This window comes from Hydra vulgaris, chromosome 06, assembly GCF_038396675.1.
Source record: "Hydra vulgaris chromosome 06, alternate assembly HydraT2T_AEP".
Lineage (NCBI taxonomy): Eukaryota > Metazoa > Cnidaria > Hydrozoa > Anthoathecata > Hydridae > Hydra > Hydra vulgaris.
In genome coordinates this window covers 8,750,657-8,822,745 of record NC_088925.1, presented here as the reverse complement: position 1 = coordinate 8,822,745, position 72,089 = coordinate 8,750,657, and the positions used below count along the sequence as shown (strand labels likewise).

General features: G+C 28.4%; 2 protein-coding genes and 2 long non-coding RNA genes across 10 annotated transcripts; 2 read left to right on the top strand and 2 right to left on the bottom strand.

Moving 5' to 3' along the window:
* Positions 1-14,611: 14,611 nt before the first annotated feature.
* Positions 14,612-16,773, bottom strand: LOC136081167 (uncharacterized). The gene is made up of 4 exons (XM_065798464.1): positions 16,764-16,773; positions 16,191-16,362; positions 15,855-16,036; positions 14,612-15,624 (listed from the first exon to the last, which is right to left on the bottom strand). Exons 1-4 carry the CDS (start codon positions 16,771-16,773, stop codon positions 14,612-14,614), a joined length of 1,377 nt encoding a protein of 458 aa, XP_065654536.1.
* A 1,754-nt stretch (positions 16,774-18,527) lies between these two features.
* LOC136081628 (uncharacterized) lies at positions 18,528-42,507 on the top strand. 5 transcript variants are annotated; one of them, XM_065799150.1, is made up of 6 exons: positions 18,544-18,682; positions 38,527-40,440; positions 40,599-40,790; positions 40,900-41,043; positions 41,267-41,437; positions 41,626-42,507. In XM_065799150.1, the coding sequence occupies exons 3-6, from the start codon at positions 40,599-40,601 to the stop codon at positions 42,088-42,090; spliced, it is 972 nt and encodes a 323-aa protein (XP_065655222.1). In that variant the 5' UTR covers positions 18,544-18,682; positions 38,527-40,440; the 3' UTR covers positions 42,091-42,507. The 5 variants fall into 5 exon arrangements, with proteins under 5 accessions (XP_065655219.1, XP_065655222.1, XP_065655223.1 ...); XM_065799151.1 differs by lacking the exon at positions 18,544-18,682 and adding an exon at positions 37,551-37,597; XM_065799149.1 differs by lacking the exons at positions 18,544-18,682; positions 38,527-40,440 and having other exon boundaries at positions 40,494-40,790.
* On the bottom strand, positions 24,578-25,958 carry LOC136081627 (uncharacterized). 3 transcript variants are annotated; one of them, XR_010638959.1, is made up of 5 exons: positions 25,852-25,958; positions 25,647-25,743; positions 25,361-25,426; positions 24,913-25,237; positions 24,578-24,768 (listed from the first exon to the last, which is right to left on the bottom strand). It is a non-coding gene; the product is annotated as an uncharacterized LOC136081627 (long non-coding RNA). The 3 variants fall into 3 exon arrangements; XR_010638958.1 differs by lacking the exon at positions 24,578-24,768 and having other exon boundaries at positions 24,802-25,237; positions 25,852-25,945; XR_010638960.1 differs by lacking the exons at positions 24,578-24,768; positions 25,647-25,743 and having other exon boundaries at positions 24,802-25,237; positions 25,852-25,943.
* A 701-nt stretch (positions 42,508-43,208) lies between the features above and the next one.
* LOC136080936 (uncharacterized) lies at positions 43,209-43,887 on the top strand. The gene is made up of 3 exons (XR_010638742.1): positions 43,209-43,272; positions 43,336-43,404; positions 43,747-43,887. It is a non-coding gene; the product is annotated as an uncharacterized LOC136080936 (long non-coding RNA).
* Positions 43,888-72,089: the final 28,202 nt, after the last annotated feature.

Here is a 72,089-nt window from a genome sequence, read left to right as displayed (position 1 = left end):
CATCGGTTAAAAAGGAGACGTGAACTTCCTTTCAAATGCGTGGTGCACAGTAATAAGGTTGTAAGGACTTCTTGGGGCATGTAAATTAAATAAATAAAAAAATAAAAAACTAAAAAAAAGTTTGTATAGAGTTTTTGTTGTCTTCTATTGATATCGCTTTTTTTAGCTAAACCATTGGTGGGCTGAGGCTCTCTTAAAGTTATTGTGAACACTAGTAAAGATAATCTTCTCGCTAATCTAATTTAGTTTTCTCTCCTTGCAATATAATTTTTTGAAGAAAAAGAATTAGTTTCTGTTTCGCAGCTAAAAATAATTCATAGTAAGCTAAATAAAGCCAAAAAATAGGAATCATTCACAATTATGATAAATATTTTAGTATAATCTTTTTATTTAATGTAAAAGATTTAAAAAATAGTACATTGTAAGTTAATTCTAATACAATAAAAATGCTGCTGAAAAAGAACTTTATCACGTTTTACAGAAAAACAGTGGATTATCAGAAAAACGTGATAAAATTTAAAATCTGAGATTGGCATTACCTAATAATGATATAAGAATTTTTTTTTGAAAAATCAACCGCCATGCTTACCACATATTATTTCGAAATGTTATAACTTAGTTATAACAAGTTATAACTTTTAGAAACATCATAAGTTTTCTTTGCTCCAGTGCCTTATTGACACGGTCGCACAGTAGGTTAAGATCGACATAAAATTGACAAAAAATCATAACTCCTTTATTTTAAAGTTGTGAAATTAAAACTCTTATCAGTGACTCTAGTCATCATGAAGATCAGTTTAAATTTTTTTTTTTTATGCAGATTCAGGCATCCTAAACACCCTAATAGAAATTCAAATGTTTAATAATCAATTCAAATGTTTGTTACTTGTAATACGCCTTTTTATAAACAAAGAAACGTTTATTTATGAGATATTTTATCAGAAATCAGAGTAAAGTATACAAAACTTAAAATTAAAAAAAGTTACAACAAAAGTGTAATAGAATCTTTGTTAAGTTCAAGTTTTAAATACACCTCAAACTCTTTCTTAGAGAGCTAAAAATTGGATCTGAACTGCACAATAATGTTCGCATTACATCTTAGTTAGTGAGTTTTCTTGAACATTTTCTCGTATAGTGTTCTCTACAACTTTTAACGTCTTTATTTCGACATTTCTGAGCTGAGGAAGAGAACCTGCTGTGTCTTGTTTATCTTTTTCAACTCATTGGGAACCATGGGTACAGAAAAACGAAGAGCTCTGCTGTTTCTTTGGTATATTATTCAAGTACATCCAGAGTTGATAATGCCGCCCGGCGGAAAAGTAACTTCTGCCAAAAGGCCGACTTTTTAGGGAGACGGAAACTGTTGGCGGCGGCCTCCTGATCAATTTTTAGCGGCAAAATGTTTTTTCTTCCGTCTCCAGTGGCTTCCGCCTTTTTATTGGCGGCCGCAGCCAGAGGTCTTTTTTGGAGGCAAAATGTTTTGGAGGCCGACGCCAGTAGAGAGGTAGAAGCCAATGGTGGCCGCCTCCGCAAGAAATTTTGGAGGTTAAGCCAATTGGAGGCCGCCTCCAATGGCTTCTTCCTCCTGACTGGCTGCAGCCGTCAAATTGGAGGCGGAAATACTTGCCTCCCGTCGGCGGATGTAATGAATAATAACTGTTCGTTTGCTTTAAAGCAATTAAATATTAACTAGAAACAAATGTTAAATACTTGATGTAAAAATTTTGTTTTAAATGGTTTATTGACTATTTAAAAATTTTTTTGAAAAAAAAATTATAATTTTGTCAGTATGGTTGTTTTTTAAGGACTATCGAATAAATTAGTAATTTTTATTTCAAAACAAATGTTTTGAAATAAAAATTACTTTTTTGCATAAGGCAATTTTTTTTACATGCCTTTAAGCAAAAAAGTCAAAAAAAAAAAAAAAAGTTTATGATAAATAAATTGTCAGTTTTTGATCAATCCCAGACAGCCTCCCGCTAGAGGCCCAATGTTGGCCCAGTCACGCTTGCGACTACATCGCGATGGCGGTCGTTGATCACGGGCCTGCATCAAAACAACCAATGGGCCATTATTGGCCCGCAATCGTTCGCAAGCGCTGGCCTTCGATCGTTTGCAAGCACTGGCCCGGAATCATTTGACAGCACTGGCCCGTGATCGCTTGCCAGTACTGGCCCATTACCTGTTACCAGTACTGATCCGTGATAATTTTCCAACATTCGTTCGTGGTTGCGTGTTAGTACTAAAGTGTTACTTTTTAACTAATACACTAGCTCATTATTATTAGCTGTTTCTACACAAATGCGTTATCTTACATAACTCAAACAAACAAGTACTTCTCGAAATTTATTCCAACTTAAAACAACAAAAATAGATAGGTATTTTCGAAATTTATTTCTAACTAAAAATGTTTTAAAAAATAATGAAATTATAAATAAAAGAAATGTTATTAAAATTTCAAATTGTTATTAATGCAAAGAACTTTTTATACAAAGAACGCTCCTCTCGAGCTTTTCGTCTGCCATATTGATCCGCGAAAAGCTAAAAATATCTTTTTAGTTAATGTTCAAACTCTTCTCCTGATGCTCCTGAGGTTAAAGCTTTTAATTTCACAGCATCTAAATAACACAAAGTTAAACAATGTGTGACAACTGTATAAACCAGACAGTCTTTCAAAAAAAACTTCCAAGCAATTGATGTAAATAACACCAAGATTAATTTGAAAAAAAAAAGTTAAAAAAGTTAAAAAGTTAAAAAAAAGTTAATAAAGTATACATGTAAAAGTATTTAACTTGAAAAAAAATTTATAATTTTTTATAACCGCAACAACCGCTTATTTTAATTTATTTAATATAGTGTGTTTAGTAGGATGGTTCAAAAAAGCACCCTTTTGAGTTTAAAATTATATCGTCAATTGTGAAGAAAATTGTCTTGTTGTTATTTTATCATACAGATGAAATAACATCAAATTCTTTTTTTTGAGTAAATTTTTGTTACTTTTTTTACTTTAAATTTTCAAAAAAATTAAAGTAAAAAAAATAACAAAAGTGCAAATCACAATATTTAAACAACCAGATTCCAATCATATATTTAAAAGCAGGCCCGTAGCAAGCTTTTTGTTTTTTTTTGAGAACTTAACTTTATGTAAAGACATGAAGCAAACTCCAAACATTTATATATTTATGTTTATGTAAAGCTTTTCAAAAGTATTGGGATAATCGGAGTCTGCTAAAAATAAACCCTTAAAAATGTTGACCTCTCCTTTATGCCATTGGTGTGAGAGTGATGAGTTTATAACATTTATAAATACATTTTTCTAACATTTTAAACTTAATTTAAGTTTATTAACAAGTCTTTAATGTCATCCAATAATCTCCTAGTGTTCAAAAACTATGAACATATAAATTTTGGGCAACCTCCCCATTTATTTAGGAGAAATAAATGGAATTTGATAATTATCAAATTAATTTTTTTTTCAAATATAATTTTGTCATTGGTTTTTTTTTCTTTTTAATCATATGAAGACATTCTTTAATACAGTGATGGATTTTTAATTTTTATAATTTTTTATTTTTTAAAATTTGTATTTTTTGAAAATATATCTAAAAAATGTGAAATATATGTACCTGAAGTAACAAATTCTCCTGTTTTAGTATGTTATTTTAGAAAAAGGTGAATCTTTTTCTAAAATAACATACTAAAACAGAAGAAATATTGCATAAATAACAGAAATTTTGAATAATTTTTTTTTTTAACATATAAATAAAATGGTTTAAAAAAATTTTATCCATGAAAATATAAATTAAAAAAATACAAGATTTAACTTTAAATGGATTTAAGCATCTTTATCAACAGCATCTTTAACTAATAGTATTATTAATAGCTACATACAAATGAGGTCTTTAAATGCGTTGTTAAAAACCATATTAAACTCATTTAAAGACTTTATGGCAACCAATAATATAATGATGTCTATTACGTAAACTCTGAGATGTAATATTATTATTTTTTTTTTTTTTTTTTTTTTTTTCATTAAGGTTTTACAATAAATTGTGTAGGCATAAACTGCCTGTCAACCTAATTATATAATACTTGACAATTACAGAGTTTGTATAACTAATAGAAAATAAAATGTGGATTAGTCGTAGAGAAGCCATTCATTTTTTAGATGATTATCTAGAAGCAGTTTAAACATTTTTAGAGATAACGCTGATACAATGGGATTAGGAAGAGAGTTCCATTTATTTATTATTCTTAGAGAAAAAAAATTCATACGTAAATTTAATCGCGAAGATTGTTTTTTTAGTTTATATATATGACCACGAGTAATAAATTTACTATCTATTTCAAAAAGACTTCTGTCACTATTGTTGTTTTTGCACCATTTGTAGACGTTGATTAGGTCTGCACGAAGTAGCCTGTATTTTACAGTTGTCATATTTAATGCCAACAATCTTTGTTCATACGGTAGATCCTGTAATCCATTGATTCGTTTCGAAGCTCTTCTTAACACATTTTCTAGTTGCCGTTTGTCTTTGAGAAGTCCAGGGTTACAGATTGATCCACAGTATTCTAGGTGAGGGCGGACTAGTGCTGAAAATAGTTTTTTGAAGGATAATAAGTCTGGATATGATGTAAATGTTCTTTTTATTATTCCTATTATTTGTGTGGCTTTGTTGACTTGAATAGTTGTGTGTTTGGAAAATAATAAGTTCGAATCTATGTGAACACCTAAATCTCGTTCGCAATTTGTGGTTTTAATGTTTACTCTTTTATTTTTTTCTGGATCATGCATATTATAAGTATGGGATTTGTTGTTGTTTCCTAAGTGCATTACAGAACATTTATCAATATTAAATTTCATTCCCCATTTTTGAGACCATGTAACAAGAGCGTCGATGTCATTTTGTAATTCTTGCGCAGATTGAGTATTTTCAATAGAACGGAAGATTTTGGTATCGTCAGCAAAAAGAGCAGCTTTTGATTTGATTACTTCAGGGATATCGTTGACATATATAATAAAAAGTAAAGCTGAAAGGACGGAGCCTTGGGGAACTCCACTTTTAACGGGTACCCAGTTTGAATAATTTCCATTAACAACAACTCTTTGTCTACGGTTTTTCAAAAAGTTTTTAATCCAATATAGTATTGATCCATTTATACCATAAGCTTTAAGTTTCGAAATAAGAAATTTATGTGGAACTTTGTCAAAGGCTTTTTCAAAATCAAGATAAATGTTGTCGATGGGAATATTATTATCAAGTGATGACGTCCAATAATTAATTACAGTTAAAAGGTTAGTTAAACAGGAATGATCTGGACGAAATCCATATTGGTGTGGACTTAATAAGTTATTTTTAATCAGGTGTGTCATAATATGACTTTTTATAATTTTTTCAAAGATTTTTATTAAAGTACAAGTTATACTGATAGGTCTATAATTAAGTGCTTTTGATCTGTCACCTTTTTTGAATATGGGTGTAATTGTTGCGTCTTTCCATATTTGGGGTATTGATCCACTCTCAAGTACTTTGTTAAAAATAGTAGATAGATGTTTAGACATTTGAAAGCAAGTTTTCTTAAATATTATTGGGTGTAATGCATCAGGGCCTGGTGATTTATATGAGTTTAGACTTTTGAGGTATGTTTCGATATTTTCCGGACTTAGATCAATATTGTTTGTTAGTGGATTTACATTTTTATATGTTAGGTTAAATGGTGGTGTTGCTGTTATTTTTTTGTTTGAAAAAGTATCAGCAAAAAAAATATTGAATAGATGAGCTTTATCTAGATCAGTAGTTGCAACAATATTATTGTGGTGGATGTCAGGGAATGCTTCTTTGTTTTTTCTTTTTGATTTGACATACGAGTAAAATGCTTTTGGATTTTGATCTATGTCTCTCGCCAGTTTTTTTTCAAATTCAATAATTCCTTTTCTGCACGCAGTTTTTACTTTGTTTCGTGAAATTATGATTATGAAAAACCAATGATTTTGGTTAAAAAAATATACTTTTGGTAAATAAAACATACTTAAGTTCCAAACTTAAGTATGTTCTTGTTTATATCACATTAGAATTTTTAGGAAAATGTAAAAAAGTTTTACCAGAGTATATGCGACGGTTCCTTTTATCAACAAACCAATTACAATTAATTAATCAATAGCATCTTCTTTAACTAATAATATTATTATATAGTTACGTACAAATGAGGTTTTCTAAAAACCTTTTAATGTGTTTAAAAAACCACATTAAACTCATTTAAAGACTTTATGGATAAACAAATAACCAATAACACAATGATGTCTTTAATAGTTACATCAATATTACATCTCAAAATTTACGTACGTAAATTATGAGATGTAATATTAATATAATTATGTAAACGCAATAATTTTGGTCAAAATGGTTTTTAAAATATTTCATATTAAATTTTCTTTAAAATTATGCTATGTTGTGGTATAAACAAAAACATACTTAAGTACCAAACGTGTGTTCTTGCTTATCACATAAGAATGTTTAGAAAAAGATTGAAACAATCACTTCATTAGGCGAGGATGTAAACTTAGTGTAAGAAAACAAAAATAATGAAAATTACTAATTTGTTGCTCTCACATTTGTAGTAGAGATGGTAAATTTTTTAGAGCATTTTTGTTTCCAGGCTCTAATCACCACAATTTTTATTTCTTTATCTAATTATAAATCGTTTTTACGCTACAGCTCGGGATACAGGTATATTACACAGCGGCCAAGCAAAGTGTATTTTGTTATTAGACATACGTGGCCAAGGTGCCCAATTTCTGTTTCTCTGGAGCGATAACTTTTCCAAAAAAAAAAAAAAAAAAAACGCTTTAAATATATCTTAGAACTTCTGAACCTTGCGGCTCTTGGTTTAGTTGCTTGTGGGACCGTAAGTTTTGCTCATACTAGCCTTGCGGTAGCTAGGCCACTAATACTACACGCAGATAAAGATATTTACGTGAAAAGTTCTAAATTTTTTATGCCCATATAAAAAGTACCGCAGTTGTTTAAACCAAGACTTTTAGAGTCAAAGGATATTCTTGAGCAGGTTTTTGTATCAAAGTGGCGAAAAATCTTTACAAAAATAATGTGTCCTTTTAAAAAGTTCGGGGCTCCTTAATCTTCAGGCCATGGTGTTATAGCTCCCATAATTCAGGACAAGTTTAAACTTTTCCTCCTTAGTTTTTACATAATAAATGCATTTACGCAAAAAAATTGTAAAAAAAAGACTAACAATTACGCCAATTATTTTCTTTTCTAATAAACTACCTTTTCTGAGTAACCGATGGGTATATGCGCCTTCTGCTAAATGCCTTATTTTTGCTTTGTCTAAATTCTAGACCTTTCGAATGGTTGGCCAGAGAGTTTACATTTTTGAGACGGTTTGATTCAAAGAATGGTTATAATAGTTAAAACTATCATGGACTGGAATTAGAGAGGGTCTTATTCATGGGCGGAAACCTATTATTGATATTTTCAAACTTTACAGGGAAGAAATACCTAAAACCGCGCAAATCGAATGTTGCAGCAAACTAAATGTCAGTGCCTTAAAATTTTACTTTTTTTGCATTTCTTTTATACAAGATCATGTCAAAGTTATCTTAAAATATAAGTAAATTTATTTGCATACTTTATATAAGTTACTTTTAATTTACTTTACAATTTATATAAAATGTAAGCTTATCTAATTTAAATTTTATTTTATGTAATTTTATTTTAATAAAAATTTGTTATTACTTTTAAAATAAAAAATTCCTACTTAAAAAATATTATTTTATTTGTAAATTTAATTTTCATATGGTAGCATATTACTTTTACGTAATTTCCTTTCATATGGAAGTTACTTTATAATATAACTTTTTTTTTTAATTAGTTACTTTTATAGGTAAATGTAAATTACAGTTTTTAGGAACTTTTATAATGTAATTTTCAAAAGTAATTAACTTTAAAATGTAAAAGTAAACAGCTTTTTCACGTGATCTACTTTTACACGTAAAAGTAAATAAGTTTTTGATGTAATCTTCTTTTACATAACTTTTTTTTGAAAGTAAAAAAACTTACTTTAAAAAGTAAAAGTCGTTTCAAAAAAATAAATTACTTATACGGAAATGTAAATTTACATAAAACGTTTCAAGTTACTTATGTTTTTTACTTTTTGATAAAAATTAACTTACTCGAGTAAGTAAAAGTGCCATCCAAACACTGAATCGAAAAATAAAATTTTCGCTAAATAACCCGAGTTTTTACAGGGTTTTGTCTCTCATGTTCATAAACTTTTGTAAGAATGTCGAACATTTCGCACCGTAGCTGCTTAATTTTGACTGGGAGTGAAATAAAATGGCAAAATATGTGTTGCAACTGTAGAAAATATATATATATATATATATATATATATATTTGTGTGCATGCATATAAATTTAATCTTATTTCCAGAACTCCTCAAGATAGCAATTGTTTATTTTCTGCTTCTCCATTGCTTTAATTGGAAAAAATACACTAGCACCAACACTTGCAAACTTTCTGCAATTGAATTATACAAAAACGCAAATTTTTTTGCTGTGCATCCTGTTTTTTGACTAGGGCATTCAAGTGGTGTTTTTCGATCGAAAAGATCAAAATGTCGCATTTGAGGCTAATAAGTCTAAAGTTGATGCTATTCTGGCTGAAGCATTAAATATTTCTCAACCTGGTGTTTGGTCATCTTTAGTTTGTGTGATGTCTATCTCAAATATTTTAAAATTATATTCTTATTTGTATAATATTACATTTGAACTGATTTGAATTTTATTGTTTTATAATATGAATATTATTGTGTATATATTTATTTTCTATTTCAGATTCCTTTAAAAAATTTTTATCCTACTGCAGGAGATGCATGTCTAGAACATCTATTTAGAAGTACATTGTACCCACAGTCTTTTAAGAAATTCGATAAACCCAATCAGACAATTTACTTGATGCTGTACAATGTTGACATAAAAAAAGAAAATCCAAGCAACCTTACACATATGGGGAAAATGCATTTTTTCAAACATAATCTCTATGTGCCTCTGGTATCTGTTAAAAGTGCATAGCCAGAATTTCAAAATATTTTAGTTCGTATTCAAACAAGTTTAAATTCTGCAAAAAATATTGTTGTAACGGGAGAAAAACGTACTTCAAATACTCAACTTGTTCATATACCCCACTGTTCTGCTATTGAAAAAAGTAATTTGACCAAACCCTCATCGAATATTAGGATTTTTTTTTCTGTGAACAATAAACCGTTGTCTGTGTCTGATTCATCATTGGATTTAAATGATAAATTAAAAGAATCGATATCAGGTGTTATAATTCTGAAACTGCATGTAAGTTATGAAAAGACAACTACAGAAGATGAATGTAACAAATTTGATATTGGGTTGTTTATAGACAAAGTGGAAAAATTATCAAAGCACGAGAAGTATAATCTTCTAATGAATGTATCGGTGCCACCTTCTGACTATATATTTCCTACAAGTAATGGTCGTAATTGTAACTCTGTTTGGTTCAAAAAAATTTCATGGTTGTATTATTCGAAATACTATGATGGGTTGTTCTGTATCTCTTGTGTTCTGTTCGGAAAAGCCTCTTTACCTACTCAATTATTTTATAAATTTTCATATCTGCTTTTGTCAGTTGGAAATGTAAGAATATTATCACGTAATAAGACTTCTCCAATGCATAAAATCTCAATGCAGATAATGCTTGATTTTCAAGCAGCAATGAGTAATAAAGCCGTTCCAATTAATTTGAAACTCAATAAGTTTCAATCTGATAATATTTCTAGAAATCGACAAATTTTGTTTTCAATACCACGTGCAATTCTTTTTTGTTGTAGGCAGAATATACCGCTTAGAGGACACAGAGATGACGCTAAACATCTGGTTGAGCAATGTAATAATGCTGGTAGCTTCCAATGCTTATTATATTTGATGGCATTATGCGGTGACAAAATCTTGAGTGACCATTTTAAAAATTGTCCTAAAAATGCTACTTTTTGATCAAAGACAGTGCCGAATGAGTTCATTGATATATGTGTAGGTGTTGTTCGGTTGCTATATTAACAGACAAAATAAAGAAAGCAAAGTTTTTTCTATTTTAGCTGATAAAGCTTCAGATGTTAGCCAAACAGAACAAATGGCTGTAATTGTTGGATATGTGAATGAATGCTGCAAAGTAAATGAAGATTTTCTAAAACTTGTTTCTTGTAATACTGGCTTGAGTGAAGTTTTTTTTATCAACCAAGGTCAAGAAAAGTACACATAAACTTGGTCTGGAAATGTCTTATTGTCGTGGCAAGGTTGCGATGGGGCAATTCATTGTCTAACTTATTGCTTTTGAAAAACGTACTTCCATTAATTTAACTTGATATTTTTTGATGCATATTTGTGTCCTATTTACATAAACAAACAAAAAGATTGTTTCAGAACATTTTGGAATTCAGTTACAATAAGAAAAAAGAATATTCAAACAAAAAAAGTATAAAAATATATCCTCTTCTAAAACTTCATAAACAGAGCTTTGTTTTAAAAAGTTATTTATTTTTAAATGATTTGAAGAAGTCAAATTTTCAATACATAAAAATGTTAAAGGAGGAATAGCATGGGCTATTTTTATTTTTTTACAACTTTCCTTTCTTTTAAGTAACTGTGGAGTGTCAGTTTCTGAACTTAAATATAGATATTTGTGATAATATACATCTCTATAAAATAATGAAAGTAAACCAACATCATGACATGATGATGATCATTTAAATTACAAATGATCATCATAATTACATAATGATATCATCATCACAATCATCATGATCATGATCATCACGTGGTAGGACAAAGACTCTTCTGAAATCTGTTTTCTTCTAAATTTATCAGATCTTCACCTTTGTTAATTGAAAAAAAGCCTGAAGAAACTTTTGATAAACGTAATTTTTTTCTTGTTTAGTCATATGTAACTAAAGAAATCAAAATAGTAAAAAATTGTTAGAAAAATACTTAAAAATAACAAACAAACAAAAAAATTATATACTAAATATTTAAATTAAAAATTATATAGAAAATATTTGTAAAAACATACATAAAATAACTAACCAAAGTAATACAAAATACTTATATCATAATCAATCCAATCATCTATATAATCTTCACACTTTTTAATGCCTTGGTTAATGCATTGGGTCTTATAGGAGCATGGCCATCCACAAATATTATTTGTTATTCATTTTACTAGAAAAACAGCCACTGAGTTTTTTTCATCAATAAATTTAACAATATGATAAAACTTATTCATGATTCTCATGAAAATAAATTATATGTTAAATGTAGAAATAAACTACATTAAAAATAGTAATTTAAAGTCATTAAGTGTAATTAAAATTGATTATTTTGTTATATTTGATAATCAAAATTTGATAAACAAAAAAAAAACTTAAACTTGAGAAATGTTAAAATATAGAGCAATAAAAAAATACCAAAAGTATTTCAGAAAATGAAATGCAAATAAATCATTAAAAAAAAATTTAAAAAACACATTACATGAAATTCATCGAAAGCATTTTATATAATGTCATTAATAAGTGAATTTATTTATTACAATTGCTATTTTAAATATTAACAATTAGCAACAGCTAGCATCGACAATTATTATAATAGTTAATAGTTAAATAATTATTAACTATTATAATAATTATCGATGCTAGCTGTTGCTAATTGGTAATATTTAAAATAGTAATTGTAATAAATAAATTCTAATAATAGTAACGACTGAATAAACAAAATGAGAGAAGTAATTAATAAAGTTAATAGTTCAGTTTACAATTTCACTTTTTAAACTCGAAATAAATGCTCGCGGTCATGTTTTTTTCGCAATTTTGTGGTTTTAGAGAAGATCTCCTATCTCAAACCATCCCAACCACCATCCCCACCACCACCCCCACGGTATGGTTCCTAAAACAAATTTTTCAAATCTTTTTTTTTATATTTTATTAAATCAAATTAAAATTTATAAACAGGTTCCAAACTTCATCAAAAAAAAAGTTACGACTATTAAAAGTTATTTTAGGGGGTAAATTTGTGAAATTTTAAACTTCTTATTTTCATAAATCCTAAACAAAAAGAGATTTTTTGATGAAACTTGAAATCTGTCGATAAATTTTGGTCTAATTTATGATAGAAATAAAAAAAAATTGTTTTTTTAGTAGACGTGGTTTTAGAAAAGGGCCAGTTATGGGTCCGGACGGGTTTGTTTTAGCTCCAATTACTTAAACTTTTTCCTCATCCTCATTTGATACCAGTATTAACATACTAAAAATTTGAGCATGCCACATAACTCTTAGTTACCTATTTTGAACAAAAAATTACTAGGTACTCGCCTAAAGTGCGTGATTTCTCCCTAGGCCCCCGGTGAAAAAAGTTGTTTTTTACATTTTTGAAATAAGGAAGTGTCTCTAATAATAAACAACAACAAATTTCTGAGGATGTGTTGCAAAGTCTCAGAGCATGTTCCTATGCACCGTGAGCGATTGCATACCACGAGTGTAGACTCGTAGTTGGCAAAGAAATGCCCGTAGCTGGCAGCGAAAATGTAAATTTTTTTGAGCGGAAGGTTTTTTTTTAATAATATTATGATCTAAATATTAACTAAAACTTTTAATTACGCCAGATGGCGAGCAATAACAATAACTAAATCAAATATTTTGAGCGTTTTCAATTAATAGGTCACCTGATAAAACCTTTTTAAGTGTCTAATTAATAATATCACGCATTTCTTTACGTGATTGTTCATGCCGTCGCTACGCTTTATTGATTTTCCGCGCTAATGAAATCAATTTATATTCTGTCAAATTAGAATCGGAGTTAAAACAATTGTTTTACCTGCAATATGGCTGGAATGCTAAAATTAGAATTGATTATGTTTAAACATCATCACATTCATAACATGCTTCTGTTAAAGAAAAAATGTTAAAAATGTTGAAAGTATCCGGAGTAAATTATAAAACATTTTGTAAATATTTTTCTTTAAACGTTTAAATTTATATGGATTAAATTTCTCAGGCTCAAAAAATTCACTTAATTCTTAAACATAAAAATAATTTCACTTATTTTTTAGAGCAACAGCTTAACTAATACAATCATTTAAAAGTCATAATAGGTCTTAAAACACCTCTAAAATAATTTAGGTCAAAGTCATTAATAGGTCTTTTTTTTTTTTTTTTAATTTTTTTTATTACAATATTTAATACAATATCTACAAATATATCAATAAGAAAAATTACATGCAAAGTAATCGTTAAAAAAAAAAAAAAGAATAAAGATAAAGAACGCGGATACTCAAAGAAGACCAGACAGGTCTTGTCACCGAAAACCGCTGTTGAAGAAATTTGCAGACACATCCATTCACATGCATCAATTTTTTTTTTCATAAATTTTTTTTTTTTATTTATATTTTTTTTTATCTTTTTATATATTTTTTTACAAAATTAAATTCAATATTAAAAGTATATACCGTTTGTAATACAAATCATTTACACATATTACGAATTAAAATAAAAATTAAAGTAAACAAGTAAGTAATAAATGACTACTGTACAAATAATGTCAGTGCAATTTTTAACAAAATTCAAATAATGGTGTTTAAATATAAGTTCTCACATAAACTTTAAATCAATATTGTATAAAAGGTAAATGTAAATGAGTGATGACAAAACTGTGTATAATTAAAAGTATATAAATATATTTTCAATTGAGAAAATTACTTTTTTTAATTTTCTTTTGAACATGAGATTCCATTCATGAGAAAAATCAAAATTTTTTAGAACTATTTGGTTCCATAAAAAAGCTCCACGAAAAGAAATGCAAAATTTACGAAAGTGTGTTTGAAATTTTGGTTGTTTAATAAAATTATCATTTCTTAAAAAATATTTATTTATTTCTTTTAAAGAATATAAATCAAAAAAGGAAGCTGGAGATGAGTTGGTTTTACATTTAAACATAAAACAAAGAACATTATAAACATTTACTTGATATATATTAAAAACATTCATGTTAAATAAGAGTGGCCTTGAGTAAGTAAAATTTATAAGACGTACAATATGCTTCTGCTGACAATAAATTGGCTTTAATTTACTTTTATGGGTACTACCCCATGCAATATTAGCATAATTAGTATGATAGTGTATAAAAGAGTAATATAGTTGAGTTGATGAATGTTTGTTTTAAACGCCTCTTGCTTTATATAAAACTCCAATGCTTTTTGCAATTTTGTTGCATAAATGTCCGATGTGATTCTTCCATGATAACTTTTCATCTACAATAATACCTAGAAAAATTGTGAAAATTACTCTTTTTATTTGAATATTATTAATATGAAGAAGAGGCATATTACTTGGAAGTAAATGTTTTTTAAATCGTGGATGAAAGAAAACCCATTTAGTTTTATTAATGTTGAGTGAAAGTTTATTTGACTTAAACCAGTCAGATATTTTTGTTAGTTCAATGTTCATATCATAAAAAAGTTTATTGATGTTATTATTAGATGGGAATAGGTTTGTCATCAGCATAAGTTTATTGATGTTATTATTAGATGGGAATAGGTTTATCATCAGCAAACATTATAGTTGTTAATTTTAAGACTTCATAGAGATCTTTAACATAAATTAGAAATAATAAGGGCCCTAGTATAGATCCCTGTGGAACTCCACAGGTTATATTTAGATAATCTATATTTAGATAATCTTGTGAAGAAGATCCGTCGACATAGACAAATTGTTTGCGATGTTTTATATAGCTTTTTAGCAGTTTTAAAGCATTACCGGTGATACCATAATGCTCAAGTTTTTTAAACAGTATTTCATGGTCAATTGTGTCGAAAGCCGTAGATAGGTCTATAAAGACGCCTAAAGTAAACTCTGACTTTTCGAATGAACCAGTTATACTAAGAGTAAGATGAATTATTGCATGTTCGGTAGAGTTATTTCTTTTAAAACCGTATTGATTTATGTAAAGTATATTATTAACAGCAAGATGATTAGATATTTGGTTGAACAAAATTCTTTCCAACTGCTTTATTAGTTTTAACATTTTAAAAGCACTTTCAAATTCTGAAGAAGATACTTCAAATTTATCTAAACTAGAGATTAATGGAAACACGTAATCATTTATTGGATTAATCATATTTGGAATATTTTTAGCTAAATTAGGGCCAACAGACACGAAATATTTATTTAATTCTCTTGTTATTTGTTTGGGTTCATATAAAAATACGCCATCAACTTTTATAGCGTTAGACACAGAGCATAATTTTAATTTACTATTTCCTGTAATTTGACTTATAATTTGCCATGTGCATTTTGAATTATGTTTATATTTTTCTAGTAAATCGTAGTAATATCTCTTTTTAAATTTTTTTCTTTGACTTTCAAACGATTTAGCATAATTTTTATAAATAATTTTATTTTCTGGTGTTGGTTTTTTTAAGTACTTTATACATAGTTTTTGCTTTACTTTTGAGGATTTCCTAAGATCTTTATTGACCCATGATGACTTTAAACTTTTACTTGTTATAATAAATTCACGTTTTGGAAAATTTACATCTTATATTTCATAGAAAGTTTGAAAGAATGTATCGTATACTTCATCAGCTTCAAATGAACTGTTTGTATGATTCCAATTTATTAAAGATAATTGATCCTTAAACGATGCTAGATTTGCATCGGTGAAAAAACATTTGATAATGACTTTTTTATGTTGTTGCATTAATTTGTTATCAATATTAATAGAGAAAAAATAGGGAAGTGGTCGGAAACGTCACTTTTTATTATACCTTTTTTAAGAGTTTCATTAAAGATATCGGCTGTTATTATGTTATTAATTAAGGTAGCTGAAGTTGAGGTTACTCTACTAGGTTTGTTAATTAGTGGAATTGCTCTATGTTCGAATAATTCATCGTAAAACTTTTTTAAATTTACGTCACCAATTATATAATTTAGTATCTTTTCCTTAAAACTATTTTTTTAAATATCATTACACAAAAATGCATTATAACTTTCAATGTGGTTATATGCTTATAAGTATGTTTTTAGAACTATTGGTTAAAAGTTCAATTGTTAAAATTTCTTTATTGTCATCAGAATTACTCATCTCAGGCCTAATAAAAAACCTCAAATTTTCCATTATATAAAAAAGTAAACCACCTCCGCGTTTATTTGCTTTACGCGCTAGTGGGATCAAATTAAAATCTCGAATATGGAGATTTAAATTAGATTTAGCGTCATCAAATTCACACCACGTTTCAGTTATGCAAATTATACTAAATGTATTTGAAGCTTCCTCTATTAAAGTACACAAATTTTCAAAGTTTTTTTTAAGACTTCTAATGTTAAAATGAATAACATTTAAATGATTCATATATATATACAAGAAAGAAAAAATATGTCCGTAGAACAATGAAGACAGTAAGATCTTGTCAACAAGCACAGTTTTTGTATATACAATAAAAAATAAAAGCTTTTCTCTTTTACAATGATCCTTATAAAATAAAGAGTTAAACAGACAGGGGGTCAAGGAAGATGAAAATGACAATACGTCATCGCAATCTTTTCATAGAGCTCCATTATACATTTTCAATAGAATATAAATATTAAATTAAAACCCTAATGGGCATAAAACTGCTGCTAATCAGTATCTCAGAAAAATGATCAAATGAAATAAAAACCAAAATAATTAAAATTACTTGGTGACATCTTTAAGCACAAATGATTCCCAAATTTTAAAAATTTCTTTTTTTATTAGAAACCTAAACTTAATGACTTTGCCATACATTTGAATCCTTTTTGATAACTATTCCATATATTTGGTCCTCGATATGCAATGCTGTATTCAGCATATTTATTAAATATTATTTTGAGGCAATTTATATGAGTTACTTATATTTGCTCTTAGATAATAGTTTTCATTTATGTTTTTTTCAAACTTGTTATCAAAGTTTGCAGGAGAGAGGTTATTATTGAATCAATACATAAAAATTAAATGCGGATAGATTGTTATTTCAAAAACAGCCATCATTTTCATTTCTTTCATTATAGGTTTGGCGTGCTCACGCTTATTTTTAAAGTAAAAGATTCTACGGAAAGGTGATCTTGAATAGTGAGCCTTATTTAAAACATATAAGATCCTAATTTTACCTGAAAAATACAACTGAAAACCGCTCTTGATATTAAAAATGCGCATCAAATCGTTTAAATATTAAGCGTTCTCTCCCAAAAGCTTTGGAACTTTCAACAAACCGATCTCTTATGGCTTTTTCAGCTACTCCTACTCTTGGTTTAAGTATTCACCTTGTTTTTGAGACAGCTGTTCGTGACGGCTAAGAAATGCATAAAAACAACCTTTTGCAGGATCGTTGTTAGTAAATTATGTTTCAATATTGTTGGAATTCAAATATTTCTGCTTAGTTTTTAATAGCTGTATAACAGTAATGGCGAATCCTATTCTGGTGCATGTTAGAAACCACTCGACTAACTTGTTCAATGCGTTCACCTAGTACCGATTCATTTCGGCAGTATTTAAATATATATATATATATATATATATATATATATATATATATATATATATATATATATATATATATATATATATATATATATATATATATATATATATATATATATATATATATATATATATATATATATATATATATATAATATGTATAAAAAATACACATTTGACTGCAAGCCAAAGACTAGACTATATTTCCCTGTCCCCACCCTCCCCTTCTTTGTTGGTTTCACAATACTTATTTTTCAAGAAAAAAAAATTATATAATGAAGTCGAGGGTTTTATATCATAAATCTCTCGAACATAAATAAAAAAGGAATCACTCTAACAATTTAACTCGTATATTTTTATGTTTAAAGATGTACCTGTTTTCAGAAACATTTTGCTATATAACATACACAAGTTTTTGGCAGTGGCGTAGCTTGTATGTGCTGACCGCACCGGGTGATACGATAAGAGGGGCGGCACTAAAACAAATAAAAAGCAAACGGGTTATTGTCGTTTGGATAAAAACTAGGATAGCCGCCCATCCTTCTTTGGGTAACTCGAAAACTAAAATACAAATGAGAAGAAAAAAAAAAAAAAATAGATATTTGGTTTCCCGGTAATAGAGACTGTTAAAGTCTACAGTTACGATGGTATAGTCCATTAGTTTGTTCGATTTAGTCGTCAAGAATGGTCTGTTTATGTTTTAATTCACTTTCAAAAATGGTGAATAGAAAGCTAACCCAGTGAAAAATAAAACCGCGTCCCACATGGGTTCCGCGTGGGTTCCGTGTGGGATTGATAGGATTTACGTGGGACGGATTTTCCCATGTGGTATCCGTATGGAAATTTGTCACCTTGAACCCATGTGGGTAATCCCACATGAACCCACGTGGATAATCCCACATGGGTTACATGTGGGAACCATATGGTATTTACACACATGGGAAATCCCACGTGGGTTTCCTGTGGATTTGCATGGGAATTAATTTGAAAGCTGGAATCTAAAAAAAAAACTAAAAGAAAATTTTTAAATCGACATTGCATTGCGTTTATATTGTGTGAAAATATTTTATATTAGTATAGAGAATGGCAAGCAAGTATGTAAGTACCACGAATAATGTTTATCTTTCTTTATAGAGTATAATAATAAGAATAAGATTAAGATTTGTGCAAATAGACGTATTATTAGGATAATATAATAGTTATTTGAAAATAGATCTTGAGTAAATTATTTGCAAACAATTAACAGATGCAAGTTGAAATGTTGTCAAAAACCAATCTTGCATACATGGGACACTGCAGTGTCCCACAAAGAAATGCAGGTTTAAAAGTCAAAGAATTCCCAATTTTCTTTATTAAAAAAAAAAAAAAAATTGGATGGAGATTTTTTTTATGCTCCAAAACTTTTAACTTTAGATATAATAAGGTCCTTAAGACTTAAGGGACTTACGAACTGCATTAAGGAACAAAAACAGGATATTTACAGAAACTTTTCAATTTTTAATCTGGATTACCACAGTGTTGTTGAGAATAAAGCCTCTGGGTCCAGTTTTCAAAGTAATATGATCTAAAGTAATGTTTAAATAAAATAATATGCTTTAAAATGCATATAGTTATACATATAACTCCTGATAGTTAACTATATGTATAACTGGTTATACATATAGCTTGTTATAAAAACTTATTTTTTAAAGTTATGCATGAACAAATTAGTACCAATTAATTCAAATTCAAGATTTAGTTAAAGTTCAAGTTCAAGTTTTTATTCATTGTTTTTGTTAATTTTATATTTGTTTGTTCAAATTTATCAGTTAGTACTATTTTTTACTACAGTAAGAATGTTTGTCATTGTTGAACATGATTTTATTAGTAACTTAATTTTATTTTCAACATATTTTGACAACACTCTTTATATTTTAAATGATGACAGCTTTACTTTTCTATTAATGTTAAATTTATTACGTTTCAATAACTCAGATTGAATCTTAAGGGGGAACACTCCTCAAAAATTTATTTTCTAAAATATAGCATTACAAAAGTTGTTATATGTTTCAAATAGGAGGACATAAAATGTTAGGAAGATTTATAACAAATAATGGCACCCTGTTGCCATGGCAACCTGGTAACTAGGGAAAAAAGTGAAATTAGTTCCCTCGCCCTGGCAAAGATTGGAGTTGATTAGAATAATATTTTTAGCTGATTTTTTCAAAACTTATAGAATATTGACAGATCTATGCAATAAGCAGACAGTTTTTTCTAACAACCTTTCTACCAGGTGTTATCCATGTTTGATTGTAGAAATAATTTTTAGCACAAAAATCACATACGTTTTTCAATATTTCTTCTGTTTAAAAAATGTTTTGAAAAAGTTGTCTGTTCATTGTATACATCTTTATTAAAGGAAGCCTTCCTGAAAATTTCATACAAATTGGTCAAGCGGTTTTCAAGATATCTTTGCCGGGAGATTAAAAACCAGCGTTCTGAGAAAAATGCAAATAAAGATAAAATTGGAAAAAAAAATGTTATAAAAACAATAGTAACTCAAAAAATACCATATATAAAAGTATGTTAACTATAGTTTTTAATCATGAAAACCAGCCTCATACATATTTCCTTCTTTCTGATCAAATTTATCAGATTTTTTATGTTTGCGTCCTCTCAAAATTTTCCTACACTTCTTGATGGTATCTTTGTTTTTATACTCCGACATCCTGATTCTTCTCCGGTTCAAGTAATTGCAACTAGAAATGGTATGCTGTCCTGGTATCATAAGTAGTTTTTCAAATATTAAAATACTAGACTTTAATCCTATATTAAAGGCTCCAATAGCATCATAGAGTCCAAACTTTAGCTGTGTAAGCGAAACATACTTTGACTTAGGTATTCTGGACCATATCATTGCATTAAAGCTTTCGTTCTGATTCTGGGTTTTCCCATGAAGTAAACGGTTTAAATAAGAATCTGATGTTAATTCAACATTAATGGGCTTCAATTTAAGAATAATATCAATAGGAAGACCTATTCCTGGTTTATACTCATTTGTACCATTAGCTTTATCTCGATTGTATTTACACCAACTATCTTTACCGACCGGACAATGTGGATAATAATAATTATTTTTCGATGAAGATGCAACATGAAATAAACTTGCTAAGGCTGAGGATCTCATACCTTCAAGGTTGCCACAATTTTGTCTAATAGAAATACCAAAATAATTTTGTAATCTATCAATTGTAGCATTTGTTAAACGGCCTTTACCATTTAAGCCCTTGACTTGTTTTTTTAATTGCTGACAGCGAGATCCAATACGCTTTTGAAAATGTCCAACGCAATCTAATTTAATTACTTCAACATCCTTGTATGTACTTTTAACAGTAGTGTAGCTCTTGCTATCCCCATCACCCAAATATTCTGTGTACCGTAATTTAAATTTCTCAAGAGAGCGATTAAATATATTTACAGCACCAACAGTTTCCATTCCACTAGCAGATCCATCATAGTTTTTGTTACAAACATGTGTTTTTAATTCTGCTTGGTTTTGCTGCTTTGAATTGAGGATATTTCGATTTTCATCGCATATTTTACATTTCCTAGATAAGGCTTCGACATCTAAAACCTTCCCATTTTTTATGGACAATGCTGCCGTAACCCCATTGTGGGAACTATATCCCCTTTTTTGCCATGTTCCATCGACAGAAACTCTAATATCAACTACCTCATCAGGAGATTTGCCTTTCCTGAGTTCTTGTACAGCTTCATGCATAGTTTCATTAGATACTGTTTGCGCTGCGGTTACTAATTTATGTACAATAACATTGTAGCTTTTATTACATATTCCTCTTGGCATATTCATAAGAGTGGCAAACCAATGTAGACCAGTTTGGCCCTGACCCAGTGTTCTCATAGCATATACCACTCTTTTATTAACATCATATCCTTCTACATTTCTTGATGTGTAAAAGTCTAATTTAAATCCACAAATACAACCTATAGATAATTTTGATGCAAATCCTTTGCAAGACTTTTTATTCTCGATTAAAGACAACAGAGGTTGCAAACATTCTGGACATCCAAGTTTATCAAATACGGAGGCAAGAATTTCCATATCAACAAATCTGTAGCCACTGACACATTTTGAGTGTTTACTCGGTACTGTTATTGGTTTTACTTTTCTTTTTGATACACTTGCAAATACACTTTCACTATCAACATTATCAACAGAGTCTGTCATATTTACACCATTACTATTAACACTATTTACATCAATATTTACACATTTTTCTTGTTTTCTTAAACCATAAAATGTACATTTACGTTTCTTAAGACGTTTCGTTGAAAATTTAACTCTACCACAACTATATTTCGACTTAAAGCTGTCCATTTTTCTTCACTCGTGTGTAAATTAGCAGCTTAAAAGACGACTTACAATGAACAACACATAAAACACTTTTCTAAATATGTGGTTTTGAATCATGGCTTTAGAAATAGTAGAAAGTATTTATGATGAAACTGCAAAAAAAAACGGCATAAAGAGGGGACTATATGCATTTTATTGATAATTTTCTTGTAACTAGGGGCGTTGCTAGGTGAGAATTGCAAACAGGTAGTCATACAAAAATGTCATTTATTTTACAAATAAAAGTTAATTTTGAATAATTTTTTCACCATTTAATTTTATAATAAATTTACTTTTAGAATAGCTAAAAAAAATAAATAAAAAAAAACGTTTTTTTTGAGGAGTGTTCCCCCTTAACTGAATTATTATAAGCTTTGTAGGGGTTTGTTGTATATCAAATGGTGTTGTAAATAAAGTAAAAATAATATATATATATATATATATATATATATATATATATATATATATATATATATATATATATATATATATATATATATATATAAAAGAATTCGTTGGAAAACCCATTTTTTCTTAGAATCTGAAAAAAATAAAAACCCTTTAATTGAAAAAAAACAAAATGAAAATTATGGATTCAAAACAAAAAACGCCCCACCATTTATTTCTGACCTGGAAAATTTTGAAAATGATTTATTACACTTAATTAAAACTATAAAATTCCAAAACATAAATAATGAATTCCAAAAACAATTAAAGTTAGACATTAATAATATAAAATTGAACCCTAATATTTTAGTTTTTGCTGACAAAACAAGTAACATTTACCAAATTACCCCAGAAACTCATCAAAAAATACTGCGCGATAATATTTCTAATAATTATACAAAAGCACTAAAAAACCTGGAAAACGCCATTAATTTAGAAGCTCAAAACATCGCCAAAAATATTAATTTAGATGCGAGAATTGAATCAGTTGCACCAGCTCAAGCGTTTGTTTCCCTAAAAGATCACAAACCAAATTTTCAAAATAAACTCCTTTGTACTCTACTAGTACCTTCAAAAAGTGAACTAGGGCACGTTAGTAAACTAGACAAAATTAATAACTCTATTCGGAAAAAATTAGGTTTACATCAGTGGAAAAATACCACTGATGTTATAGATTGGTTTTCTAAAATTAACAATAAAAATGAATGCACATTTATACAATTTGATATTATTGATTTTTACCCCTCAATTACAGCAGAAATTTTAGATAAAACAATAGAATTTGGAAAATCCCATTTAGAAATTACTGAGGACACTATCCGTATAATTAAGCACTGCAGAAAAAAACCACGCACGAATGCTTTGATGTAACAATGGGAAGTTACGACGGAGCAGAAATTTGCGAATTTGTAGGTTTATATATTTTAAATACCCTAGCTAAAATAATCCAAATTAATCAATTAGGTCTTTATCGCGACGACGGTTTAATAATAATGCATAAAAAATCAGGGCCACAACTCGATAAAATTAGAAAAGATATTATTAAAGTTTTTAAAAATATTGGCTTCCTAATTGAAATAAATATAAATTTAAAAATAGTGAATTTTCTTGATGTCACATTTAACCTCTCAGAAAGTTCCTATAAGCCCTACAAAAAACCTAATGACGAATTATTGTATATTAATGTAAATTCGAACCATCCCCCTCAAATTCTAAAGCAAATTCCAATTTCAATTAACAATAGGCTAAACCAAAACTCTTCTAATGAAAATATTTTTAACTCCTCTAAACGCGTTTATGAAGATGCCCTTAAAAAAAGTGGCTTTCAAAATTTCGAGCTAAAATTTGAAAAGAAAATTGCAAAAAAGCGTAATAGAAATAGAAACATAATTTGGTTCAACCCCCCGTACAGCAAAAATGTTTTAAATTTTTCTAAAATTAGTAGACAAACATTTTCCTCCCTTTAATAAATTACATAAGATTTTTAACAGAAATACCATTAAAGTAAGTTATACCCGCTAAAAAATGAGGCGTTGATTTGATGTTGATTTAATGTTTCTCGTCAACATTGATTCCATATTGATTTTTTGTCCAAAATGTTAGCCACTTATCAACGTTGATTTGGTGTTTACAAAAAACGTTGATCGAATGTTGCTTTTCAACGTTTAATCAACAATCATTTTTTCTTGGTGATTCAACACTGATTTTTATAATAGCCGACGGTATTTTGATATCGCTTTTTGATGCATATATCAAAAAAATATATATCAACAGTTTACGAAATAAAAACTCAGTATTTCTGATGAGTCTTTTTATTAATGAAACACAGTGTTAAATGAAAAAAAAACTTTGTTTTTTAAGTGATTTTCTACTGATTTATAATTTATATATATATATATATATATATATATATATATATATATATATATATATATATATATATATATATATATATATATATTATGTATGTATATATATATAAAATATTTGTATATAAAATTTATACATATTTATATTTGTATATAAAATTTATACATCAAATCTTTATTTGTTTTGTAAAAAACAGGCTGTAAATAAAGGATTTAGCAAAAAAAATTTATTGATAGAGCAATTCAAAACTAACTCAAAAGAATAATGAAAGAAAGTAAGCACTGCATTAAGTAAGAAAGTTTTTTATTGAATTTAACACAAAATTTACATTTTCAAACAATTTATTTAGCGTTTGCATCATTGTTCATTTTCAAAACTTTTCGATTGAGTCGTGTTCCTGATTGCCTTAAAAATTTCGAAATGCCTGAATAACATTCGCAAATTTTTGCATCAAGATGCTGTCGTGTAATCGCATCTAAATCAAAAATTCAAATCAAATTTGAAAAAAATCAAGCTGCAGAAATTATAGCAAATAGTTACATAAATAACTGACTAGGATAAACAAAATATATTTCCTGTGAAATAAAAAATCTAAAAAAATGCATAAAACCATTCTTACCCACTATCATATGATACAGGGTGTATGTTTTAAAATTTATCTTCAATGAACCACCCGAGACATTGAAACAGGCCCCAGCGTCCTCACTCAGCAACAACTTTCCAAAAGCAAAAGCCGATTTATATTACCTCCACAAGGACTAAGAGAATTCATCTATTATTAAAAAAATAAAAATTACTTAAGGGTCAGAATACATATTATGTTCATTCTATATGAATGAAATTATCTTAATTTCAATACATGGATTTTTAAAATTGAATCTTGAATCACTTTTCTCTTTTATCTATTTTTGCCATCCAACTCAACGCAAATCTTTTTTGAAAATCTTTAAAAAAAAATGTAGTAAAATAAACAATCTTATTATTATTTATGTAAAATATTTTGTAAAAAATTAACCATGAAAAATTACCTAAATGGAAAAAATAAATAAAACTTTTATTTAATTTACCCTGGCAAGACAAATGTCTTTCTTTGCTATCCTCTTTATCCAAAACACAATTTTTAGAGCCATTTTCTACCCAGGTATAGATAAATTATACATACAAAAATTAAATAAAATTTTTAAACGTTATATAGTGGTTTTTATTTAAACTTGTCAACAAACATATATTTATAAAATATTTGTCAACAAAATTATATTCTATAACATATAGTTCTGATTTCTATTAATTTTTTTACTGCACACGCACACAGATTTTAATTAGAACAAAAGCAACATTAGGACTTTTTTTTACCAATATATTTGAAGACAACATCATTTTCCCTTGAGATAGATTAGTTTCTTTCGAAAAGTCATTGTTATTTTCAGCAACTGAAAAGCTTGCTATTTCACTGTGTAAATGGGGAGTTGATATTGATTTAAAAACATTTATAATTCAGTAAAAAAAAAAACATTTTATTTTAACAAACCATTATTTTACTTTTACAAAAATAGTTAACCTGCTATATTTGGAATCACGTTAGATGTTCTTTAGCTATTTGAACTATCAAAATAGTATCTTCCGTATAGTTTTCTTCATCACCAACCACAACATCTTCATCACTTTCACAACTCTTTCTCCTTTAATATAAACTTTACTTTATAAACAAAAAAAGTGCATGATTTGTGTAATTCTTTATTGCAAAATTTTTTATTTGTTAAAAACTAATTTTAGTAAAATTTACTTTTGCTTTGTCCCTTTTTTCTCTTCGGTGTCAGTTTCAATATTTGAAGTATCTGCTGCTTTCTCTAAGTGTGACTGAGCTTCTTCATAAACACAAATCTATGTACGTAAAATCATTTATCAATATCTAATGAAGATGTAATTAAAATGTTTGCGGCAAAAGCAGGCCCTATGAGAATGGAGTGCAATTGGTGCACCGCATAAAAATTAATGAATTTTAATGAAAAACCCATGAAAAGTAATGAATTTTTTAGTTTTTAAAAAACAATAAAAGTTTAAAAAAAAAACTAAAACATTGTTAAAAAAACTTTTTTTAATCGTTGAAAATCTTTTTTAAACATTCTAAAGACATTCAGAACATATAATTTAAACAAATGCCCGTTGGAATATTGGATTTAAAATAAGTGATAGTAAATGAGACAATAGTCATATTGTAAAGGGGGCCTAAAATAAATTTGCACCAGCACATGTTTATCCTCTCCAGTGCCCTGGTCAAAACATACAGTTCAATATCTAATTTACATTTTTTTATAGTAATATGCAAACCTGTAGTGTATAAAATCCTAGCAGGGTATATCTTCCAATCAGAGGTTGATGCCTGCAAGGTTGTGACAGCTTTACAAATCGCAGCGGAATTTTTAAATGGCAGCCAGAAGCATTTCCCATCATTTTTCATCCAACTTTTAGCAATCACTTCCACTTCTTTAATTTTTCCATTTAAAAATTCAACAATGGCAAATGAAATTTCAATATTCTGGTGCAATTTAATTCTAAACAATCTTATATAAGTTACAAAATAAAATTAAAAACACATTAGAGATTAAAAATAATGAACTTTGTAAAACGCTTTTTAGATTTATTAATGTAAAACACCAGTGTAAATATTTTATTATTTCTATAAACATACTAAGTATTTGTTTCACACAAAAAATTTATAAATTAAAATGCATTAAACTCACTTTAAATTTGTTCAATGAACTACATATTTGACAAATTAACAACAAATTTTACAAAATGACACATGCACAGACATTCTTTAAAAATTGTTGGTCTGCAAGTATAATCAAAGTTTGTGTTTTTAATTCAAGAAATCAGTGATCATAAGCAATATCACAATGTCTAAGCAGAAAAAAAGCATAACCACCTTTTTAAACAGGTATCATCAAGCCTTTCTTTAAAAGTTCTTTCTTTTTCGGAAAAATTGTTTTTAGGTTGGCTAATGAATTTACATAACAAACGTCTAAATAAGATGTTTCAAAACAATCAGGAAAAAACTTTCGAACTGAATGAGGATTTAGAGCCTTGCATTTTACAAGATCTACCAAAACCTCTTCTACTAAAATAAAACCTTTGCCTTGAATAAAATAAACTCTGTCTCATAGATTTGATGTGATCTTTTTATTTACCACTTGGGCAGAAATTTCTTTACCCTTCCTTTCTCTAAGAAAAATATCCAACTTTTTTCTCTCATCTAATTGATTCACTATTTGGGCAACAGTCTGATGTGATTTTCGCACCATTTTTTTAATTCAACCCAAAAAGTTTTCAAAAGGAAAAACTGATAGATGATCAAGACTCTCCCCAAAGTTAACACAATCATCAGCTAAATGAATCATGCTATGAACATCGTATGTTACCAAGATCTCCCCATACAAAATTTGTACTTCTCTGACAAACCATATAAGCAGCTGTTTAGCAAATTCTAACTAACAATTCATTTTTGGCCATTTTATTAGAAAGCAGTATGTGCATAGCAATTGACAAAGAAATAAATAAGTCATAGTTTTATTTATTTTTCCTTTTTAAAACAACAGGTCCAGCATAAAGCAGAATAATCGAAACTCTGTTGCTTTCCACTTCTCAAGTTCATTTAAAGAGCGTGGTCTACGTTGAAAATTGGATGGTGTATAACTTTGTAAATTTATGAGTTCATTTGAAATACTGTCTTTAACAGATTGACTTATTCTAATACATCGGGGACCTTTACACCAGTTTATTAGAAGTTTTTTAACTACTCCAAGACATATAAGGTGCATATAGTCTAATGGGAATCCAGTTACCATTGGGAAATTTAACTGAACAAGTGGAGAAAGACTCTCAAGTTGGTGACCTTCTTTATAAAAATTATATTTAAAAGCCATGCCAGTACAAAGTATAGTAGTCGTTTCCAATAATCTTACGCCATGTTTTTGTGTGCCAACTGCCATACATATTTTTGAAGAGATTTTTGTAATGTCTGCCAGCATTTCGGTATAGATGGAGTAAATTTATTTAAGTGAAATAAAAGTGCATTTAAAGCATCATCTTTTATACAGTATTTTAATGACCACTCATATAATAAATCTTTTATTGAAGTTAGAGTATCAATACTACTGTATAAACTATTTTTAAATGCAATGTCGTCAACATCACAATAATTAGATTCAACTTTACTTAAACAAAATTTATTTTCTGGCAAAGTGATTGAAAACATCAATATATCACTGTGCACATCTTCAGAAACTTCAAAAATCTTTTGAATGTCTAAATCTAGATGAACGCAATTCCCTCTATCAACAATGTTGCACTCTTCAAGAAGATATTTTATTCTTTTTTCAGTATTTCGTTTTTCTTTCATAAATTCTCTCATATATAGGCTTCAGTCATATTTAGGCATTATTATCTTTATTTTATTACATCACAAAAGAAAAAAAAATAAAGGCATTACTATTCTTATGCAAAAAAAATCAATTTAAATTGCATTTTGTACTATATGATTTAAGTTTGCAGTCAGAATTTATCAGGCAAATACTTGCAGCCATTAATAATTTGCTATGATAATAGTAATGTTAGTATAATAAGCATTAATAAGCCAAATTGCTGCTAAGTTGTGACTTTTTTATGTTAAATTTGTTAAAATATTTATATTAAGATGTTCTATTATCCTCAAATAGTTAAAGAACTACCCTAATTTCATTAGGATAATCTTTATTCAAGAACTGAAAAAATAATTACTTAATAAAATATATGTTTTTCAGTAAAGTTTATATTCATTTCATACCGCATAATACAATTAAAATTTGAACAAACGCTTTATAACCACCAAAAATAACAAAAAAATCCCAAATAATAATGAACATATAAAAGAAAAAAACACTGATTATTGTAATTGTAAACAAAAAATAGATTGCCCTCTAAATGGAAAATGCCTTTCGAAAAATGTAATTTACAAGTGCATTGTTTCCTCACAAAACAACCCTGATAAACAATATATTGGCTTAACCGAGGGGGAATGGAAAAAACGTTATGCCAACCACAAACAATCGTTTAAACACAAAAAATATTCAAAAGAGACTATGCTGTCAAAATATATTTGGGATTTAAAAGAAAAAAATTAAAATTTTAATTTACAATGGTCTATTCTAAAATCTGCCCCTGCCTATAATAACATTTCCAAAAAATGTATGATATGTTTGCAAGAAAAATTTGAAATAATTACTCATTTAAATCAAGAAAATTTATTAAATAAAAAATGTGAATTAATTTCTAAATGTAGGCACGAAAATAAATACCTCTTAAAAAATTATAAAAACAAATGACCAAATTAAACTATCCCCATTACAAAGAAAATTATTTCATAATTACTTTCTATAACTTCCCGTTAATAAAAAAATATAGTAATTAAAAATTTTTTATAATAATTTATAACTTCCTGTAAAATATTTTTTTCTATAAATTGAATTTTTTTTGAGATTTAGTAACTCTTCCTGATGATCCAGCAATGGTGAAACTTCAAGTCGAAGATAAAAGTTAGATAAGTGTTTTTTACTAATTAATTATTGCTCTGTTCTTTAAGAACATTGAGCACTCTATTTGTAAAATACACTAACATAATTTATATATATATATATTTATATATATATACATATATATATTTATACATATATATATGTATATATATATATGTATATATGTATATTATATATATATATATATATATATATATATATATATATATATATATATATATATATATATATATATATATATATATATATATATAACATTAAAACAATAAAATTGATACAAAATTTCACTTTAAAACGAATACCATTAACATTGTGATGATAATAGCATTAGGAAACTAGTATTTATGTATTATTATTATACTATGAATAAATAGTTTTTTAATTCATTTTATAAAATAGAGACTGACAACTGATAATTAATGGAAATAAATACAAATTATAAAAATCACGTAAACTTCATTTATTATTACTAAATACTATATTAATGTTAAAATCAATTTAGAGCATTGTTATTAGTTCTTTTGCGATTCGCACTTCCACTTCTGTCTCTCAAATTTATAAAATAAGTGGTCAAAGCTTGCTCAATAGGTTCTCAACATAACAATGCTTTTTTCTTACACTTTCTAATGAGAAATATGGCAAATTGATTATTTGTTTTACCTAAATCATGGGTCATCTATGCATAATGATGTCAGATGATGACCCGGTTTATTGAACACCTTCATCCTTTATAAATCTCAGTCAATTTTTTGCCATCTCCCATTGAAAATGATGTCAGTTTTTGTTATCATATTATGATGGTATATCTGAATTGTTAATATAATATAAAAAATGCATATACCATCAATTTTTTCTGGTTCAATTATACATTTATTCGCAACAGTACTAAAAGTAAAAAAAACAAACGTAAATTGTTCTTTCAGATAAGTAAGCTAATTTCTGAATTTAAATTGTTTTTCCTATGATCCTCTACAGTTTTAAGCAACAAAGGCAAGAAGTTTTTAGACCACATTGTTGGTGTAAATACCTCTAAAACATGCTCATAGCTAGCATAAATTGTTTTACTTTTTTTAAAAATATTTTACTTTTTTTTAATTCAGTTTCTTAATTGACATTATTTTGGTCTCAACATCCCCTCCCTATTGTCAATTATTGTTAAACTCACACTGCCCCTCTATCTACTGGCATCATTTATGGATGATCCCATAGCCTAAATACTATCTATATATATATATATATATATATATATATATATATATATATATATATATATATATATATATATATATATATATATACATAAATATTTATATATATATATATATATTTATATATATATATATATTTATATATATATATATATATATATATATATATATATATATATATATATATATATATATATATATATATATATATATATATATATATATATATATATATATATATATATATATATATATATACAAACTATTTTTATTTTATTTACAACACCATTTGATATACAACAAACCCTTACAAAGCTTACAATAATTCAGTTAAAATTCAATCTGAGTTATTGAAGCGTAATAAATTTAACATTAATAGAAAAGTAAAGCTGTCATCATTTAAAATGTAAAGGGTGTTGTCAAAATATGTTGATAGTAAAATTAAGTTACTAATAAAATCACATTCAACAATGATAAATATTCTTACTGTCGTATAAATATAAATATAAAATAGTCAAAAACAATGAACAAATAACTTGAACTAGAACTAAATCTTGACTTTAAATTAGTTGGTACTAATTTGTTCAAGCATAACCTTAAAAAATAAGTTTATATAATAAATTTTATGTATAACTAATTATACGTATAGTTAACTATCAGGAATTATATGTATAACTGCATGCATTTTAAAGCATTTTATTTAATTTATATATTACTTTAGATCATATTACTTTGAATACTGGACCCAGAGACTTTATTCCCAATTACACTGTGGTACTCCAGATTAAAAATTGAAAAGTTTCTGTAAATATCCTGTTTTTGTTCCTCAACTTCGTAAGTCCCTTAAGTCTTAAGGACCTTATTGCATATAAAGTTAAAAGTTTTGGAACCTAAAAAAAGTTACAGAAACCTCCCTATCTCCCCCCTGTTTTAATATTTTTTTTTAATAAAGAAAATTTGACTTTCAAACCAACATTTCTCTTGTGGGACACTGCAGTGTCCCATGCATGCTTGGTTTTTGACAACATTTGAACTTGCATCAGTCAATTGTTTGCAGATAATATACTCAAGAACTATATTCAAATATCATATGAACATGTTAGAGAATGTTCATATGATATTTAAACATCACAAATTTAATAATATTGTTGTGATGTGTTATATAAATATTACCATAATAGATTATGATATAAAAATAAGATAGGATATGAAGGCAATGATCAAATAATAAATTTACTTATAGAAATTTAGATGTTTGTTTATTAGTTTCAGAATATTATATTATGTGTGACTGCAGCCTTCTATAATAACAGGCCTTGACATCGCGCAACAAAGTTGTTAAACTGAATACACTAAAATGCTGTGTATCTCTTTGCAAGTCGAACTATCTCAACTACAACAAAAATATCAATTCATACAACTACAACTACAATATCAATACTCAACTACAACAAAAATATCAATTTATAAATTCCCGAAGAATCTAGAGGAGAGAAAAAGATGTAGTGAAGCTATCCCAAGAACTGGTTTTATTGTTACAGACTATACAGCAGTATGTCAATTGCATTGGCCCAATGAAGCACCTTTTGAAAGCAAATATGGGAAGCAACGACCTTTAAGCCCACCATCTGTTTTTATAAATATTCCGCCTAGTTGTTTAGCCACATCAGCAAGTAAAGTTAGAAAAACTGTAACTTCAAGAGGTTTTCGAAGCATTTTACCAAATGAGTTAAATGATTTTCTAAAAGAGGATGAACTTATATTTGACGATATTCAATCTTTGTTAAGTGATAATAACAATGTTATTGTTTTCCAGCTTAATAAAAAAAGTTTACACATACAATCAAAAATGTACAAACTTGGTGTTCCATTATTTATTTTAGTAATTTTCAATGATTATTCATTTGTAGCTAACCATAATGGCACAACTTGTAATATTTCATGTTTAGCTGTAAACAAATTAAAGTTAATAAAAACAAAATCAGCTTTATTTGAAGCAGTTAGATTTTTAAAAAATAAAGAAAGTTCGCTTTAGTCAAATATTCTATTCGAACACCTTAATGCTATGAGAAAAGTTAATGTTAGTGAAGTTTTATATACTTCAGATATTATATGTAGAGCATATGAGTATTTTGCTATGCGACGAAGTTTATATGATTGTTTGTGTATTGACTACAAGTTGCCAAGTATAAGGACTTTAACACGATTGACTTCAAAAATAAGCTCAATGGAGGACCTAAGTTTCATAAATAGTATTTTTATGAATTTGAAGGTACTGCTGTATTTATTGAAATAGTAATTTTTTTTCGAATGTTTTTAATGTCAAAGCACCTGGTGCTGGCATTCGGTTTAGAAATGAATTATGCGGAGAAATCCACTCAGTTGGTAATCAACAGTTACAACTGCTACGAGATATTGCTGAACTGTCAAATTTTATGAAACCTACAGGTAAGCGTGTATAACAGCTTACGCTAGATACTAACAATGCAATAGCACATTCATGTTATGGCTTTATTGATCTCGTAGAAACTTTGTTGAGTAATGGAGCAAAGTATGTCTTCTTTGGTTGGTTTTCAACAGATCCACTTGAAAAGCTTTTTCTAAGCTTCGACAGGGATCTGGAGGTACTTACTTTATAAACGCTAAATCTGTAATTGAAAAAATTAATATTCAACATACTAAATTGATTTTACAACTTGACATTCCTGTTGATGGTATCGATGGTCATACTTGTGACATATGTTTTAGAGATATTTCTACTGATGGAAAAGAACTTCTGGATAATATACATGATCTTGAAAGCTCACTTAATAAATCTACATTAGTGGCTATAGTTTACATAGCTGCCTATGTGCAAAAAAACGAAATTAAAATATATGATGATTCTACCAATTATTATTATAAATATGAAAGTTATCTGTATAGCCTAAACAGAGGTAAACTTGAAATTCCTTCTGATACTCTTTTCTAATGGTCAATATTTTGCTTTTTTTTTCAAGGTGCTACTGACCCTTTATGCAGAACATTTGGTGTTACTCAGTTTCAGTTCATTGCTGCTAAATATAAATTTAAAATTACAAAAAAACAATGCAGAGTATATTCTAATATTCTGCTAAAGAATTACTCACTAATAACCACTCCCAAAATACTAAAGCTATCATAATTTATGTGAAAATTAGTTTTGTAATTTATTATGCTATTTACTTGTTATGTTTTTTATTTTCTCATTAGCCTATATGTCTCTCAATATGTTTGGATTTGTAAATATTTACCCTGTTGAAATATATTGATAAAACTTTTTTTTTGCTTGAATCAACTTGTGTTGGTGTTTTTTATTGTTGGTAATTTTTATTGTTACCATTTTTAGGAAAAAAAAATTAAAATCACAGTTATTATTCTAATATATAGATATATACTTTGTTATGGTTCTGCTTGTTATTGATACTATTTAATATTACATAAATATTCTTAATGAAATTTGAAATACGAAAAACATGATTATCTTTTAACAATTTTTTGGTTATCATTTTATATTTCCGTCTTTACTAGAAATTATTATTAGGAAACATTGACTGCCACTACACCCTACCTAATATAAAAATATATCAATATAAGTAAAAGTGAAAGTTTAATCGGCCTTCAGTTTTTACGGCATTTTGCGCAATGTCAAGACCTGTTATTATAGAAGGCCGTCCCGGTGGAAAGTGAGCTAACGACTAGCGAGCGACTAGCTAGCTTTATAGCGATTTTCTAGCGATTTTTCTTTTCTTATTTTATTCTTTCGTAATGTCTTTAACATCTTTAAAAATTCGATTTTTAGTGTTGGATCTATTATAATTATGAAAATAATTGAACTTTAAACATGTCGATTTTGTAACGATATGTCGCTAGCTACATATCGCAGTTTTTAAGAAAGCGATTTTATTACGAAAAGACGCTAGCTACATATCGTATTGGTGTAGCTGGTTACTAGATAGCGATAAATCAATAGCTATTCGATTGTTACGTATCGCAGCTTTTAAGCTATCGATTTAATAACGATTTATCGCTAGTTACATATCGTAGCTTTGTAGCTAACTACATGATATCCACAACTCTATAGCTAGTTGATAGCTTCATATCGCAGTTTTTAAGAAAGCGATTTTATTACGAAAAGACGCTAGCTACATATCGTATTGGTGTAGCTGGTTACTAGATAGCGATAAATCAATAGCTATTCGATTGTTACGTATCGCAGCTTTTAAGCTATCGATTTAATAACGATTTATCGCTAGCTACATATCGTATTTGTGTAGCTAGCTACATGATAGCCGCAAATCGATAGCTAGTTGATAGCTTCATATCGCAGTTTTTAAGAAAGCGATTGTATTAAGATATGACGCTAGCTACATATCGCGTTTGTCTAGCTGGCTACTAGATAGCCAGAAATAGATTGCTAGTTGATAAGTAAATATCGTAGCTTTTGTTCAGCAACTTTATTACGATATCGAGATATATCTCAAAAACTACATATCGCTCCTATATTAACCTATAGTTAATATAGACACGATATCTATATATTACCTATAGTTAATATAGACACGATATCTAGTATTTGAGATATCGTAATAAAGTCCCTGGAAATAAGCTGTGACATATACGCAACACCATGGTGTTCCGTAATGCAGAATACTAAAGTATGTTGATTAACAATTTTAGACTCGTTTTTTTACCCACGCACTTTTTTGATACGTAATTTAATCAAACATATGAATAAATTACGTATCATTAAAGTAAGTGGGTAAAAAAACGAGTATAAAAGTATCATTTTTATTATACGCAATTTAATCATAATTATGATTAAATTGCGTATCATAAAAGTGCGTCGATAAAGAAACGAGTCTAAAAGTGTTAATTTACATACTTCCGAATTACGCAACATAAATTTACACAACTTTTATGATTTTTGGCGTAATTTCTCTAACGACTTAACTTGTCATATTCAAATTTGCTATACATAGCCTGCAATTTTATCGCTATTTCATTTTTTGCACTATCACACTACAATTCATATCGTTTTTAAAATATCAATATCAATATCAAATATGGCATCTAAAATATCTTCAGATGATTCGGAATGCACCAGATTTCTTCAAAGCTCTAAACGGATGGGCCAAGTTGAAACGGTAACTTACATTTCATTTATTTGTTCTGTAAATTAGTAACCAGACTAGTCTATGGATAGACTTACAACACAGACATAGACAATTCTGTATGTTGTAATGGACACAACAAATGTTTAATTTTTTGTCCTTGTTGTGTCTATCAAATTTTTGATGGTGTCCTAAGATTGCTCAGTTAAAAAATAATTTTCACTTCATAAGTCTACAAAGCATAATTTTTTGTCTATTTGGTGTCTATGATTTTGTCTAAATTTACTTGATTTCATAAAACCAGAAATATTGATTTTTGCCAATAAAATCTAAATTATCCAAAAAATCCTTTAGAAACAAAAAAGAAAATATACGATACATTATATTTGAATTTTATTTCATGGTAAAAATGACTTTTATGGTGACAAATTTAAAGTGGTGACAAATTTTAGGACGGAATATGACAATAATGTTTACACAAATAGTTGATTTTCCAAAATTTAGATCCAATCATAGTCAGATTCACAGTCTGAGGATAGAATGTTAAGAAAATCAGGATTGATTAGATTTTTTAAATGATAAACTTACCTTCAACTTTTTTGAAGTAATCCCAAACTGGAGAGGGCATTTTAAAAATAAATTTTCACGCATATTCACTGAGAATTGAAAAACAACTGAACTGAGTAATTAATGAACTTCAATTGAGCACAAAATAGTCCATTTTGAGGTTTTTAAATAGACATTAACTTTTTAATCAACAGCATACGCTGGACAAAAAATTAAAGAATGAACTTCTGTTAGAAAAATTGTATTTTTAATTTTGTGCTCGTTTTCAGTTTTTGAAAAGATGCTGCAGTGAAAATTTAATTACTCGTTATAAGTCCAAATTATATATTAAATAGATCTTCTATACCTCATTAAAAAATATTTGTCGAAGTCTATTTTTGTCCTTTTATAATAAGGCCATTAGAGATTGTCTGGTTGCTACTGTAAATAGGACTCTAATAATCGATTTGATTGCGACATATCGCAGCTTTTTAGCTACTGATTTTAGGCCGGGTAAATAAAGATGAGCAATTATAATACAATCTCTTTATTAAAAACTGCGATATGTAGCTATCAACTAGCTATTGATTTGTGGCTATCTTGTAGCCAGCTACACAAATTGCTTTTAATCAGTAATTGGTCAGTTTTACGTGAATAAAAACTTTAGGAGCTTTCGTTATATTTTTGTTTACGTAAAGGTAAGCAGTATACTTAGTAATTGGTCAATTTTACGTTAATAAAAACTTGATAAAAATTGCTCATTTTTATTCACCCGGCCTTTAAGTCGAAATATTTTAATACAGTTGTAGTTTCGGCGCACTGTTCCAGACTTGTGGAAAAAGATGTTGGTAAGATAGATAAGCGCAGTCAGTTTACTATTGACAATTGATTTTTGTTTATTTTATGTCATTAGAAACAGCACAAAATTCTTTATAATAAAGAACTAAAATAATTTTTAAATATTTTTGTTTAAAACCTAATGTAATCAAAGTTAAAAGATTTTCATAAGTGTGGCGCTACTGCAGTTTTTCCCACCCCCCATCCTTTTTTTTTTTAATGATTGATTATGATAGAGAATTTTATGCTGATTCAGAAAAATATATAAACGTAGACCTGAAAATCAACAGAAAGTGCTCTAATTCGAAGTCAAAGTTGTAAAAAATCCCATTAAAAACCCTAATATTCGCCATTTTTTTTCAAAACACTTTCATTTTTAACGAAAATTAATTACCATTCCATAAGTGTTTCCCTTGCTATTCAGTTTTAACCCATTTTACTCTATATCTCATAGGATATTTATGATGTTGTGTATATATATATATATATATATATATATATATATATATATATATATATATATATATATATACAATTTATGAGATATATATATATATAAGATCTTTTTTATATAATATAATATCATAAATATCATATCAGTACTAAATTTATATATATATATATATATATATATATATATATATATATATATATTAAGTTTTGTTTATTTTTTTGATAATACTTTACGTATATTATATTGCTTTATATTACTTTTAACTAACTTTTATTATTTTTATATAACATATATTATAATATATGTAATAATAATATATATAATATATATATAAAATACATGTATTATATATATATATATATATATATATATATATATATATATATATATATATATATATATGTGTGTGTGTGTGTGTATTCTCTTCTTTTTATATAGATTTAAATATATGTAAAGCATTATCAAATATAAAAATTACATTTTTAGTTCATCAGGTCGTTAAGAACAGCTCGTCAAAAAAGTTTTGAAAATGCTAGAGCATCTTTAATTGAAGATGCTAACATTGAAGCAGTTGAAAATAAAATAATTGATGATTATGAATGTGATGCAAGTTGTAATAATGATATTTCATTTGAGTCTAGCGACGTAATTAGTTCAGATGAGTCATCTGATAAGGACAATGACATTAGCATGACATCAAAAATCTACGACATAAATCAAAAGCTTTTGGACTTTTATTTAAGATATAATCTGACTAGAAATGCTATGGAAGCTCTTTTAAAGTTATTAAACATCAATTATGATAAAACTTTGCCATTATCTGTTACTACACTTAAAGCTAAGTCAATAACCTACAACCAGTCTAAAAATTGGGTAAAAAGAATTGAAAAAAAAATTTGATGTCATATATTGGCGTCAAAGACAATTTATTGTATTGCATGGACCATCGTAATTTACAATTAAGTTTAAAAAATAAAAATGGCAACAGTGGCATAGTAAAATTACGACTGTTTTTTAATTTAGATGGTTTGCCTGTTTTTAAATCTTCTAAATTATCATTTTGGCCAATTCTAATGTCATTTAGGGATTATAATCATATTGGTGCACTTCCTGTAGCATTGCACTGTGGTGTAGAAAAACCAAATTTGAATTTTTATCTTAAACAACTGGTTGATGAATTGCAAATTTTAAGTGTTCCTTTTGATTTGAAAGGACAACAAATGGTTATTTCTGATGTTGATTTTATCTGCGATACCCCTGCACGTTCATTTGCTCAAAATATTTTTAATCACAATGCATACTACGGATGTGGGTACTGTAATATCAAAGGTGAGTATTGTTACAATCGTATTATTTTTACAGATCAGAATTGTACACCACGTTCTGATGAAAGTTACAAAAGTATATCAGAAAATAATCAGCATGGCCCTTCACCTCTTTTGAATATTCCTCAATTAAGTGGACTGCAATCGTCATGTCCTCCAGAATATATGCATCTGGTACTCCAAGGTGTGGTGAAAAAGTTATGCACATATTATTTCACTAAAGTACCTTTTCTGCATTTATCTTGTAGACTTTCACAACATTTACTGAGTAAATTATCCGCTGAAATCGATGATATAAGGAAGTATTTACCATCAGAATTCCACAGAAAACTTAGTTCTTTGGTTAATTTTAAAAACTGGAAAGCCTCTGAATTTCGACAGTTTGTTTTATATCTTGGACCATTTCTCTTACATGATAAATTGCCAGATCGGTATTATGACCATTTTATTATGTTGCACTTCAGCATGTATGTTTTGGCTTCTGATGAATATGTTGCTTATCATGTTATTGCATCTGAGTGTGTTAAAAAATTTGTTGAATTTATGCCTATATTATTTAGCAAAAGATCTATGGTCTATAATGTGCATGTGTTAATTCATCTAGCTTTTTTTGTAGTAAAATATGGACCTTTGGACTCATTTTCTGCATTTCAATTCGAAAATATGTTGGGTTTATTAAAAAGACGAATTAAAACAGGTAGAAACATTTTTCAACACGCAATTGTTTGCTTAAATGATCTTCGATCAGTAACTAATAATCACTTGAACACTGTAAAGATTTCTACTGATCTGCCGGATTGTGCTTTTGTTATTGATGATGGTTCCATTGTTTTATGCACTAGTACAAGTCTTGACTGTTTACATATATCTGGAATTCTTTTATCTTATGTGAAGCCACTTTATACATTTCCGTACTCATCAAAAGTCCTTAGAATTGGATATTATCAGAAAAGTTGCACACATGCTTATAATGTTAGACCCATTCGAAAATGTATCATGATTATTTGTAGGGAAAACTACTTTCTAATTATCCCATTGGTCTGCAAATTAAACTAAAGTTTTAAAGTTGCTATGGGTTATAATTTTAATTTATTTACAGAACTTGATTAGTTTTTTTTTAATTTTTTAAAAATATATCAATTCATTTGAAGTCTTTATACTATTTTAACTGTGTATTTTCTAAATAATAAATGTATAATTTTTATGTTACATTTTGCAAATGTTTTATTTCAGATGAATTATATTGTATATTTGTATTGTGACAGTGAAGTTCTGGAATTAAAAAACTGTGACATAATAATGTCAGAGAAACTAAAAAATTGGTCTATGGATGATTGGAGATCTCGTGGTCAAACATTAACGGAAGATGACCTTCAAATAAAGGCAATGCATAAGGATGGTATAAATGCGGCATGCATATTACAGATAAGTATTTTACACCCTGTTGGAATTAAAAAATAAAAAGTGTTTCAGTAGTAACATTTTTTAAAAGTAAATTAATCTTACAAAATTGTATTTTTTATTTATTTTATACGTTTCAGTTGGAATTGATACGAAATTGCTTATTCAAAAAATTCAAAAACTTGTAGTAAACAAAAATTTTACTCCTAAAAACGGACTCCTTAGACTTATTGATCGTGTGGGTCAAACCAAAAGGCAGAGCATTCCACCATTGAATGTGAGTGTTTTTAAACCAATTTAATAAATTATTTATATTGTAATCAATATACTAAGTATTGCAGAAAATGTGTTGAATATTTAATTTAGGTACTTTAATTTTTATGATCTAAATTTATTTTGATTTCTGGTGGGCTTTCTTGATAATATAGATTTTTGTATACGTTTATTGTACATATAAAACTATGATTGTACAAATACTAAAAAAGTTATTTGTTTTGTAGCATATTCTCACTGCAGAATCAGAAGTAGAAATTGAATTTAATACATCAAAAAAACAAGAGAACTCCTATAAATCTACAAAACGGAAAGAGAAAAGAAAAAGCCTTTCTGAAGAACCGTCTTTACCATCATGGCCGTTGTGGGAGCCACCAAAGCTCCCCAATTCCAATTCAGTATACATTTTTAACAATTTTTTATCCCATTTGTGAAAATTTTTATTTGGTTTCATTTGAATGGTTTGTTTGTTGTTTTTTTAGTTACCATTTTTAAATGAAAGAATCAGTATAAAATAATTAGAATATAGTGATAGAGTTTTTATATCATTTAAGAGTATTTATAATCATTGTTAATCTTGTTTTAGAACCTTCTGTCTGTCTCTGCCTCAATGGATCAAGTAGATGACTCGCCAGTTACACAGACAGTGTCTCCATCAGAGTTGCAGTCTGTTTCACAAATTCAACCACTATTGCATTCATCTTCTTCCTTTTCTTTGCCATCTCAAAAAAATGGGATAGACCAAATAAATAACTTTATTCTGAAAGCAAACGTTGAACCCAATACTGTTGAAGGCATTCAATTTATAGTGAATGCCATGTACAGAAAAGTTTGTGGGTTGGAAACCGAAATGCGTACCATACGTTCACTTTTAGACACTAACCATGGTAATAACGAAAATATAAATATAGATTATTTACCAGCAAATTCAGTTGAAGAGTTTGATTCACTAGAAAAAAAAAAAATTCACTCTAATGATAAAGATATCATTTGCAGAAAGATGAAGCAAATTGGTGGGAAAAATGTAAGTGACTTTTTAAAAAATGCTTAAAAAACTTGCATAACAGACAAGCTATGTTGCAGCATCAATCGAACTTGTGCAGATAAAAAGCGTAGGTTTATAGGACCAGTCGAAAGTTTGATTTTCGATGCAGCTTATTGTTTATTTCCAACTGCCACTGAATCCAGTATGACTACCTTAATTGCGAAACACTTGAGAAAATCTAAAGATCGATATTTTGCAACAAGAAAGAGAAATTCTTCTCTAACAAATGATTTAAACAGTCCTGTTAGAAAAATTCGAAAATTAAACACTGACTCGTGTAGTGATTCCAGTTAAATTATTTTTTAAATTTGTTTTATTATTTATTCATCTTTTTTTTTTTTTAGTTATTTTATTCTTCATATATATTTTTAAATAACTTTTAATATTATTAATTTAATTTAAGCAAAATCATTTAGTTGTTAATGGCTTTTTTTATTTTTTAAAAATAATTCATACATTTTCTTTTAACATTTTATAATGACTTTAACATTTAAAATTTTTTATTGAAACCAGTTTTAACATTTTGTATTTAATTTGTTATAAATGCAATCTTATTTCAATGGTTATAATTCATTCCCCTGAAAAATATAGCATGCGATTTTTTCAGGAATATCTTCTAGCCTAACCGATATTTTCTAGCCTAGAAGTGTAGTTATTGTTACGAGTTTTCACTAGCTATTCTCTACCTTAATTAGCTAGCGGGTCGCTAGCTTACTTAGCTAGCAATTCGCTAGCTTATCAAGCTAGCGATCCTCGTGGCCAAATCACTGTCTTTATTGTAACGACTTGTCGCTAGCTAGTCGCAATTTTTTGTAGCAAGCGATCCTCGTGGCCAAATCGCTATCTTTATCGTAACGACTTGTAGCTAGCGATCCGCTAGCTTAAAAAGGTAGCGATCCTCGTGGCTAAATCGCTGTCTTTATCGTAACGACTTGTCGCTAGCTAGTCGCAATTTTTTGTAGCAATCGATCCTCGTGGCCAAATCGCTATCTTTATCGTAACGACTTGTAGCTAGCGATCCGCTAGCTTAAAAAGCTATCGATCCTCGTGGCCAAATCGCTGTCTTAATCGTTACGAATATCGCTAGCCATTCGCTAGCCGATTTCCCACCGGGTTGTGTGTGACGAAAAAGTTAAGATACTTTTGCATCCAGTGGCTATTGCACCCAACGTCTACATCATTGAAAAAGTAGGCTTTTATATTTTTGTTTTTTTGTTTAACTACTTATCCTAATTGGTCACTTTTTTTCAGGATTCTCCTCATGGGTTCAAGCTCATTACGCATAATATGTGTTTAATTACCCATAATACGTTAGTCATTGTAAGTAATAAATTAGGAAATAATTATTTGTGAAATATTGTAGTCATTAATGACTTCAACTTGGCTAATAATTAAAATTGCTCGACTAATAAGGTTCCTTATTAAAATTGCTCTCTATCTCTCTCTCTCTCTCTATATATATATATATATATACATATATATATATTTATATATATATATATATTTATATATATATATATATATTTATATATATATATATATATTATATATATATATATATATATATATATATATTTATATATATTTATATATATATGTATTTATATATATTTATATATATATATATATATACATATATTTGTATTTATATTCTTTTTTTAGAAAATGTTTGAAGAAAGTTAGAAGATACTAAAAACCTTGGTATTATACAAGCCGAAGCGATTTAATTAATTCAATCGACAAAAAACGGCGTGTAAATCGCAAAAGAAAAAATAATATTTTCAAAATTCATTTTGGATGTATTGATTAATAGCATTTATTTTAAAATAAATTCATTTTGCAACGCGTTTTTTAATTTTATAAAATTTCGTCATAATAATTTAAGGTAAATCCCACATAGGTTACAGGTAGAAAACATCACATGTAAGAGATCAAAAATGCTGCACGTTTTGAATACCAAATGGGATAAAGTAGCAAATACCAGATTAAGTTAAGCCTCTCTGAAAGCTTTGATGATTAATTTTAAATTACTATTTAAGTAATTTTTAAATTTAAAGAATTTTAAAAATTATCATAGAAGCATTCGGACTTTCATTTGTCTTGTATTGACTACTTTTATACCATTTGGATTAAAATATGTGGCCTTTAAGATCTATAACATGTAGTATTTTCCACGTATATCCCATGTAGGATTTACCACATAAAACCCATGTGGGATTTACCATATGAAACCCACATGGGACAAAATAATAATCCCTATATGGGTTACATATGGTAAAAACCCACGCGTATCCCATATGGGATTTACCATATGGAATCCATGTGGGATTTACCATATGAAACCCACATGGGACAAAATAATAATCCCCACATGGGTTACATATGGAAAAAATCCACGCTTATCCCATGTGCGCTTTTTCACTGGGAAACGGACTCACTTCTTGCGTTTCTGGGCAAACACATCAGAGCCAGAACAGAATGGATTTCAATTAATCGAATGCACACATACAGCGTAGGCCTCAAGGCGTCAAACTTAGCCAAAAGAGTTACGACTCCGTTCTGATGTGAACTGATGTGCTTTGAAGTGAGATTTTAGATCCGATCGTATAGCCAGCCTGTGCTAATCCTCATTGGTGTATTGCAGAGCTTCCAAATAAACATGTGCGTGGTTGTCAGCGTAATCATAAAGTTATTGAGTGCCAAAACCGCATCCAGCGGGATATCCTAAAATCTGTTTTCAATGATGTAGACGTTGGGTGCAATAGCCACTGGATGCAAAAGTATCTTTACTTTTTCGTCACACACACGGCCTTCTATAATAACAGGCCTTGACATCGCGAAATGCCGTAAAAACTGAAGGCCGATTAAACTTTCACTTTTACTTATATTGATATATTTTTATATTAGGTAGGGTGTAATAGCAGTCTATGTTTTCTAATAATAATCTCTAGTAAAGACGGAAATATAAAAAGAAAACCAAAAAGTTGTTAATAGATAATCATATTTTTCATATTTCAAATTTCATTAAGAATATTTATGTAATATTAAATAGTATCAATAACAAGCAGAACCATAACAAAGTATATATCTATATATTAAAAAGATAACTGCATTTTTAATTTTTTTTTGCTAAAAATGGTAACAATAAAAATCACCAACAATAAAAAACACAAAAGTTGATTCAAGCAAAAAAAAAGTTTTATCAATATATCTCAACAGGGTAAATTTTTACAAATCCAAACATATTGAAAGACATATAGGCTGATGAGAAAATAAAAACATAACAAGTAAATAGCATAATTAATTACAAAACTAATTTTCACATAAATTATGATAGCTTTAGTATTTTGGGAGTGGTAATTAGTGAGTAATTCTTTAGCAGAATAATAGAATATACTCTGCATTGTTTTTTTGTGATTTTAAATTAATATTTAGCAGCAATGAACTAAAACTGAGTAACACAAAATGTTCTGTATAAAGGGTCAGTAGCACCTTGAAAAAAAGAAGCAAAATATTGACCATTAGAAAAGAGCATCAGAAGGAATTTCAAGTCCGCCTCTGTTTAGGCTATACAGATAACTTCCATATTTATAATAATAATTGGTAGAATCATCATAAATTTTTATTTCGCTTTTTTGCACATAGCCAGCTATGTAAAGTATAGCCACTAATGTAGATTTATTAACTGAGCTTTCAAGATCATTTATATTATCCAGAAGTTCTTTTTCATCAGTAGAAATATCTCTAAAACATATGTCACAAGCATGACCATCGATGCCATCAACAGGAATGTCAAGTTGTAATATCAATTTAGTAAGTTGAATATTAATTTTTTCAATTACAGATTTAGCGTTTAAAAAGTAAGTACCTCCAGATCCCTGTCAAAGCTTAAAAAAAGCTTTTTCAAGTGGATCGGTTGAAAACCAACCTAATAAGACATACTTTGCTCCATTACTCAACAAAAATTTTACAAGATCAATAAAGCCATAACATAAATGCGCTATTGCGTTGCTAGTATCTAGCGTAAGCTGTTTTACACACTTACCTGTAGGTTTCATAAAATTTGACAGTTCAGCAATATCTCGTAGCAGTTGTAACTGTTGATTACCAACTGAGTGGATTTCTCCGCATAATTCATTTCTAAACCGAATGCCAGCACCAGGTGGTTTTACATTAACAACATTCGAAAAAAAATTATTTTTCAATAAATACAGCAGTACCTTCAAATGCTTTATTTTCGATCTCTGGATGCGTTCTTAATGCAGCTACTGTTTCTTTGCAAAAAACAGACAAACAGAACTTTACAGATTGTCTCTAGATTGGTTTTGGATAAACTGATTTAGCTGTAAGTTAAGAGAGTTTAAAAAGACTATTGCACTCAGTTTTATATATAGTTTCTAAATCACTCCACTTAGCTAAAGCCAGTTCTTTATTGTTCAAAAGTTGAAGTTCCCCAGTCTTTTTTGTCAACCAATTGTTTCATATAGATTTTAGTAGATGCACATAATCATACAAAAAATATATACCTGATGTTGTTAACCATGGTTTACTATTAACTGTTTTAAACATTCCAAAAACTCTTTGATTTACACGGTTACCATCAGTAATTATTACCAGTGTCTTACTATTTTCAATATTATTTATTGTATAGACAATTTGTTGACATTGAACAAACTGAAATTCAGAGGAAAGATATGCAACAGGTTGAGCTCTACATATAAATTCTGGACCTCCAAAAAGACATTCAATCATAAATGATAAAATTGTTTTAGCTAACTTTTCAGGGTAGTTTACTGCTTGACCAAACAAAGCACCTCTTTGGTAAAGTAATGAAGCTTTGACATACACCTCATCAATTAGTAGTATGGAAATTCTTTTTAATGGATTTAAATTCATAAAAATACTATTTATGAAACTTAGGTCCTCCATTGAGCTTATTTTTGAAGTCAATCGTGTTAAAGTCCTTATACTTGGCAACTTGTAGTCAATACACAAACAATCATATAAACTTCGTTGTAGTTGTAATTGATATTGTAGTTGTAGTTGTATAAATTGATATTTTTGTTGTAGTTGAGATAGTTCGACTTGCAAAGAGATACACAGCATTTCAAAGACATTTTTAAGGCATTTAAAAAAACTAATCGTTAGTTTGACAATATTATTACCTTACAATGTTAACGCCTTGAAACTTACAACGTTACCGTCTTGAAGTTGCGCTTTCTTATTTATAAACCAATTAAATTTTAAAGATTTATTAAAAAAGCGCGAACACAAACTTTCGTCTAATGTTAAAAGATGAAAATGTAAACACAGTATTAGGATTTGGCCTTCAGATTAACAAATTTGTTGCGCGATGTCAAGGCTTGTTATTATAGAAGACCGCGGTCACACATAATATAATATTCTGAAACTAATAAACAAAAATCTAAATTTCTATAAGTAAATTTATTCTTTGATCATTGCCTTTATATCCTATCTTATTTTCATATCATAATCTATTATGGAATTATTTATATAACATATCACAACAATATTATTATATTTGTGATGTTCAAATATTATATGAACATTCTCTAACATGTTCATATGATATTTGAATATAGTTCTTGAGTATATTATCTGCAAACATTTGACTGATGCAAGTTCAAATGTTGTCAAAAACCAAGCATGCATGCATGGGACACTGCAGTGTCCCACAAAGAAATGCAGGTTTGAAAGTCAAATTTTCTTTAATAAAAAAAAAAAATACTAAAATAGGGGGGAGATAAGTTTCTGTAACTTTTTTTATGCTCCAAAACTTTTAACTTTAGATATAACAAGGTCCTTATGACTTAAGGGACTTACAAACTACATTGAGGAACAAAAAGAGGATATTAACAGAAACTTTTCAATTTTTAATCTGGAGTACCACAGAGTAATTGGAAATAAAGTCTCTGGGTCCAGTATTCAAAGTAATATGATCTAAAGTAATATATAAATTAAATAAAATGCTTTAAAACGCATGCAATTATACATATAACTCCTGATAGTTAACTATATGTATAACTAGTTACACATAAAATTTATTATATAAACTTATTTTTTAAGGTTATGCTTGAACAAATTAGTACCAATTAATTCAAATTCAAGATTTAGTTCAAGTTCAAGTTCTAATTTGTTCATTGTTTTTTCACTATTTTATATTTATTTGTTCAAATTTGTTAACTAGTACTAATTCTTAGTACAGTAAGAATATTTATCATTGTTGAACGTGATTTTATTAGTAACTTAATTTTACTTTCAACGTATTTTGACAACACCCTTTGCATTTTAAATGATGACAGCTTTACTTTTCTATTGATGTTAAATTTATTACGTTTTAATAACTCAGATTGAATTTTACTGAATTATTGTAAGCTTTGTAAGAATTTGTTGTATATCAAATGGATTTGTAAATAAAGTAAAAATTATACATATATATATATATATAAATATATATATATATATATATATATATATATATATATATATATATATATATATATATATATATATATATATATAAATATATATATATATATATATATAGTATTTAGGCTATGGGATCATGATGCCAGTAGATAGAGGGGCAGTGTGAGTTTAACAATAATTGACAATAGGGAGGGGATGTTGAGACCAAAATAATGTCAATTAAGAAACTGAATTAAAAAAAAGTAAAATATTTCTAAAAAAAGTAAAACAATTTATGCTAGCTATGAGCAGGTTTTAGAGGTATTTACACCAACAATGTGGTCTAAAAACTTCTTGCCTTTGTTGCTTAAAACTGTAGAGGATCATAGGAAAAACAATTTAAATTCAGAAATTAGCTTACTTATCTGAAAGAACAATTTACGTTTGTTTTTTTTTACTTTTAGTACTGTTGAGAATAAATGTATAATTGAACCAGAAAAAAATTGATGGTATATTCATTTTTTATATTATATTAACAATTTAGATACCATCATAATATGATAACAAAAACTGACATCATTTTCAATGGGAGATGGCAATAAATTGACTGAGTTTGATAAAGGGTAAAGGTGTTCAATAAACCGGGTCATCATCTGACATCATTATGCATAGATGATCCTATGATTTAGGTAAAATAAGTAATCAATTTGCCATATTTCTCTTTAGAAAGTGTAAGAAAAAAGCATTGTTATGCTGAGAACCTACCTATTGAGCAAGCTTTGACCACCTATTTTATAAACTTGAGAGACAGAAGTGGAAGTGCGAATCGCAAAAGAACTAATAAAAATGCTCTAAATTGATTTTAACTTTGTAGACTAACATTAATATTGTATTTAGAAATAATAAATGAAGTTTATATGATTTTTATAATTTGTATTTATTTCCATTAATTATCAGTTGTCAGTCTCTATTTTATAAAATGAATAAAAAAACTATTTATTTATAGTATAATAATAATACATAAATACTAGTTTCCTAATGCTATTATCATCACAATGTTAATGGTATTCGTTTTAAAGTGAAATTTTGTATCAATTTTATTGTTTTAATGTTGTGTATATATATATATATATATATATATATATATATATATATATATATATATATATATATATATATATATATATATATATATATATATATATTATTTTTACTTTATTTACAACACCATTTGATATTCAACAAACCCCTACAAAGCTTACAATAATTCAGTTAAAATTCAATCTGAGTTATTGAAACGTAATAAATTTAACATCAATAGAAAAGTAAAGCTGTCATCATTTAAAATGTAAAGGGTGTTGTCAAAATATGTTGAAAATAAAATTAACAAATAAAATCACATTCAACAATGATAAACATTCTTATTGTAGTAAGAAATAGTACTAATTAACAAATTTGAACAAATAAATATAAAATTTACAAAAACAATGAATAAATAAGAACTTTAACTTGAACTTTAACTAAATCTTAAATTTGAATTAATTGGTACTAATTTGTTCAAGCATAACCTTAAAAAATATGTTTCTATAACAAATTATATGTATAACTAGTTATACATATAGTTAACTATCAGGAGTTATATGTATAACTATATCAGGAGTTATATGTATAACTATATGCATTTTAAAGTATACAATTTTATTTAAACATTACTTTAGATTATATTACTTTGAAAACTGGACCCAGAGGCTTTATTCCCAATAACACTGTGGTACTCCAGATTAGGAATTGAAAAGTTTCTGTTAATATCCTGTTTTTGTTCCTCAATGTAGTTTGTAAGTCCCTTAAGTCATAAGGACCTTATTATATCTAAAGTTAAAAGTTTTGGAGCATAAAAATAGTTACAGAAACTTATCTCCCCCATCACCACCACCCTATTTTTTTCTTTTTTAACAAAGAAAATTGGGAATTCTTTGACTTTCAAACCTGCATTTCTTTGTGGGACACTGTAGTGTCCCATGCATGCATGCTTGGTTTTTGACAACATTTGAACTTTCATCAGTTAATTGTTTGCAGATAATATACTCAAGATCTATATTCAAATAACTATTATATTATCCTAATAATACGTCTATTTACACAAATCTTAATCTTATTTCTATAAAGAAAGATAAACATTATTCGTGGTTTTTACATACTTACTTGCCATTCTCTATATTAGTATAAAATATTTCACGCAATATAAACGTAACGCAATGCAATGTCGATTTAAAAATTTTTATTTAGTTTTTTTTTTAAAGTTTTTTTTTTAGTTTCAAGCTTTCAAAATAATTCCCATGCAAATCCCACATGAAACCCATGTGGGATTTCCTATGTGTGTAAATACCATATGGTTCCCACATGTAACCCATGTGGGATTACCCACATGGGTTTAAGGTGACAAATTTCCATACGGATACCACATGGGAAAATCCGTCCCACTTAAATCCCATCAATCCCACACGGAACCCACGCGGAACCCATGTGGGAAGCGGTTTTATTTTTCACTAGGTTATACTATTGTGGTGTACCTTGGAAGGATTTGAAGCTCATCAACCACAAAGAATATATTTATAATTGTTTATGCGACACCAAGATCGCATATAGGTGACCAACGGAGCCGTTCAATTTCGTAGACTAGGGAGATGCAATAATAAAACGGATTGAAAATGGTGTCGTTAAATAAAAATTAAAATCATAAGAAAATATAATATAAGTGGTAAGACTATTGTAGAAAAATGAAGTAAAGATGCTCTTGGGGCAGGGGAAGAAACAACTAACACTTAAGTGACTCTGTGTTTGGATTATATGCCACAGAAGAAAAAATAGAAGGAAATTTAGGAAACATTCCTCAATCTTTTAGATAAATTACTTATTGAAAATTAACTTAGTACAAGGTTTCCTACAATTTTGGGGGATCTTCTACTATTTTCTTATAAACTGGTTTCTTATATTGAAAAAAAAACGTTTACAGACGTCTTTTAAAATGAAATCATTAAAACGTTGTTTTAAGCTAAACAATAATAAGGTTATTTCAGCTTAACCATGAAGTATTGTTAAACCTTAATTACTTAACAAATAATCATAAACAGTGTTCGAACTTCGAATACTAAACATATGCAAAACTATCGGACAAATACTTTTGGGTTAAACAGTAAAGTCAGATGAAACTTAAACTTAAGATAACTTGACTTTTTTTTTCTCTGTAATAGTGGCATGGCCTCGTGTTGCCCATAGGCTGCAGACTATGCTAGCTTTTGCCTAAATCCGCCGTTGAGTTCATATACTTAATGGTTGTCAACAAGTTATTGATGTACAATCAACAAATTACATTGTACAACAATAGTAATATAGTTTATAACGATACAATAGTAATATAGTTTATAACGACAAAATATTTTCAATAATACCAATCTTCTACTTTTCTGTAAGTAAAAAAATATACAAACAACAACAAATTAAAGTTCTTCATAATTATAAAATAGTTAGCTTAACGTTTTTTAATTAATTTGGTTTGTTTACGGTAATATTACTACTTTCAATCTTATAAAGACGGTCGATAAAGATGGTAATATTACTACTTTCAATCCGATAAAGATGGTCGTCAAAGTTTATACAATTACCCGGCAGATATACTTAAGGATATATATATATTAACACAAAATATCATAATTTTTTTTCTGGCCTTTAATAGGCAGTAGAATATTAAAAACTTGAAAAAAAGGATTTACATTATTATTACACTTTAATTTACCTTTGATTATAAGAATCAACGGGAAATAAAATGTAACTTAACTGAAAGTATGATATTTTTTTTTTGCCAACGGGAGTTTTATGGTATCCCGGTGCGCCGGGATACCGGTATTCTGGTATTCGGGAGTCATCCGGTATCCCGGGACCACCTGTCACCACCCAGCATCCCAGGATTACTGCGAGTCTCCCTGTATTCCAGCCTCAGCGATGGCCGAGCCCAAGCCTGCATACATAAGGCGTAATTAATGGTAAAAAGTTTTATTCTGATTAAGAATCCTATAATAACATCAGCCATAGAATGTTAGTTAGTAATTTTATTCTTTTATTTAAAAATCTGATGCTTTGATTATCACTCATCTTAATTTTGTTAATTTTATTAAACACACGAGTACCTCGCGCTTTCAAAAGAAAGTTACTTATTCGGCTGTAATAAAACAAATCATCTTTATTATTGCGGCACACACATTTTTTATTATAAAAATGCCCTATGAATTAAATTTCGTTATGGTCCCAAATATATGCATCCTAACTTGATTATCAATTATGGTTAAATTATGTTTTATTTACCTAATTAAGTCAAGTTGGTAATAAAATTTTATGTTTTCTTCTTAAATTTCTTTGTTTTATTTAAAACGCTTCTAACAGCTGCTGCTAAAAAAGTATTTTTATATGTTGACGATAAACCCAACGAATTCATAAAAGTAACTATGTATTGCGGTTTCTAAGTATTGTATGAGAAGTGCATGACAATTTTGTTTGATACACAAATTGTATAAAAAAAAATAAAAAATAAAAAAATACTTTTCGCAAAACTTATGTTAGTATTCAAAATCTACAAAAGGTGGTAGGTGTAGAAACGACCAACTCATGGTAGGTGTAGAAATAACTCTATTTTAAAATAAAAAAGTATAGCGAGTAAAATGGCCTAAGGAAGGCACTTCAACATCTGAGCGCGTAATATCGATAATTGATATAATATGGCTAGGTACCTTCATTCGCGTCCGTTTAATATCCGTTTTTTATTTCGACATCGCTTTCAAAAAGTTTCCAGTTTTTTTATGATTTTCAAATTACGCTATATAAATGAGGGAAAGAGTTTTAAAAAGCTAGCAAAAAACTGAACAGTTAAATTTGGTTATATTATTTCGTTTTAAGTAAAATTTAAACTTGATCATAGTGCTCTTTTTTTTTTAATTTCGAGATTTTCACTGTTAACGAATCTTGCAAAAATAGGTAACTTTCATATGAAAAATTTATTATACCAATACAAATGCTCCTAAATGAAATTAACATGCTCAAATAAACTATTTGTAGATCTTTCATTTGATATATAATCATCAATATGTAAAAAGTTGCTTCCAACAAAATGACTTATTTTCGACAGCGCGATTTTGTCTTACAATTCAGTCTCTTTTTATTGCTAATTTTTTTCTTTTCTTTAGATGGACAACAAGACTGCAGAAGATATTTGCCTTTTAATTAACTCATATAAATGGCAATCCAAGCCTGTGTTAAATGGTAAAATTTACAACATTTTTTCTAAAAATAAATTCAAATTATCAAAAACCTATCTGAAACTAAAACTGAACATTAGATGAATCTAATGTTCAGTTTTAGTTTCAGATAGGTTTAAAGATGCATCTAAGTTAATGATATTCACGAACAATATAAGACACTTGCATAAAACGATAAAAATCTTAAAGAGAAACCCTACCCAGTCATGGACTGATATTTTTAATATTTTGCAACAGCCATTTAAATATGAAAGAAAAATAAATAGATCCAATGTAAATATTCACCTTATCACTTGTGATTTAAATACAGAGCCTCGTGTAGCTTGTCAATCAAGGGAAATTTCAAGAGACGTACCAACAATTAAAGCTCAATCATATAAACATAAATTTTTATCCTGCTCTAGCAAAATGTCTCCTACCTCTAGTAATCTTACCTCTCCTACTTTAACTATTGTCTCAGGTGCAACACAGAGAATAAAATGCAATTTATGCAAAATAAAAAAAAATGCACTACGTAATTTACAAGAAAAGAACAGAAAACTGCAACGGACAGTTCGTTTTTTAAGAAGTTCAATAACCCAAAACAAACTTGCAAGCAAAAGACTTAAAAGGTAGTGTTTTTTAATAAATTTGTGGAAATTAAAGTATTCAAACGAAGACTTTAATTTCCACAAACACGTACTGATATAAAACGCGTTTTTCAAAAGAAAAACGTGTTTCATATCAGTACCTATCCTCCACAGAAATCTTATTCCTTATCAACCGCTAAACTTGCTAGGGGTACAGGATTTGACTGTGCTACTCATATAGTTAGTGTGTTAAAAGAACTTGCGAATACATTTGCAGAGTTCAAAAAAATGCCAGCTCTAGAAGTTTAAGACATATTCACTAAAAAAATCAAAAGTTGTCTGTCAGACAGAGCACCTGGTAATAGTTGTGTGAGAAACATGCTTTAGGAAGAGATGGACATTGAATATAAATGATGTTATTTCAGCAACACTAAAAACAAAATTTGCAAACTCTTACTTCAAGACATAAGTAACCATATGACACTTGTGCAACTGCAAGGATTGGGCCTGATAGGAAAAATAATAACTGGGACATGGATGAGTCTGGTTTATAAAAATGCAACAGGAAAAAGTAATCTTGAGTTAGTAAGTTTTTAATGTTTTTTTATAACGTAATAAAGGAATTTAAAACAATGTATAAAAATTTAATCTTTTTTTGTTAGGAGGACACTTTCCAGGAAGCCATAATGAAATTATCCAACTTCAAAAGTAATCCAGAATCAAATCTTTATACAGATGTGGATGTATTTAGTCAAATATTGAATTTTTTTTTTTAAACATCTTTGCTTCCAACAAGCAACCACTAATTAAAGTTGGAAGTTACTTGAAGAGAAAAGATGAAGATTGTAGAGCAAGACAACGGTTGTCAGACGACTTAAAGTATTGCGAATTATATGAATCAGGAAAGCAAGATGAAGGAAGCGAATTCCGAAGAACTGATGTTCAAAGAAAAAACTAGATGAATAAGCGTTTTTGGAGCACTTAGGAACAGTCGTAGAAAAAATATGAGACTAAATTGAATGACGAGTAACACGATAATGCATTTTAGTAGATGGCACAAGAGACGCTAGCTCTTTAAAGCAATGCCCATTAAAGTATTTGTAGAAAAAAGAAAGAGAAGTAACATTACGACAATGTGATAATGGTTGGAGGTTGGCTGCAAGAGCAGATCCAACTATGCTTACAATGCGTTTTTGCACCTTGTCTAAAAGAGAAAGGGCATCATTAGAAGATCCGCCCCAGGTATGGCAACAGTATTCCATACAAGGCCGGATTTAAGATTTATAGAGATAGAGAATAGAATCCGAACTAAGAAAGTGTCAAGCTCGATAAAGAGATGCAATCTTAGCAGATGCTAATTTTGCAACTGATTTGATATATGGTTTCCAAGAAAGATTGGAAGTAAGAGTTAATCCTAGAAGATAAAAAGTAGATGACTAATCGAGTACACCACCGTTCATAAATAAAGGGAGATCTAAATTTTTGCGATAACGATTGCTGAAAAAAATTGAGTTTTATCTGTATTGAAGTTCACCAGCAACTGTGAGCCCAATGCTGTAGCAGTAGTGAGATCCTTTTCAAGCTCAAACGCCCCTTCCAAGCAATCAGAGAGTGTTTCTTATCTCAACAAGAGTAAATGGTAGTATCATCAGCAAACAATGCCACCTTAGATGTGAGAATATCTGGAAGATCGTTGATGTAAATTAAAAAGAGTATAGGGCCAACGATAGAACCTTGAGGAACCCCTGAAGTTACAGAATAAGAAGAAGAGAGCTGTCCGTCGAGGGCAACTTTTATACTACGATTGGAAAGGAAGGATTCAATAATCTTAAAGGTGTTGCCAGGTACACCATAAGAAGAAAGCTTATGGAGAAGACCAGCATGCCAAACTTTATCAAAAGCTTTTTAAATGTCAAGAGCGATGACCTTAACCTCTCCACCTTTATCTAATGCACGATATTACCTGTTTGTTGGCAATATCAGGTAGAACGCTACTAATGGAATCAAGAGATGATATTGACGAAAATTCTTTAGCAAACAATTCAGCTTTGTTATTAGATGAGGTGACAAAGTCTAAACCATACAAAAGAGGTGGAGTTAAAGATTTGCCCTTATTATTAATACTATTAAAGATTCTCCAGAAGTCAAGAGAATCAAATTTTTGAGATGAGATACGAGATTTCATGACCTGAGAATAGCGGGCTTTGGCGATAGACAAAAATTTTTTACAATTGTTTCTAGCAGTAATAAACAGACGTCTGTTGACCTGGCTTCATCTGGGCTTGACCTGGAATTATCGAGAGGGAACAAAAGATTCCATGCCAGCCTGAATTGACGAAGTTATGTAAGAAATACTTTTGTCGACAGGAAGACAAAAAATTTCTACTCAAGGGCCATCACGGAGAAAATCACGGAAAGAATCCCAATTAGCTTTACTGTAGTTGTAAGAAGTACGATAATAGGGGGATTCAGGCGATGAAGAAGAATGAGATATTAGTTTTAGAACAAATCTATGCGCAACATGGCACTGTTTTTGAAAGAACAAATGAAAGGCAATAGGGTGAAGTGGTGCTAAACGAAAGTACATAAAAGAATAGTCTGTAGATTCAAACCTGGTTTCACGACAAATGGGTGAATTCTTACGAATGTAAATGCCCAGTCCAAGCATGTGACTATTGGAGTCTTTACGAATTAAAGGAAGATAACCATCAATACTAAGATCGCAAGATGAGACAGCTGAACCCAAATTAGTCTCACAAAGAGCAAGTAGGTCTGGTGAACTTTGCATGAGATAAGACTCAACAGAAGAAAAGTTACTTTGAAGACCACGAATATTAGTGGATGATAGGTTTAGAGAACTTGGTGATGATGATAGTTTTTTGAGTTTTATAGTTTTTGGTACTTTATTTATTTTTAAATTTGATTGAAGAATTTGGTTCAAAGCATAGATAGTACTCAGAACACTGTTTAATAGCCCAAGCAAATGCCTCATTATTACTAAGAAAACCCTAAACCGTAAAAAAGGGCTCCAAATGTGGCCTCCGCAATGCACAACAAAAGTTCAAACAGGGACACCATCCATGCGCAACATAGCACTGTTAATACTTTGATCTTTTTAGCTGTTGATGGAATCAACCTCTCTGAGAGCTACCACAGAGTTCGGGAAACCTGACTACCAGCCAGCCTCAGAACCATAAAACTGAGTTTTAGAGCTGCACCCTCATTGGGAGATAATAGAATAAGTTGTGTAGTCATAAAAACAGAGACTCAAGCAAAACTCATGCATTGAGTCAAGAAGAAACAGCATTCAACATCCTAAACTGGAAACAATATATTAAAAATACATCAGCGCCAGTCCAATAGATGAAGAAGGGGAGCGAGGCTGGTCAACAGATAGAATCTGTTTACCCCTTAAATATTAAAGAAGATAAGGTATTAAATATTAAATATTAAATAAGATATTATATAAGGTATTAAATATTAAATAATAAATAGTAAAGAAGATAAGAATATTAAAGAAGATAAGGTACAACAATCACTTTGCGTCATTAAAAATAAAAACATTTTCGGTAAAGGTTTTATCAGCTTTGATAAGCTCCACACAGACAGTAATTAAAAGACAAATGGCTGGGTATTTGACTAGTAATCTCTCAAATCCATCTAAAGAAATGATAAAAACCACACTATATGCTCCACCACATACAATGGAGGCTGAAAGGATCTTGGGTATGCTTGATTTTTTTTACGTCGCGCTCCTAATGCTACTTTTGGCTTCCTGGAATCAAAAATAAAAGTCAGATTTAATAAAACATTACCATGGCTTCACGAGAAAAAAACATTGCCAGAACAAGAAGACCTCATTTAGTTTGCAATTCAGAAAGGAGCTTTAACGTGTCAAGCCTCTAAAAATTTTAATAGTCTTTTGTATGAAGAAATAGGAAAAAAATGTGCCAAAGCTAATTTAAAAAAAGAACTACTAGAAAGAAAAGACATTGAAGAAATAGTAATAGAAAATAATAAATTGTGCCAAAGACATTGAAGAAATAAAACGTGGGCTTTCTTTTGTTGGTGATCAAATGGAGACAAAAGTGAGCAAGGTTGATAGTAAAATGGCAGAAATTAAAGAAACTATTGTGGGTATTAAATCATTCCACGGAAAGTTAAGCAACGACTCAAATGAAAATAAAAAAAAAGGTCGATCTTCAGGATCGAAACCGACGTAGCAATCTAAGAATTGTCGAAATCAAAGAAGCAAATAGCGAAACTTTTAATGTTTTAAAAAAAGTAAGCCTACTATTTAAGGAAGACCTTGAAATTGCGGATCTAGTTGTTATAGAAAGAGCACATCGTGTCGGTAAATTTAATGGCAAGCCTAGAACTGTTGTCTGCAAAATATTAAACTGGCAGGACAAGGAAAACATCTTATCTAACGCTTGTAAACTCAAGGGAAAAAACATATTTATTAACGAAGACTATAACGATGAAACAATGCAAATTCATAAAGAGCTTTTTGTCCAAGCAAAAATACATCGTGGTAACGGAAAATACGCGAAAGTCATATATGATCGATTAGTAGTAAGAGAAATGAAAAACGAGAACGAGGGTGTTGAAAGCAAGTAATTTATTTATTTACGTTTTAATTATTTTATTAAGTACTAAATTAAGATTTTTATTAAGGATTATATTAACAATGAATATATCTAAAACAATACATAACAATGAAGCTAATTTAACAAAATTAATATCACCTATTTTTGAAATTTTGAAATATGACGAAAATGGTTATAATTTTTTGACTGAAATAGATATTAACTGTTTAAATAATGAATATTATAAACCAGAAGAATTTAAGAGAGAAAAACATAACTAAGATTTAAACATTTTAAGTATTAATATACGGTCAATGAACAAAATTTTTGAATCATTTAAACATTTTTATTATTCTTTAAACTATCTTTTTGATGTAATATGTTTATCAGAAACTTGGGAAGATGCAAATTCGCCCATGCTCGAAAATTCCCTATACAATTTAGATTCATATAAAATGATAAGTCAACCACGTGTAATCAGCAAAAGAAGGTGGCGTGCCAGTATATATTCTTGATAAATTTGAATTAAAAAAAAACAAATAATTAAAAAAAAAAAACCTCCTTAAAAACAAATAAACATATTGAAGCTTTTTTGCATTGAAGTGTTAAATACTTCTGGTAAATCGTTTTTAATCTCCTTATTGTATTGACCGCCATGTGGTAAACAAGTTAACTTCCTTAATATCTTAAGAAATTTTATGTCTCAAATGAGTAAACAAAACAAGCACGTTTTCTTCGCGGGAGATACAAATATGGACAAATATTTTCCCATTTCTATTGTTTATATAAACATATTTTTAAATTTTTTTAAGCCTGAATTACCATTTAAGGTTGCCACCGTGCGCTAGAATTAATAGAATTTATGTATTTTTATGGTTTTTTACCATATAAAAGCCTATATTTAATGTAATTTTTTATACCATACATTTTAAGTTGGTAAGCACTAAACAAACATATATATCAACAGAATTAATGATAAGTTGAATATATATATTATATTGTAAGTGAATTGTATAGTAATTCATAGGATTGTATGTGGCAAAATCGTGTTATAACATGAATTGACATCTTAACTCAATCCCCTCGTGCTACACTCCATTGACAAGTTGACTGTTGTTAAGTGTGAGTGTTTATTACATTGTTCAGGTTTATGATGTGTCCTTTTAAATTATAGTTGGCAGCCTTTTTTTTTTTTTTTGATGTGTCCTTTTAAATTATAGTTGGCAGCCAATCCAAAAATGGGTTTAATGTTACGCTTGTTTCCTTTGGATGGGTTTAGTTTTATCTTAATATAGTTTAAACAACTACCTAATATGAATAGAATTTATATGTATAATATAAATATTATAATATAAATGAATAAAACATATATATACCTTAAATATATTGTTATTATATGATTGGTGATTGCTTTAGACATGGCTGAATCAACAATATCGAAAAGAAGACAATAGTCACAAAGTATTTGGTTGATAGGAAATTCTATTGATGCTCTGAGCCAAACAATTATTCCTACTAATCGGGATATTTTAAAATTATTCTTTCACCTTAAGAACTGTGAATTTAAAACTGAGAAATCAATAAAATCAAATTCAATTGTTGCTGATGCAGTATGTGAAGCAGTTCTAGAAGGCTGGCATAAGATATGGTATTGAAAAACAAAGGAAAGATAAAATCAAAGAAAAAATAACTAAATTGCACGATGAATACAGGAGCGTTCAAAAAAGAAAAGGCCAAAAATCAAATGAAACTAAACAAAATAATTTTGTAACAATGCTTGAAAACTATTTTTTCATTGCCAACAGTAACGCTGAAGAAACCATTTGGAAAGACAGACTACGGAACGATAAACAAAACAGTGAAGACATTAAGTTTTTAATCGCAATCAAAGATAACAAAAGAGTAAAACTGGGAACACCGGATAATCAATACGCTAAGAAACTAAAAATGAAAGATGAACGAACCAAAACAGAGCAAGAGAGGACAACATTGGTAAAAAAAAGGCCTAAAGAATTCAAATATTAAACATTTAAGTTCGTCAGAAATTGAAGTGAATCAAGATTGTGATTCATCCTCAAGTGAAGCAAGCATCAGTGAAATACTTGTGACAAAATTGCAAAGTGATCAAAGAAAAACCTTGAAAAATAATCAAACAATCGATACTGGAAATTAGGTTAAGCTACTATTGCCAAAAAATCCATTCTTAAATCCAAACATTTGCCAAACCGCTAATAGGCTGAACTTGTCCTTGGGAAAAAGAACAGCATTTTTGGGAGCTATTGCGAAGGAAGGAGGTGCTTCCTGTTGTAGTGTTACACTATCAAAGGCAAGTTCCTATAATGTCAGTAAATAAAATTGCCAAAACATTGCGAAAAACATCAAATCTGACTTTAACAAGCCGGACTTTCTAACAATTCATTGGGATGGAAAAATTATTGAAGGAGATGGGGAATGATTGGCAGTTTTAGTTGCAGGTGCACCAAATTATGTAGAAGGAAAGTTGCTAGGCATTCTAAAAATCAGGAATGGGACAGGATTAGTCCAAGCAGAAACAAGCTTGATCTCATTAAAGACTGGGAGTTGAACAAATCTATTATCGGTATGGTATTTGATACCACAGCTTCCAACTCAGCATGGAAAAATGGAGCTTCTGTCATTCTAGAAAAAAAGTTGAATTCTAAGCTGTTTTATTTACCATGTCGCCACCATATCTTTAAGGTTATTTTATCGTCCGTATGGAAACACCTGTTTGGCCCAACGACAGGCCCGATCAATATAGAATTTCTAAAATTAAAGAACTCTTGGGACACAATCCCTCAAAAGAATGACAATTTTAAATTGCTGGACGTAAATAAACGTTCGTTGAAATCCACAAAAGAAGATATGATTAATTTTTTTTAACTGTCCCTCCAAGAACATACATTCATAAAAGAGGATTAAGGGAATGCATTTATGTCACGTTGTTACTCCTTGGTGAGAAAAATATGAAAAAGGGAGAACAATGGCTTAAGCCAGGAGCTTTCCATCACGCTAAATGGATGGCAAACATTCTATATGCAGCTAAAATGTATGCATTCAGTGAGTACTTAGGTTATGATAAAAATATGATTCAGAAACTGCATCGCTTTTGCCTATTTACAAGTTTATTCTATGTTAAAGTTTGGTTGACATTTTCAAACGTCATAGATGCTCCTATCAACGATCTTCAGTTTTGGAAGAACATGTAAATGTTTAAAAAAAATTGATCCAGGAGTAGCAGAAGCAGCTTTTATAGCTTAAACAAGACACCTATGGTATCTAAGTGAAAAAGTTGCACCCTTTGCCCTCTTTTCAGGATTTGTGTCTACCCATGAAAAAAAGAAAGTTGCATCAACAATTCTGAAAAAAATAAACGATGAAAATATGGAAACTGGAGTGCCAGTAATGCAACAGATGAATCAAAACATGAAAGTGAGCTCTCTAATTGGAAAAAATTCCAGGCTTCTTTTTGATTTTTTGAAAGTAAATACTAAGTGGCTTTCACTATAGCCCGATGAATGGTCAAAAAATTATGAATTTAACTACATATCTGGGATATTAAAGAACCTAAAAGTTTTCAACGATTTAGCGGAAAGGTCAGTTAAACTAGTTACTGACTTTAATCAAAGTCTAACACGGGATGAAAATCAAAAGCAATGCCTTTTCCAAGTAGTGGAACAGCATAGAAGGAACATACCAAAGTTTGATAAAGCATCAATGTTGATGAAAAAGTCTTTTTAATGAATATGTATGTAAATGCATGAGTATAACTCGGACTTATTGGAACATCAGTTACATTTTCTTTTATAATGGAAATACATATTTTTACAATTTATACAGTTTTTATTTAATTATAATTTTTTTTTTGTAAATTTTATCTCGCTTTTCCAAGTCTAAATATGTTTTAGTGAACTTGAATCTAATATAGAAACATTTTAATTTAATATCTGTAACATTATTTCCAATTTATTAGTTATATACAAATAATAAGGAAATTAAAGTTTTCTATAACTTTGTTTTGTTACTCATTTCATAATCTAGTAATTACTTGAATCTCAAACATTTATTTTATATTTTGCAAAAAGGTCTAAATCAATTAATTATATCATTGTGTTCTAGTAGCAACTTTTATGTTTAGATTCATAGTTTTAATTAATTAAAAGTATTAATTAATGTTCTGCATTATTATCCCAAATTTTTGAATAAGATTAAACTTTAATAATTCATGATAACTTTAAAAGGCTGGTGGCAATGTCAAACCAGCAGGTATTGACCTGAAATTTGAATAATGGTTATATCAAGTCAAATGGGAAAATTAACAGGGAGCTCATATTTTCAAAAAAAACATTTTTCTGAACACCCTACTATCTAATATTGGCAATAAAAAAATCTTTGTGACTTACAGAAATCTTTCTATAAAAAATCTGAATAATTTAAAAAACTCTAAATAGAACGATGGGATAACGTTATTCATCAACAGATCCTAATATTGCGTTTGATAATTTCTCAAGCACATTTTAAAATATCTTTGATAATATATGCCCAAAAATAAATACAGAAATAAAAAACAACGGATATAAGAATCTATGGATGACAATGACTTTAATTAAAGCATCAAAAAGAAAACAAAAACTTTACGTAAAATTTTTAAAATCAAAAAATAAAGATGATGAAAAAATATACAAAAATTATAAAAAGTTTTTTCAACATAATATAAAAGAATCAAAAATAAGATATTTTTCTAATCAGCTTGATAAGCATAAATTCGATATAAAAAGGACTTGGGCTGTTATAAACAAACTAACAGGAAGAGAAAAAAAGAAGCATACTTGCTTACCACAAAAATTAATTTCCGATAAAAAAATTATAACAAGTGAAACAAATATATGTCAAGAATTTAACAAATTTTTTGTTAATGTAGGCCCCTCTCTTGCTTCTAACATTGCGCATCCAAATAAAACATTTAATAATTTTTAGGAGAAAAATCCAACACTAGTATAAATAATGAAAAGATAACTAAACTTAAATTTAATAAAGCAATTATTGAACTTAAACGCAACAAGTCATGTGGATATGATGGTATTTCCAGTAATGTAGCTATTTATGTTATGGACAGCATTTGTAAACCATTATTTTATTTAATATTATCTTCATTTGAAAATAGTTTATTCCCTGGCAAACTTAAATTAGTCAAAATTAATCCCATTCTCAAAAAAGGTGATTGCAATAATGTTTCTAACTACCGACCTATTTCTCTACTCCCAGTTTTTTTAAAAGTATATGAGAAAGTAATTTATAAGTACTTTACATTAAACAATTTATCATACAAAAATGAGTTTGGATTTCAAAGCAATTGCTTTACTAAACATGCTATTATTAAACTTGCTGACAAAATATATAAGTCGTTTGATAGTGATGAACTGGTATTAGGAGTTTTTATTGATCTTTTCAAGGCCTTTGATACAGTTGATCACAGTATTTTACTTTCGAAGCTAAATTATTACAGCACAATAGGCTCAACATTTAAGTGGATTCAAAGCTACTTGCCTAACAGAAAGCAATTTGCACTACTAGAAAAGTCAGGAGTCCTTGATATTACGTGTGGAGTTCCTCAGGGTTCAATCCTAGGTCCATTATTGTTTTTAATATATATTAACGATATGCATAAAGCTTCCCAAAAAATATCTACAATTATGTATGCTGACGATACAAATTTATTTTTTAATCATCCTGATGCAAAGACTTTGTTTGAAACTATGAATATTGAACTCAAAAATTTCAACCTCTGGTTTATAGCAAATAAATTTTCCCTAAATTGTAAAAAAACTAGCTTTACTCTATTTCATAAAAAAAAACAATCAATTAATCTTCCGTTAAAGCGGCCTAAACTGTTTATTAATAAAAATCAAATTAAACGCGAAAAATAAACAAAATTTTTGGGAGCACTTTTTGATGAAAATTTTGTCATGGAGAAACCATATTGGTCTTCTTGGAACAAAGGTGTCCTCTGTAATAGGTGTTTTGTATAAGTCAAGACCTTTTCTCGATAGTAAATCGCGTAATATGCTTTACTTTAGTCTTTTACATAGTCAGCTTTTGTACGCAAATATTGTATGGGCCAGCACCCATAAAACCTAATTGCTAAAATTGCAAAGTCTGCAAAACCATGCATGCAAAGCAATTAATTATTTAAATAGATTAGTAAACCCGGACCCGGCCTTTGAGTCCCTGACTGATTGTAACAGTATATATATATTAAAATTAAAAAAAGATTAAAAACGTTTTTCATAAAGATTTTTTATGTTTACGATGTTATTTATTTTATATGAAAAATGGTAATATTGTTTAATCAGCGAAGTATAAAAATCAGTTAAATACAAAAAAAAAAAAAAAAGCAACTAGAGAAGGATGTTAAAAAAGCAATAGCTGGTCATGCAAAAGTAACACATACTCTTTTTAATAATATTGATGAAAAACAAAAACAATTTTTAGGTATAATTTTGAAGAATGGAACCTTGATAGGGTAGCTTATAAGCCATAAATAGGAGCTTGATGATCGAAATATATATTTACTTTTTGGTAGGATTATTAATCAAAAGTTAGCAACAAAGAAAAAATCATATACATACACAATAAGATATTGGAAAGTCAATGAAGATGAAGCTGAAGATATTGACATAAGCCTGGAAGGAGTTGTAGCAGATTTAATACTTAAAGACCTGGAATTTATTTACAACTTTCATTATTATATTAAGCTTTATTGTCTAAGACATAACTTTAAAAAAAATTTTGTCACACATTTTTTATTTAATTTTAATTTTTTTAAATTTTCTATAGTAACTAAGAGTTAACACATGATAGTTTTACATTTTAGATAATGTAAAATAAAAGCAAGAACAGACACACGACTTCAGGCTTTCTAAAAACTCTAAATACAATAATGTTCATTTATATGTCAAATGAGAATGATTTTCAAAAACTTGTGATAATTAAAACTTAGAAACAAAAATACCTAAAAAAGTTAGCACCCCTGTCTCTGTTGGTTTAACTAACTGTTAAGCCAACGAGTAATTAATCTTTTATCTTAAACTAAATTTAAATTCATGAACAGCTTTCAAATTTAATCTAAACATCTTTTAATGCTTGAAAGTTATGACCATTTGATATTTACAAACCCCTCGATTAAGAACGGGTGGAAACTTCACTTGGTCATAACTTTAGAAAAATAAAAGATAATTAGGTGAATTTGAAGCCTGTTGATGAGTTTAAATTAATTATTGTATTTACTCAATCTCGTCACATATTTAAATAAGGTGTTTTTATGGTACATTGTGAATATCTTATGCACTATATTTTAAAGTCCACTTTTTGAAGTGCTAATCTTTTGGGGTATTTTTGTCCCCAGGCTCCAATCACAGTTTCTTTTCATAAATTTTTTTTACATTCTCATTTGATACATGAGAATGTAAAAGAATTTTGAACAAACTTAAATTTATGACAAATTATGACAATTTTTAAATGAAATGACTTAAATAAAATTTTACTTGTTTTTTAAATGGGCCTAAGCGACCCCCTTTATATATATATATATATATAAATATATATATATATATAAAAATATATATATATTTTAATTTTGCTGTGAGCATATATTCAGCAAGAGTGCTCGATGAATGATATCAGAGCTATATAATTGATTTTTTGATGAGATTAAAAAAATAACTATATATATATATATATATATATATATATATATATATATATATATATATATATATATATATATATATATATATATATATATATATATATATATATATATATATATATATATATATATATATATATATATATATATATATATATTTTATTAATTTAATTATAATTAAGTGGGATATAATAAAAAATTTTCATTATATATGTCATGGTACATTGTAAATAATCTTATGCGCTATATTTTAAAGTCCACTTTTTGAAGTCGTTATCCTGTGTATCTTTGTTAAGATGTCCACTATATTTTCTCCACCTTCAAAATGGCATATCTTTATTTTTAGTTGACCAAGAATAATTAATTTAGTATCAAAATTTGTCATTTAATATTCTCTTTATAATAGAATTAATTTGGTCCAAAAAATAAAAGTTTAAATTTTTTATGAAGGTACCTAAATATGGCTAAAGAAAAAAGATCTGAGGTTTTATGCCGACGAAATAGTTTGAGGTGTATATTCTTCCGTCGTCCAACCGATAACTTAAAATACAATAACTTTGTATTTGTTTATTGCATAAAGAAGAGCCACAGCTTAACAACAGTACCAAGAAATTTTTTTATGATTTTCATTTTTGGAGATAATTTGATTTAAAAACTAAGGTCATTTCGAAGCCCAAATATTTTTGAAAGTAGTTAGTGTTTGATTTAATTACAAAATTAGTTATAGCATTATATTACCCTAATAGTATTCATATTTTTGAATAGTAAACGTCGATCACACAAAAAATATGCCTCCAACCGAAAAGTTAGCTTTAAAAAAAGAAATTTAAGTTCTGGTCAATTTTCAAGACGGAAGTTTAGTTTTGAAAATTAGTTTATTGTTTTTAAAAAGCCTTTTTGCATTAACATTAAATAAAATATTTAAAAAGAAAGTACTGTCACAGATTTATATAGATAAAGCTGGTTTGTTTCTAATCATTAAAATTCCATTTACTATAGTTTCTATTGGTATTATATTCTTAGTTTTGAATAATACCGATCTTGTTTTTGTTACTTTTTTAAAGTACGAAAACGTTGATGCGATTCTTAAATACGTTAAATCGCTGAAAACCTCAAAAGTCATACAAAAAAAAAAAACTAAAATTGTGTGGTTAAAAGTTGCATAAGTTTTCGAATAAGAATAATATAACAATAAATAATTAATAATTTAGAAATAGAAGTTAATAATTTAGATAATTTTAATACCATCTATAAAATGAGCATTTTTAATACCATCATTTTATATGTGTGTGCGTGTGTGTGTGTGTGTGTGTGTGTATGTGTGCGTGTGTGTATGCGTGTGATATGTGTTTGTGTGTGTGTATTTAGTAAGTTATTTTTTTACTGTTAATGTTTAGCTCTAACTTATAGTGTTTGTTTTATTTTCATTTTACAATTTAAAAAAAAATATTGACTTACATAATGGCACGTTTGTTTTATTTTCATTTTACAATTTAAAAAAAAAATCTGACTTACATAATGGGACGTGCCCTTATGTAAGTTGGTCTGAGTCTTAAACTGAAAACATCAATTAAACAATATGAAGGTCAACTTGCATGCTTTTACCTTATATGTAGCACAAAACATATAAATTTGTCACAGTATATCCTTCACAATTAGACATACGTACGTTTACAATTAGACGCGTACGTTTCCGACTATGTTCCGAAGCAAACTAGTCTATGACTTAGATTATATATTCTTATAACTATATTTTGTTAATTTGCGTTTTTGTTTTTTAGTTGTTGTTTAATAACATATTTTTTTAAATTGGAGTTTTCAAAACAATGCTTCTGCTTTTATTTTGTTTGTACGTATTTAAATTTTAAATTTAAAAGATTTTTGTTTATTTTTTTTTTTGTTTGGCTCTACTGTTATTATAAATATTGATTTTTTGATCAGTTTTCATTGAAGCGTTAACGTCGATGCCAATTGATCGAATAATCTTTTTTTTTAATATTTGTTTAAAGAACTATATTGCTACAAAAAACTTAAATATGGTAAACCTAATGACGCGACATTATACCTTAGAGATCATTTATAAACTACGCAACGCCAAACATAGTAAAAAACCAGAGGTGGGAGATCATTTTCACTTTAGCGCGGCAATATTCACTGAACTTTTGCAGTTGTTGTGGTTTTTGGTTTAAAAAAAGACTCTGCGAGGGAAACTTTTTGATCTTTTTTGTTTTATCTATTAGTTAAGTTTAGCTTTGCGTAATTTATTGACGATCCCTTACTTAAACGCAAAAGGAGTATTTTGCTAGATATAAATAATAATGGTAAACGTTATAGTTTTTTAGACACTTGTTAATACCCAAGGCAAATAAATTTTGTGATCATTTATGGATTTTTTTTTATAAAAATATTAAAGCAGAAAATGTGTAGTGAACATAAAAAGGACAAGTTTTTTTTAATAATTGGACCGAATGGAGTTGGAAAGTCTAGGTTTCTTGAACAATATTATAAAAGCGTTAAAAATTCGGATGATGGGAAAATATTATTTGTGCAATCTAACAAAAACTTCAATCCAGTTAATCGACAGCTTTCAAATCTTGACGGTTCTGGTGTTTTTTACAGACCCAACAAAGCAACCATTGAACAAATCTTCAAAGCAGCTAAAGACGAAGTGTGTGAAAAAAAGTTTGATAAATCTTTGAAAGGTGTAGAAAAATCAGTAAAAAAACAAATTGTGGATACTTATATAAATTGTAATGATTTTTCAAATAAAAAAGATGAAATATTTCAAAGTATTAAAGAAATATTGAAGAGCACTGTTAAAGAAGATGTAGAACCTACCGATTATTTCTGGAATATGTGTTGTGGATATTCAAAACGGTTTGATCAATACAAATCCGAAGCAAAAAATCCAAATAATTATTCTAAAGTGGAAAAATTTTACGAGAATCAAACTCACAAACAAGTATCTTTAGCAGACATGTGGGTTAAAAATAGAGAACTCTTATATAAAATTATGTTAGATTATGCATTTGATAGTTGTGGAGTACAAATGTTTGCAGAAGAAATAAATGCAATGTTACATGAAATTGGTTATAAATATAATCTAACAGTAAAACATGAAAATAATGGTCTTGACTCATCCCTTAGTTTTACGCTACGTCAGTATCATAATAATAATCAGCACAATGATACAATAAAATTAGAGAATATTCAACTTTCATCAGGTGAAAGATGGATTTTAGGAGTCCTAATGTGGCAATTTACCTTACTTGATTCTACAAAGAGAATTCCTATAAAGTGTAAAGAAATAATACTTGATGAACCTGATAGACATCTAGATCCAAAATTGTGTAGACAGTTTTTTGATGTTTTGATGAAAATATTTATAGCAAAAGATATCAAAGTAGTAATGACTACACATAAAGTTGATACAGTAGCAATAGCACCAAAAGATAGAATCTTTAAGCTCCCACCGGATTATAATTATAATACAAAATATAACTCTAGTGAAGAGCAACTTAATAGTCTTCAAAGTTCTTGTAAATTAGAAGTTATATTTCGTATGACTTCTAATTTACGAGAGCACCATAAAGTGTTTACTGAAGCTTTAGATGATGCATATTTTTACGGAAGCGTTTACTCTTTCTTAAGAGTTTATTGCTCTAAAGTTCGGCAAGATGCTCGTAAAGATGTACTAAAAAGTGATGATCGATTATATTGGAATATTAACGGAGAAAAACTTCGAATTTTGTCAGAACGATGTCCGTTGTCGTTTTACCCAGCTAGTACAACAGGAAATGATCAGGGTGGTAGTGAGGAAGTAAAAAAAGCTGTAAGACGGGGTCAAAACTTTGATCGCACCACTAAAGGGCCATTTGACGAACTAATTATTTTGAAACCCTACGGTATTCTAGACAATGACTTTAATAAAAAACATGATTTTTTAGGTAGGGGAGAAGTCAAAATTGATATTACGGATTACATTGTAATTCTAAAAAGACATAGCTTTGAAAATTTTCTTTACGATCCATTTATAATAGTAAGTATCGCTAACTATAAATGTTCTCATCAATCGCGTGATATTAGTAATTCAATCGACACTTGTTATCAAGATTTAAATGCTTTTATTAAGAATCCGGTTGCCCAGGAAAAGATTCAGTATGCAGCTGACCAATGCTTTATACAATTAATAAATAAAACAGAAGCAGTTGACAAGAAATCAATTTTAGATAATATTGAAAAAGAGATTGGCAAAAGTACTAAACTTAAATCGGATAAAGAAACTGCAATATCTATAGCACAAAAAATACTAGATGAAATATTTATAAGTGACGATCCAAATGAATTTGATCGAAATGCTTTCATCGAAATGCAGATCAAAGATACTGCAATATTTATAGCAAAAAAAATACAAGACGAAATATTTATAAATGAGGATCCAAATGTATTTAATCGAAATGCTTCCATTGAAATGCAGATCAAAGAAACTGCAAAATCTATAGCAAAAAAAATACAAGACGAAATATTTATAAAAGGCAATCCAAATGTATTTATTCAAAATGCCTTCAACAAAATGCAGATCAATGAAACTGCAATACCTATAGCAAAAAAAATTAAAATGCAGATAAAAAATAACGTCAACCTTGATAAGTATGACGCTTTGTTTGATATAATAAAACCTGAGCACATTGTTAATCGTAGGATTGTAGAAGGAAGGAAGGAAAATTGGCTCAAAAAATTAGGAACTCAAAAAATAGTTGTGATTAAGGATAAAGACCAAACAATTGAAGTAGAGTATCCTAAATTGTTTTTACAGTGGAGAGGTCATGAACTTAACTCCCCATCTAAACTTAATGTAAATCAAAAATCATTTAAAGATAATTTAATAAAGAATCTACAAGAAATGTGTACAAATTCAGAAGGAATGAAGGACCCTTTATATATCCCTATGGACTTAGCAAAGTTATTTTTTGACTTGAGTACGAAAGTTAGAGAACACATACGGGAAATAATTGGCAAGAAAAAACGGGAATTTATTGGCGAAATGGAATGAAAAATGTATTATTGTGAAAATAAGGTGTGTATTTTCGCTTTATTGCTTGATTCCGATTTTATTAATTGTGGATAGAAGAAGGCATGTTTCTCCGTGTTTTTATTAGATTTGAATGTTATTAATCATTTTTTAATTATAATTATAAATAATATGGTTATAATATTTACTGAACGCTTTTTTACAAGACTTTTTTCACAATAATTGCATCAGGATATTTTATGATTTGACAGTTGATAACTGTTTTTAACCGTCATAGGCTGTTTTTTAATATATTTATAGTATAGAATAAACCTGGTAAGTGATCGTCCATAAATTACGCAAAGCTAAATTTTA

What these genes read in the sequence shown, in the direction of transcription:
- LOC136081628 (XM_065799147.1), top strand. Translation starts at nt 38,940, where the DNA reads ATGTCATATATTGGCGTCAAAGACAATTTATTGTATTGCATGGACCAT.
- LOC136081167 (XM_065798464.1), bottom strand. An exon ending in TATATAATGGAAAATTTGAG is followed by an intron (nt 16,037 to 16,190) that starts GTTTTTTATTAG and finishes TTAAAAAAATAG; the next exon opens with TTTTAAGGAAAAGATACTAA. An exon ending in TAATGAAACTCTTAAAAAAG is followed by an intron (nt 15,625 to 15,854) that starts GTATAATAAAAA and finishes ATGAAATATAAG; the next exon opens with ATGTAAATTTTCCAAAACGT.